Source organism: Cannabis sativa, chromosome 8 (assembly GCF_029168945.1).
Source record: "Cannabis sativa cultivar Pink pepper isolate KNU-18-1 chromosome 8, ASM2916894v1, whole genome shotgun sequence".
NCBI lineage: Eukaryota > Viridiplantae > Streptophyta > Magnoliopsida > Rosales > Cannabaceae > Cannabis > Cannabis sativa.
The window spans coordinates 20,916,903-20,988,511 of NC_083608.1; the positions used below are offsets into that span (position 1 = coordinate 20,916,903).

The 71,609-nt window shown below is 35.9% G+C and overlaps 7 protein-coding genes across 7 annotated transcripts in view; 2 read left to right on the plus strand and 5 right to left on the minus strand.

Moving 5' to 3' along the window:
* Positions 1-16,333: 16,333 nt before the first annotated feature.
* On the minus strand, positions 16,334-17,101 carry LOC133030464 (uncharacterized mitochondrial protein AtMg00310-like). The gene has a single exon (XM_061103216.1). The coding sequence runs from the start codon at positions 17,099-17,101 to the stop codon at positions 16,334-16,336; it is 768 nt and encodes a 255-aa protein (XP_060959199.1).
* A 5,945-nt stretch (positions 17,102-23,046) lies between these two features.
* LOC115699100 (kinesin-like protein KIN-7K, chloroplastic) lies at positions 23,047-38,557 on the plus strand. The gene is made up of 25 exons (XM_030626337.2): positions 23,047-23,377; positions 23,495-23,575; positions 24,312-24,577; positions 24,666-24,763; positions 25,436-25,525; positions 25,851-25,903; positions 26,294-26,359; positions 26,461-26,514; positions 31,138-31,197; positions 31,643-31,721; positions 32,165-32,232; positions 32,606-32,668; positions 32,853-32,957; positions 34,272-34,376; positions 34,513-34,620; positions 34,708-34,854; positions 34,983-35,165; positions 35,261-35,416; positions 35,640-35,867; positions 36,176-36,316; positions 36,399-36,524; positions 36,625-36,681; positions 37,113-37,160; positions 37,242-37,433; positions 37,833-38,557. Exons 3-25 carry the CDS (start codon positions 24,330-24,332, stop codon positions 38,388-38,390), a joined length of 3,033 nt encoding a protein of 1,010 aa, XP_030482197.2. The 5' UTR covers positions 23,047-23,377; positions 23,495-23,575; positions 24,312-24,329; the 3' UTR covers positions 38,391-38,557.
* A 2,450-nt stretch (positions 38,558-41,007) lies between these two features.
* Positions 41,008-41,964, minus strand: LOC115699104 (uncharacterized). Its single transcript, XM_030626340.2, has one exon. It carries the CDS (start codon positions 41,787-41,789, stop codon positions 41,211-41,213), a length of 579 nt encoding a protein of 192 aa, XP_030482200.1. The 5' UTR covers positions 41,790-41,964; the 3' UTR covers positions 41,008-41,210.
* A 2,190-nt stretch (positions 41,965-44,154) lies between these two features.
* LOC115699102 (UPF0481 protein At3g47200) lies at positions 44,155-46,146 on the minus strand. The gene has a single exon (XM_030626338.2). It carries the CDS (start codon positions 45,665-45,667, stop codon positions 44,348-44,350), a length of 1,320 nt encoding a protein of 439 aa, XP_030482198.1. The 5' UTR covers positions 45,668-46,146; the 3' UTR covers positions 44,155-44,347.
* Positions 46,147-46,288: 142 nt separating this feature from the next.
* Positions 46,289-48,796, minus strand: LOC115699103 (uncharacterized). The gene is made up of 3 exons (XM_030626339.2): positions 48,365-48,796; positions 47,516-47,747; positions 46,289-46,768 (listed from the first exon to the last, which is right to left on the minus strand). The coding sequence occupies exons 1-3, from the start codon at positions 48,496-48,498 to the stop codon at positions 46,472-46,474; spliced, it is 663 nt and encodes a 220-aa protein (XP_030482199.2). The 5' UTR covers positions 48,499-48,796; the 3' UTR covers positions 46,289-46,471.
* A 3,860-nt stretch (positions 48,797-52,656) lies between these two features.
* LOC133030196 (uncharacterized) lies at positions 52,657-54,931 on the minus strand. Its single transcript, XM_061102551.1, has 2 exons — positions 54,854-54,931; positions 52,657-54,677 (listed from the first exon to the last, which is right to left on the minus strand). Exon 2 carries the CDS (start codon positions 54,589-54,591, stop codon positions 52,960-52,962), a length of 1,632 nt encoding a protein of 543 aa, XP_060958534.1. The 5' UTR covers positions 54,592-54,677; positions 54,854-54,931; the 3' UTR covers positions 52,657-52,959.
* A 14,250-nt stretch (positions 54,932-69,181) lies between these two features.
* LOC115698557 (metal tolerance protein 4) overlaps positions 69,182-71,609 on the plus strand; it is a 3,132-nt gene continuing 704 nt past the window's right edge. Inside the window, exons 1-5 of the mRNA XM_030625649.2 lie at positions 69,182-69,896; positions 70,091-70,263; positions 70,358-70,556; positions 70,667-70,845; positions 70,954-71,104. Of these exons, the coding sequence (XP_030481509.1) occupies positions 69,665-69,896; positions 70,091-70,263; positions 70,358-70,556; positions 70,667-70,845; positions 70,954-71,104 (934 nt within the window). The 5' untranslated portion in view covers positions 69,182-69,664. The remainder of the gene's footprint in view (positions 69,897-70,090; positions 70,264-70,357; positions 70,557-70,666; positions 70,846-70,953; positions 71,105-71,609) is intronic.

Below are 71,609 nucleotides of genomic sequence, written 5' to 3' on the forward strand. Positions count from 1 at the left end.
GCCTTATAAATTAACAATGAGAAGAATCTTTTGGTTCTTCAACAAAATTTAGTCAAATCCTTTGACAATTTATTGCATATGATTTATCATGTCAAAATAATTCAATTAATGAACTTTAGGTTCACTATAATTTGTATTTCAATGAAACTTTCAAAGGTAATGTAAATTCATTACAACATAATCATTATAAGTTTCATTTTTATATACACGAATAATATAATTATATTATTCTCCTAAACATATACACTCTTCAGGAGTCACTATTATGTTTATCAAATTTTATATTTCTTCAGGAATCACTATCATCAATTTAATGATGTGTATTATATAAAATGTACATAACAACTTCATCATGTTGTTATAATGGTCAAATAGATATAATCATAATATATCATTCATTTTTCCTGGTATCTTTTTAACAAGTCGTCTAATTTATTTAGACTATTCATCAGTCTAATTATCATGACTTGATATATTATATATTTAAATGTACAATAAGTACATATAATAATCATTTTGTGATTCTTTATCACTTTGATTATATTGGATCACTAACAAATATTAGTAAGTTATATATTCACTTCTGGGAATATGCAAACTGAATTATATAGTAACTATATATATACATATCTTGTACCAACAATAGTTTGAAACTATTGATTTCAAGAAATAATAAAATATGTATATATTAATTTACTTCTGGCATTGCCAATATATGTGAAATCCATATTCTTTGAAATAGAATTTCATGTCTATTCATTCTCTTTAGGGAATGATATTTAAATATTCTAAATGTACAATAAATTTGTACAATTCACATTCTATTCAATAATCAAATATACTTTTATCTTGATTATAAGTGTGTCCGTACTACAGGTACGCGACTACTATTATTCAATTCCACACATGATATATAGATTTTATACACTTTGATTGTGTGTGGTATCTCATCTTTTGGTTGTTTCCACTTTCTTCTGGAAATATTTGAGTAAATAATGCCATCGATTGTTTAAAATCATTACATTCACTTCGGGGAATGACGTTGAACAAGTAGAACATTATTATAAATTTCTTAAAAATTTAATACTTGTTCATATATAAAAAGAAATTACTCAGCAATTTCTTTAACAATATTTCAAAGAATATATGAATACAATTTTTGCATAATCTCCAAGATGTATGCAAAATTTGATCTTTAATATATGTCACATGCAATAATTTCTAACATTGCAAGTAATAACAATGTATAGTAACATGACTAATACAAACAATTTTTAAAAGTAGTTGAATTCAATTCGTATCATTCTCTGCAGGGAATGATGAATAATAAATACATGTCTCATGTATTTAAATAACATTAGTCATGCTCGCTGTTATTCTTATACTTTGATGTTTCAATGCAATTTTCTTAACATTCTTTTTAGGTATTCAAAACATACTATAAAATTGCATCAATAATAATCATTTTTAATGATTCTTTAGTTGTATTCACATAAATACAATCATTTTTTTTTTGACAAATATAAAACATTTACTTCAGGAAATATTTGTCAAAATCTATATCGATATTAGATTACTTTTCATTGTCCTCAAAGAATACAAGAACATATATATATATATAAATATGTATTCATCTCTTTCATTATATATCCATCAACTATATAATGAATATTACGTTTGCATAATCTTCAGGATATATGCAAGATTTTATTGAGGGCGCATAATCATCAGGATATATGCAATATTTTATCGAGGATGCATAATCTTCAGGATATATGCAATTTTTTTTATCGATGATGCATAATCTTCAGGATATATGCAATATTTTATCGATGATGCATAATCTTTAGGATATATGCAATATTTTATCGATGATACATAATCTTTTGAATATATGTATAATTTATATAGATTTTCTCTATCATATCATAGGCACACATATATTGTAAATATTATGAATGATAAGAACATAATATATATATATGAAATCAATAATAAATATATAAAAACATATACATACATATATAATATATAGATATATAGATAAAAAGAAAAAGGAAACCAAATGATTCTTGAAATTGTTTCCGTCAGCGGAGTATATATATAAATATATATTTAGTGTATTTTGACTTTGAAACAATTCAAGAACTTTAACAAGATACTTACATTGGGACTTGGGCAGAAACTCATGCTTGAAGCTTGGGCAGAGACTCGTGCTGATAACGTGTTATAAAATAATATAAAATAATATAAAGTAGATGAGAAGAAAGAAGAAGAAGATGAAGAGAGAAAGAGAAAGTGAATCAGAATTTCTGAGTTGTTTATTCCAATGGGGTGAACCCCTATTTATACAAGAGTGAGATATTAAAAAACTAAGAAAAAGGGAAACTAAGAAAAAGAAAATGTTGATTACAATTAATGGCAATAAATAAAAGATTTGGACATCCACATAATTATTAATATTTATAACATAAACTATATTACTACATCTACATACACAATATTATGAGAGATATAGTGTACACATTATAATAATTGTATTAAATCCATAGATAGATAAAAATAGGGGCGGACCCACATTGTAGCGAGGGGAGACAGTCACCTCCTGAAAAAAAAAATTGGAAAAAAAATGTATATGTATTTTAATTAATTACAACATATATTTGTATTAAAAATAATATTTATAGACATAATAATAAGTTTGGTGTAATGATTAAAGTACATGTAAATATGTTAGAGGTTAAAGGTTCAAATCTCACTAACTATTACTTTATATTTTTTTGCCAACTGGATAAAAATATGTATTAGATAGGCATAATTATATAATTTGTTTTTAAATATGTATATATATATTTTAATATGTTAGAATATATATGTTAGATAGACTTAATTTTATTTATATGTTCAAATAGATAATATATTAAAAAATAATTTATTTATGTTGTTGACCGAGGTTTTCGGCAACCAATAAAATATCATAAGATTAGAGAACTGTAAGAAAATTTAAGAAGGATTTTTACGTGGTTAGGGCGTTAATGAGCCTTAGTCCACGAGTCTGTGTTATTTATGGATGTATTTAATGCAGAGAATGTTCTTGGTGAGTATTTACTCTTCTTGCACTTATGCAACCCAAAATTCTCGACCTCATTTAATGAGCTTTGATGGGGTATTTATAGTGTTTTTGGTGGGGTAATCCCCAGGATTATTGTACATGTGTATCTGTAAAATCCATAAAGATGGGTATTCCCAATGAATTTACCATGAGTAATGCATGGTCAAGTCCCTACGTGCAGTAGGGCTTTTATGTGGAATGTCCTTATTGTCTTTTGACTGATGTGACTCTTCACAGTGTAGCCGTCAATAGACTTAAATGATCATTACTTCGCAGCTGCAGATTGGGGGTTGTGCCGTCAGACTTTATTGCGTGTAGCAGTCCCAACACGTTTCCTCCCATGCGGCATTAAATGCGAATTGACTGCTCAGGGAAAGCCTGACACCTCGCGGAGATGCCTTAGTATTACTTGGGCATCCGGGAGCGTATGGGGCTCAGCATGCCTTCTCCGGGAGGCATGTCTCGGATGCTGCCTTATATCACAAAGACTTAGCAAATAATTTAAGCATTAAGACGTTTTGATCCACGTGTCCCTGTCCGGTTGGTCCACGTATATTGGGCAAAATCAGGGGCAACATTTACCCCCCAAGCCTTGTTTATTTGAAAAACAAGGCTTGTTCAAGTGCCTCTGGTTGACCCCTCGGTTTACCGGCACGAGCTTTGAGCGCGTGAAGGTACATTTAATGATCGCCTTTAATGCAGCGATTCACTTTTTGCAGACGTCGATCCGTTTCATGCCCATTGATTGATACGGCGCATTAATGGTGTCAGACGGATACTCAAGCGTTTGCACCGCCTTTATTACGAATCAATCCAACCGTTGATTCTTGGGAATTCGAATCGTGCGCCTCCCCAACCGTTCGATTGGTAGGTGATAGCGCCTGTTCCTCATGCACTTTGGCCTATAAAAGCCACCATCTTTCCTTCATTTGGTTACTTTCCATTTCTTGCCAACTTTGTTCGAGTTTTTCAGAGCAAAATCCCCAGACCAAGAAAAAACCTTCAAACACTCTACAAATTTCCCTGCTATCCTTCATTCACCACTGTCAGCCTATATTTCCTTTGTTCGATCGACAACAGAACCCCCAGTTTCAACACTTCACTGTAAGTTTCTCGCATCCCTTGCTTTACTGTTTGTGTTTATGGCATGCTTTAATTATCTGTTTGTTTTTCTGGGTTTGGTATTTGAAGTTTCTGGGAATGTATTCTTTTGAGTTTTTCACGTAACAGGTCTAGATTCACCTTCTCTGGTGTTAGGGTTACTCTAGTCACGTACTTGTTGTTATTTTTTGCAAAAGACCATACACTCTTCGTGTACTGGCCTTCAAGGGCATAGAGAAGATTTCGTTTTTCTCGATTTTCTGCCCTTTCTTTTTCTTTTACGCGCAATATCGCCTTCTGTGAGTTCTTTGCACCCAACTTTTGTCCAAGAAATCCTTCTAAGGCTTTCTGGTTGACAGATGTCCGGAGGGGGCCTCTTTCCAGCGGTTAGGGGACCCCCATTCCCTTTTTTGATTTAGGGTTTGGTATGGGGCCTGATTGCTGGAATCTTAACTCTTTTTACAGAATCAAAACATGTCTGCATCCGGCTCAAAATCGTCCAAGAAGAGTGGTAAGCGTCTGGCTACCCTTGAAGATGTCACGCTGGGTCCCGTTGCCCAGGAGGGGTATAAACCTCGGGCCACAGGATAGGAGGCGGCTGAGCTTCATTCCACCCTAACCTGCCCCCACCAGCTGGAGAACATCGTGGAGGTGGCTGGAATTAAACCCTCGACATCCGGGACGTATCACCGGCCGCCCCGAGATGCGGAGACGCCCAACCATAACTATGGCGGCTTCGGGGCTTGGAGCCAGACGCACCTGATGGCCGGGGCCATGCTTCCTCTTCAAGACTATTTTATTAATTTTTTAGTATTTGTCGGCCTTGCGCCATACCAACTGATTCCCCAAGCTTACCGCCTGCTTTCAGGCTTGTTTATTTTTTACTCCGCCCGGGGATGGGGCTCTCCCAGTCCGGCGGAGATTTTGTATTTTTATGAACTTGTTTCCGTCCCCAAAAAGGGGGACAAACTTAAAGACGGTTTTTATGGATTCCGGGCCCACCCTTCAAATGATGGGGTGGTCCCTTATAATCGGCAAACTCATGTTAAGGAGTATCGCCACCGCTTCTTCTTCTCCTCCGGGTTCCGAGCTGTGGAGCACCCGGAGCTTCTCACAGAGTGGGTCAGGATTCCCCCCTACGAGCGGACCGCGCCTACTGAGGTCTTTCTCCGGAGGGCCCAGGTCTTTGCGACTTACGACCGGGCGGATCTTGACGTCGGGGGCTTAGTCACGACGGAGAACTGCCGGAAGGCCAAGCTGATCCTGCCGCACCAATCAGTGGAGGACTCTAACCTTTCTAAGGTTATCTGTCCGAATGTGAGGGTGCCTCTCGCGGAGAAGACCTTCTGAAATGAACTCATCGCCACCGCGGAGAAGAAGTACCAGGAGTATCTCTACCGGAAGGCCCAGGAGAAGGCTTATTCCAAGGCCCAGGCAGCTTTCGGGAGGCCCCTTCGCATGGGGAGCCCGGTCGAGAGGAGAAGCCAGGCAATTGCTGGGAGGTCCCTTCGCATTGGGAGCCCGGCTGAGAGGAGGGCTCCCAGGCCAAAGCCTTCGGTTCAGGTGCCGAACACCGGGGCTCCTGATGCCAGTACTTCCGGCTCCGGTAAGTCTCCTTTAGCAGTACATTACGTTCCTTCCGTTAGCGAATATGCCAGCCTTAGGCCTGTAGGGTTCGATGAGCGTCTCCATAGGTTTAGGATGCCCACGACCCGGTGGGGAGACCATATGAAGGATTATTATTTTTCCAACTTAGGAGATTTCCTAGGTCGGTCCCGAATGGGTTCTGGTCCTCCGGAACCCGTTCCCTTGGACCCTTCGGCCTACATTTCTTCCAGCTGGTTCTGGCCTTCGGACAGCTATCTCGGGGATGATGCAGCCAGCGTTAAGATTCAGAACTTTGCTAGGGCCGAATTAGAGAGTCAGGGTAGGACTAGCTTGATTGCTTTATTCGAGTGTTTACTGTTTCCATGGATATTCTAACACTTGCATCTTTTCTTTTGTTGTAGCAGGGAATTCCATGGATGCCATTTTGGCCGCACTTGCCGGAGCTCACACTCCTGACGCTCCCCTTCCTTTAACTTCCTCCCAGGTGGCCACTCCCTTGAAAGCTTCTTCCAGTGCCCCTCCAGACACTATTGACTTAGTGGATGAGGAGGAGGCGCTTCCTGAGGAAGCTAAAGAAGGTCAAGAAGAGCAATGGGCTCTTCCTGAGGAAGTTGAATAAGGTGAAGAAGAGTAAGAAGTTGCTCTGATTCGCAAGCGCAAGGGCAAGATGGTTGTCGAGGAGGTGCCCAAACGGCAGCGGAGAGCTGATACTCCGGCCCCTGGCCCTGATTCCGGGATCTCTCCCGAGGCGGAGGAATACACAGTGCCTCCCAACATAGTGCTGACTCCGGTTCCTGGAGATGAGGCGAGGCAGGAACTCCGGATAGCCAAACACAACTACGCCATGGACGAGTACTCCCGGGGGCATGCTGACGTGGAGGCTTTGAGGAGGGTTTTGCGAATTGAAATGCAAAATACCCTTAACGATCAGATTTATCAAAATTCGTGGGATCTAAATTTGGACCCCCTGTCGGATTGATTCAATCATTTCCTCGGGCCTACCTTGGCTCCCTTTGCCGCGGAGATGACCGGGGAGTTCGTGTCTCAGCTCACCCGGTGTGCACCCAAGCGGTTCGCTGCTTGTGCATCCTTGAACTCCATCTTTCAAGTCCAGGATCTCAGCCACTCCCTGACTGTGGTAAGTATTTCGTAGTTTACTTTTTTCCTCATTATTTTCTCTTAAGGACTTTTACTCATACTTGTATCCTTTTCCAGTCGCTGCCCAGGCCGGCCGCCTTTCCAAGAACGTAATTAACCATGGCTTCATCTTGTCCGAATTTGGGGGCATGGATGAAGTCATGAAGATCCTTCAGGATTTGACTGCTGAAAGGCGGACGTACCAGGAGGATGCTGAGCGCCGGGAGGCCCTTGCCAAGGCCAAGTTCGAGGAAGAGGCCAGGCGGAGGGAGGCACAAGCGGAGGCGATGATCCGGGATGAGGCCCTTCGGAGGGATAGGCTGGAGGCCAAGCACCAGGAGGAGCTGAGGGCGGAGGGCGAGGCTACTGCCAAGGCCAAACGTGAGCTTCGGGAGGCTAGGGAAGCCTTGGATGAAATGGCTGCCAAGGTGAAGTCCCTAGAGGAAGTTCACCAGGCAGACTTGGAGTCTAGGGCCAACTTGGCCGTGGAGCTGAAGGAGCTTAAGGACTTCAAAGACCAAGCCTTGAAGAAGGTTAAGAAAGATGAGCTCCTTTCTCCTGTCTCCTGCAGCCGGTGCGTCAAGCGTTTCGACGATGGCGTCTACATGGCCTGGTCTACAAATGGCCAGAACATCAAGCTCGACTTCTACCCCAAACACGTGGAGATGATTGCTAAATTCCGGGAGAAGTAGAAGAAACTTGACGCCATGTTGGAGGCGCGCATTGGTCCTCGCCTTCCTCCGCAAATTGACTAGGCCGTTGTGAATTTGACCCAGATTTTTCTTATTTTTTTTTTATTTACAGCCAATTCTCTTACATTTAAGACAATTTTATTTATATAGCTGTTTTTTATTTAAGGGGAGACAATGGTTAAGGCCTGTCCCCGGGCCCTTTGTATATATTTTTTGACCTGCCCTGAGGGCGAGGATTTTTTATATATATATGATCTTACTCGATGCACATATCTCTCTTTCGAACCTGCCCTGTGGGTCAGGATGTTTATATATGCTTCTTTTTTGTGCATACTTTTTTTTTTTGACCTACCTTTTGGGTCAGGATATTTTACTTAGCTTGTTTTTTGTCTGTCCGTGTGGTATACCTTAGTACCCCCCTGAGTGGCATAGAAACTTTGTTTTTAAGGCACTCAGTTTTATTTAACATGCGGAGGCTGTATACACTTAGACGGTACAAACTCTTTAAATAAAGCCTAAGTTACATTTTTGGACTATTGGTAATATTTTCTGAGGTGGTCGGCGTTCCAGGCCCTTGGCACAATGGTTCCGTCCATCCTTTTTAGCTAATAAGTGCCTGAACCGATTTCGTCCTCGATTTCATATGGTCCTTCCCAATTTGGCCCAAGTACCCCCACTCCGGGCTCCTGGGTGGCTGGGAAGACTTTTCTTAAGACCATATCCCCAATAGCAAATTTTCTATTTTTAACTTTGGAGTTAAAATATTTGGTCACCTTCTTTTGATAAGCTGCCATCCGTATTTGAGACTCGTCCCGGAGCTCTTCAACTTGATCCAGAGCTTCTTGAAGTAAAGCTTGATTTGTGGCTGGATCGTAAGTCGTTCTCCTGTGGGACGGGAATAACGTTTCTACCGAGACCATTGCTTCACAACCGTACGCCATTGAAAAAGGCGAGTGGCCGGTCGTGGTTCTGGGGGTCGTCCGGTAGGCCCATAACACTCTTAGCAACTCTTCGGGCCAGTTGTTTTTGCAGGCCAACAGCTTTTTCTTTAGGGTAACCTTTAGGATCTTATTGACTGCTTCTGCTTGTCCGTTCGTTTGCGGCCTTGCCACCGCGGAGAAGCTTTTTACTACTCCGTGTTGGTTGCAGAAGTCAGTAAATTCTTCGCAATCAAATTGCTTTCCATTGTCAGAGACTATTTTGTGAGGCAGGCCATATCGACACACTATGTTTTTGATAACAAAGTCTAGTGCTTTTTTAGCAGTTATAGTCTTCATGGGCTCAGCCTCAGTCCATTTGGTGAAGTAGTCTACTGCTACTATTGCATACTTTACTCCTCCCTTTCCTGTTGGCAGGGACCCAATAAGATCTATTCGCCAAACCGCGAAAGGCCAGGGACTAGTCATCAGGGTAATTTCATTGGGAGGAGCTCTCGGTATGTTCGCGAACCTTTGGCACGAATCACACTTTTGGACGTAGTCTATACAATCTTTTTTCATTATTGGCCAGAAGTATCCCTGTCTCAATATTTTCTTTGAGAGACTGGGTCCTCCTGTATGATCTCCACAGAACCCTTCGTGGACCTCTAGCATGATTTGTCTAGCTTCAGAGTCCGATACACACCTTAAATAAGGCATGCTGAGTCCTCTTCGGTAGAGAATTTGATCCATCATTACATAACGGTGAGCCTGATACTGAATCTTTCAAGACAGTGCCCTTTCCTGGGGCAACTCACCTTTTGTTATGTATTCTATGATGGGGACCATCCAGCTGGGTTCTTGCCCAACCGTTATTATGGCCTCTTTTACTTTGATGCTTGGCTCTGCCAAGCGTTCCACTGGTACTACCCCCCAGCCCCTCGATTTCACTATCTGAAGCTAACTTAGCCAGACAGTCCGCGTGAGCATTCTTTTCCCGGGGGATTCTTTCTACTTTGTAGTTCGTGAACTCGTGGAGCAGCTCTCGGACTATTGTTACATACGCGGCCATTCGCTCGCCACGCGTTTGGTACTCTCCTGATATCTGATTTACGACCAGCTGGGAGTCACTGTAGACTTCCACTCTTTTGGCCCCTACGGCCTTCGCTAGCCTCAGCCCTGCTATCAAGGCCTCGTATTCGGCCTCGTTGTTTGAAGCTGAGAAGTCGAACCGTAGGGCTGCCTGGAGTCGAAGTCCGGTCGGGGATATCATTGCCACCCCCGCTCCGGATCCATTTTCATTGGAGGCTCCGTCCACAAACACTCTCCATGTGGGGATTGATGGTGTTGGCGTATTCGCGGTTGCCTCGGCTTCATTGCATTCGGTAATAAAGTCTGCCAAGGCTTGGCCTTTTATGGAGATTCGGGGGACGTAGTGTAAGTCGAACTGACTTAACTCCATTGCCCACTTGAGGAGCCTACCGGATGCTTCTGGTTTTTGTAGGACTTGCCGGAGTGGGTGATTGGTCAGTACCTTGATCGGGTGTGCTTGGAAATATGGCCTTAGTTTTCTGGAGGCCATTAGGAGGCAGAAAACCAGTTTTTCGATGATGGGGTACCGCGTCTCTGCTCCTATCATGCGCTTGCTAACATAGTACACGGGATGTTGAGTTTTCTCTTCTTCCCGGACTAGGGCAGCGCTGACCGCGTGCTCGGAGACGGCCAAATATAGGAATAGGTCCTCTCCGAGAACGGGTTTTGATAGGATGGGGGGCTTGGCCATATGTTCTTTCAATTTTTTGAATGCCTCCTCGCACTCGTCCGACCATTCAAACTTTTGACACTTCTTCAATATGTTGAAGAAGGGGATGCACTTGTCTGTAGACCGGGAGATGAAACGGCTCAGGGCAGCAACCTTTCCGGTTAGGCTCTGCACGTCTTTATGCTTCTTGGGAGATGGCATGCTCAGGAGAGCTTGGATTTTTTCTAGGTTTGCCTCAATCCCCCTCTGGCTGACGATGAAGCCCAGGAATTTTCCTGATTTGACCCCAAAGGTGCATTTCTTTGGGTTGAGCTTCATGCCGTATCTCCGGACTACCTCAAAACACTCTTCTAAGTCGTCCGCATGGCTATTGCATGCTTTAGACTTGACGAGCATATCGTCCACGTATACCTCCATGTTTCGCCCCAGGAGGCCCTTGAACATCCGGTTGACCATTCTCTGGTAGGTCGCTCCAGCGTTCTTCAGTCCGAAAGGCATGACCAGGTAGCAGTATACCCCCTTATCGGTCTTGAAGCTAGTGCACTCTGGGTCCGCCGTGTGCATCTTTATTTGGTTATACCCGACGTAGGCGTCCATGAAGGATAGTAATTTGAATCCGGAAGTGGCATCTACCATCTGGTCGATCCTGGGCAGCGGGAAGCAGTCCTTCGGACAAGCTTTGTGTTAGATCGGTGAAATCTATACAAACTCGCCAAGTTCCGTTCGGCTTGGGCACCTGGATCGGATTGGCTTGCCATTCCGGATAGTATACGTCGCGGATCATGCTGTTCGTCAGAAGCTTGTCCACCTCTTTCTCTAGGGCCTCGACCTTTACCGAGTCGAGGGGGCGTCGCTTTTGTTGGACTGGTGGCATGTCCGGGTTGACGTTGAGGACGTGGGTGATGACATGGGAACTTATGCCGGTCATGTCCTCTTGCTGCCATGCAAAAATGTCGATGGCGCCCTTCAGTGTTTTTATTATTCTTTCTTTTTCCTCCGGATCTAGGCTTTTTCCCAGTCGGAGTACTTTGGTGGAGTCGAGGTCGCACACTGATATTTCCTCGACATCCTCCATCGGTTCCACAATTTTTTCGGACCCCACCCGGGGGTCCAACTCATCTTCCTCAGCCATCCTGGCTCGACGGTTTCCCGAACCATCAGTACGGGCACGTGGGTTGCAACATTGTAACATTGCCTTGCCTCCCCCTGATTTCCTCTCACCGTCCCTATTCTAGCTTCCTAGGTAGGGAACTTTAAGCACAGGTGTCGAATGGATGTGACTGCGCCAAAATCTACCAGGGCCGGTCGGCTGAGGATCGCGTTATAAGCGGTCAGGCAGTCCACCACCACAAAAGTGCAGTATTTGAACGTGCTTTGAGGGGTGTCCGGGCACAAAGTGACAGGAAGCCTCACTTTTCCCATTGGGATAAGCGTTGTTCCGTTAAACCCCTATGAGTTGGGAACCGCTGGGTGAGAGGTCTCGGTCCGTCAGGCCTATTACGATGAAGGCCTCCTTGAAAAGTAAGTTCACAGAACTTTCATTGTCAATCAAGACTCTGGCCACCACTTTATTGGCGATGGGGGTCTCAATGACCAACGGATCATGATGAGAGAAGCACACCGTCTTGGCGTCTTCTTCCGTGAACGTGATGGGCTGATCCATCAGCCGGGGCCTTTGAGCTGGGAGTTGAGTAACCTCCTAAACCTAATTGTGCTTTACGGCCCCCGCGTACCGCTTTAGTTCTTTGCGGGTGGTTCCTCCAATATGGGGTCCTCCAGAGATCATGGCTACTCTCCCGTTGGGTCTGGGCGGCAGACCGGGGATGTGCTGGGCATCGCCGGCGGGAGCAACTGGAGCCAATACTCCTGCTGCACCCCCTGGTGTTCCCTGTGGCACAACCCCTGTCGCCTGGCCCAGATTGAGGTGAGGCAGCCGATTCTTGATCCACTCATAGAGGTGGCCCAATCAGATTAGGTTTTCAATCTTGTCCTTGAGATTCTTGCATTCGTTGGTGCTATGCCCAATGTCGTTGTGGTACTCTCATCTTTTGTTTGGATCCCTCCGGGAGCTGTCCTTGTATAAGGGAGGTGGTCTCCGGTAGTGCGTATTTTGCCTAGTAGCAAAGTACACACGCTCTTGGGAGTCCGTCAGCTCCGTGTACTGGGTGTACTGGGGTGTGTACCCCCTTTTTTGGCGTTTCTCCTCTGTCCGGGTGCTGCCTTTGGAGGATCGTTTACTCCTTGAGCCCTGGGAAGGGCCTGCCAGGCTAGCGGTTGGAGCGGAGTGCGAGGGAGCTTGTCCATTTATCCCTGAGGGGTTTCCAAAATGGGATGATGCGGGTGCCAAGGCCTGGCCCTGACTATATCCGGGAGTAGCAGAGAACTATATGCCGCTCATTGGTGGAGCCGCGGTAGGGACAGTACCCGAGGGCGGTGCTCCGGGCATGTACCCTGCTATCCCGTGGGATAGTATCCTCCATAGGCCACTATTTGGGCCTCTTCATGGTTGATATATTTTTGGATTCTCTTCTGGAAGTCCTGAAGGCTTGCAGCTCCCTCCTGTTGTAGTTCGTTCCAGAAGGGAGTCCCTGTACGGATGCCTGCCTGGAGAAGGGCAAGTTGTTGTCCGTCATCAACTTTCTTGGTCTTCGAGGCTTCCTCTCGGAACCTCTTTATGTAGTTTTTCAAGGTCTCGGTGGGCAGTTGCTTGATGTTAGTCAAGGCACTGACCTCCAGGTTGACCTTTCGTGCAGCGACAAATTGTCTCCGGAAGTTAGTCTGCAACTTGCTCCAACAGCCCACGGATCCTGGTTCCAGCTTTTTGAACCATTCCTCCGCGGACCCGCTTAGATTAAGCGGGAAGCACAAACATTTCGCGTCATTGCTGACTCTCATGACCGTCATGACACTGTTAAACCGCGACAAGTGGTCGCTTGGATCGGAGTTCCTGGTATAAGTTGCCATTCCGGGCATCTTAAAATTCTTGGGCAGCTTTGCTTCCAGGATGTGCTTAGCACATGGCTCTCGGTCCTCACAGTCTGAGTCGGAGTCGTCCCCTTTTTGTCTCCGGGAGACTCGGGCGATATCTTTTCGGAGTATGGCGAGCTCCGTCATGATTTCTTCATTTAACGTTCCCGTGGAGGCCGCGGGCCCGTATTTCTTTTGGTCAAGGTGATCCCGGAGGTCACCTTGATTCCCATTGATTTGATTTCTCAAATCAACGGGAGGACATCTCTGTCCTCTTCTTCCTCTACCTCCGAGCTCCTGGTGCGCGGAAACGCTTTTTCGGTCCTCTCGATCCTGAGGGCCAAGACTCCCTTTTTGGAGCTTGCTCCTCTACGGACCTTTCCCTTTTGGGAAATCTGAGCGGACCTTTCGCAGATCTTACGCCTTTTTCTTTCGCCCAGGGGTAGAGGTAGGGTTTTTCTTTTGGTTCCCTTCAACGGGATATCTTATGGGGCTAGGTTCTCTAGACCTTTGCTGTTGGGTGCTAGGCGAGGATTCCTCTGGTTCCGTGCCAGGCCCAGCAGTCATTGCCTTGGGATGCACGTGGATGCCAGCCGCCTCCATGGCTTTTTGCATGGCCAGCATCACCTCTTGCATTTTTTGGTTTTGTGCTTTTTGGGCTTCAATCTCAGCTTCGTGATCGATAACTTTTTGCCTTAGAAGCACCAACTCTGAGTAGCTACCTTCATCGTAGGCATACTCATCGAGGTTTCCCTCGTAGTCATCGTCAGGAATTCCTTCTTCTTCCTCAGAGCCCTCAGCTGCTCTTGAGGCTACGTCTTCCTCATTTGGATCTTGACCATCCTCTAGAGGGCGAGGTTGACGAGTACTTCTAGTCTCCACCATTTTTGTAACGTGAAGGGTATTTTTGCAGAAGCTTTCTTCAGCTCTCAATGAAAGCACCAAAATGTTGACCGAGGTTTTCGGCAACCAATAAAATATTATAAGATTAGAGAACTGTAAGAAAATTTGAGAAAGATTTTTACGTGGTTGGGGCGTTAATGAGCCTAAGTCCACGAGTCTGTGTTATTTATGGATGTATTTAATACAGAAAATGTTCTTGGTGAGTATTTACTCTTCTTGCACTTATGCAACCCAAAATTCTCGACCCCATTTAATGAGCTTTGAGGGGGTATTTATAGTGTTTTTGGTGGGGTAATCCCCAGGATTATTGTACATGTGTATCTGTAAAATCCATAAAGATGGGTATTCCCAATGAATTTACCATGAGTAATGCATGGTCAAGTCCCTAGGTGCAGTAGGGCTTTTATGTGGAATATCCTTATTGTCTTTTGACTGATGTGACTCTTCACAGTGTATCCGTCAATAGACTTAAATGATCATTACTTCGAAGCTGCAGATTGGGGGTTGTGCCGTCAGACTTTATTGCGTGTAGCAGTCCCAACACGTTTCCTCCCATGCGGCATTAAATGCGAATTGACTGCTCAGGGAAAGCCTGACACCTCGCGGAGATGCCTTAGTATTACTTGGGCATCCGGGAGCGTATGGGGCTTAGCATGCCTTCTCCGGGAGGCATGTCTCGGATACTGCCTTATATCATAAAGACTTAGCAAATAATTCAAGCATTAAGACGTTTTGATCCACGTGTCCCTGTCCGGTTGGTCCACGTATATTGGGCAAAATCAGGGGCAACATATGTATATACATATTTTTTTAAAAAAAATATTATATTTCATCTAAATATATGCTAATATGATAATATATATTTTTATGTTAGATTGATATAATATGTATTTTTATTTTTTTTTGTTAAATGTGTAAATATCAATATATATTATGTTTATATATATTTCATACACTTATCCTTAATTTATATATTATATGTACATATTTTAATATTCGTTGTTGTAAATTTAGTTAATACTTTTTTTTTGAATAATGATGAATTTTATTAAATCAAATTATCCAAAACCAAAGATGCAACTACCATAGGTAAAGCATCCCCAGACAAAGTACAATCAGCCTCAGAAAGTGAAGATCGCGTCAGAACATGCGCAACCTTATTAGCAGATCGTTTTACAAAATTAAAAGAAACACCCACAATATCCGAACATAGAGTCAAACATTCAGAAATAATATGACCATAAGGCGAGGCCATATGTTTAGACTTTTGAATATCTCTGATGACTCTTAAGCAATCCGACTTCACTACCATATTTGTCCAAGCATTTGCTTTAATCCAACTCAATGCTTCCTTGATGCCAATAGCTTCAACCACATGTGGCTTCAAGATACCCATTTTGCTCATCTTCTTTGCTTGTAACACTATTCCATCCGTCGATTTAGCCACTAGACCAATACCAAATCGCCTTTCATTAGTGAAAATTGCACCATCAACATTGATTTTTATTGTAGAGAATTGAGGAGGGGTCCAATGCTCCAAATATGTATCAACCGAGCCATTAATCTCATGAGAAGGCTGGTTATTTTTTTGGGCATTATACCAATCAATAAAATTCAGCTTTGCTAATGTTACAACATCACTTACCACTGGCTGTTTAGCATTCCAAACCAGTTCATTTCGATGCTTCCATATCGACCAACACACCATTGAAGCCTCCAACCGCTCGGCCATGGTCTATTTGTCCAGCCCTTCCTCGAACCATGCTGCAAATGTCATAGCAGCAGCCGCCACCACAGGGACCCGAGACATGCACCACCAGCCATGACCAAACGGACAGCGAACCAGTACGTGCAATGCCGTTTCTGGTGCTGTATTACAGAACGGGCAAAGGGTGTTAATGGGCACATGCTTCGTCATGAGTTGGAACCGTGTAGGTAAGCAATTCGTTGAAAATCGGCACAAGAAATTTAGGACTTTCGGGGGGAGTTTCAGCTGCCAAAGTTGCTTCCAAAAACCAGAGTTGGCAGCCATATCACCGTTACCTTTAATCTCTTGTTGCAGGCCATAAGCACTCTTGACCGTGAATAACCCATGGTCCTCCCTCATCCAATACCAGGTGTCATTGACATAGTGTTATGAGAGTGGAATTTTGAAGACTAAAGCTTGATCTCGCTCGGTTAACACATCCAAAATCACCTCATCATCCCATTCAATTTCATCGGGCTTCATAAGAGACTTTACGGAGTTACCAACAAGAGCTGGATGCCGAGATTCAATAAACGGATTCAACTCATCAGCTAGCCACGGATCCACCAAAATGTTCGTTGTAGATCCATCGCCAACCATCTTCCTAACCCCAGCCCGAACCAAGTCTTGGGCTTCAAGAACACTCCTCCAAATGTAACTTGGATTAGAACCAAGAGTAGCCGAAAGAAAAGACCCCGTAGAGAAGTAGCGAGCTTTAAAAATTTTCCCCATCAATGTATCACCACAAGTGAGGAGTCTCCACCCTTGCTTAGCCAATAATGCAAGGTTAAAATCTCTAAAGTCTCGAAACCCCATTCCACCATTAGCTTTGTGAGCCGAAAGCTTATCCCAATTCATCCAATGAATTCCCTTCTTAGAAGAAGATCGCCACCAAAATTGGCTAATAGCTCGCTCAATATCATTACAAATGCCAACGGGGATGAGAAAGACATTCATAGTGTAAGTTGGGAGGGCTTGAACAACTGACTTAATAAGCACTTTTTTACCCGCTCTAGAAAGAAACTTGTTGTCCCAGGTTTGAATTCGTTTATGCACCTTGTCTTTCACAAAACCAAAGACGACATTTTTGTTTCTTCCAACCGAACTTGGGAGTCCCAAGTACTTGCTATTCTCAGCTGCCTCCTGAATGCCCATTCTAGTTCAAATTATTTGTCTCATTTCCAGAGAGGTATTGCCAGTAGCCATAGAAAACATTTGAAGCAATTGAAGCACACGAGTAACTTCCCCATTCGTAGCCTTACAATAGAGAAAGCTATCATCAGCAAATAACATATGAGACATCAATGGTGCCCCATTAGCCACTTTTATTCCATGAATCCACTTCTTCTCTTCAAATCTTCTGATGAAGGCAGAGAAGCATTCAACACACACAAGGAACAAATAAGGAGAGAAGGGATCACCCTGACGAAGCCCTTTACTTGGAGCAATCGGTCCCAAAGTATGACCAGTTGTTACAATCTGATACTGCACTGAAGATAAGCAACTAAAAATAAGGCGAACCCATTTATCCGCAAAGCCCATTCGTCTCAACATAGCACATAAAAAGTGACAATCAACTCTGTCATAAGCCTTACTTAAATCCAGTTTCAGCGCCATGTAGCCATCCTTGCCAACTTGCTTCCTTTTCAAATAGTGCAAGACTTCAAAACTAACCATGATATTATCTGTAATTAATCTTCCAGGGATGAAAGCACTTTGATTCAAAGATATAACCTCAAATAATAATCCCTTCATTCTATTAGCCAAAACTTTAGTAATGACCTTAGCAATAACATTACAAAAGGATATAGGATGCAGTTCACTCATCCTATCAGGTTTCTTCTTCTTAGGAATGAGAACAATATTGGTGTCGTTCATCCCATTCGGCATGTACTCATTACGAAAGAAGACTCGAACTGTATTGATCACATCATTACCAACAATAGACCAATATTTTTGAAAGAATTTAGGATTCATACCATCAGGGCCTGGAGACTTATCGGGGTGCATCTGGAAAACTGCATCTTTGACCTCATCATCACTAATTGGCCGAAGCAACATTACATTATGCTCCTCACGAACAGTTGGAGTAACACAATCAAGTACCTCCTCCCATCACTATTACAAAAATAGCTTTTTCCATCGGTTTATAACTGTCTCTTATACTATTTCCCAACGGTTCCTAAAACCGTTGGCTATGTGGGTGTCATAAAAAAAGAGAACTTTAAAAGACAGTTTATAACTGTTGGGAAAAGCCACTTTAAATGACGGTTTATAAATGTTGGAAAAAGTTACTTTAAATGACTGTTTATAACTGTTGGCAAAAGTATTACTTGGATTAAATTAAATTAATTTTTTGATATATATTTTCTTAATATTAAATATATATAATAATATTCATTTTCATCAAAAAATAAATAATATTAATTCAAATAAATAAATTTAATATATTTTCATATTTTTACAATATACATACATGAGATACAATTCAGAAAAAAAAAACTACAAATTAAAAATATATATAATCAATATCAATATTACAACCGAAATTGTTTAAAAAAACTTAAGTGAAATTAACTTTAAGCTTTCATCAAGCAAAAAAAGAGCCTCTCCTTGAGTAACCCTCACCATAACCAGCGATGGCCTTCCTTATTATAGTATACGAAGAAATTAATTAAAATGAAGCCGATCCATATCATATACCATCCAATCATCCATCCATCTCATCAATTACCTGAACAATGTAAAATGCATTATTGGTCATGTATAATAATTAAATATATGTATTTATATATTTTAATTTCAAACATAACATTTGTTGGGAAATAATTAGAAAAAGACCCAAATATCTAGACCAAATTAAACTAGGGAGATACAGAGAAATTGAAGGAGATGTTATTGGATTTTGAAATTAACTCTCTCGAATTAGGAGCTGAAACTTTTCTCACAATATATAACAATATTCATTAATAAAAACAATTATACATATGCATATATATAACTTACATTTATGCATTGATCATCTGTGACTTTGTTTGGGCTTTTTTTCGACCGAAGCATGCTTGAGGAGAGGGTTGTTGAACTGGTGTAGCTTTTTTCGTATACTAGGTATGGAGGCGGCAGGGTTTGTTAGGGTTAGAAAATAAAATGTAAATAAGATGGAGAGAGAAAGAGATTTGTAGGGTTTTTAATTTTATATAATAATAATAATAAATAAAATATATAAGTAGGAGAGAGATATAATAATAATAATAATAAGTCTTTACTCTTTGCATGCTAAAAATAATCTTTCCCAACATTTAATAACTGTGGCAAATACTAAGTATTTCCAACAGTTATAAACTGTTGGGAATAATATTAAGTATTGCCACGGTTGGGATTCGCTATTTTTTTTTTTAAAAATTCCATATATTATTGCCACGGTTCTCCACTGTTGGAATTGGTTTTTCCCAACAGTTTCTTTGCTTCAGTTTTAAACCGTTGGGAAAAACTTATGCTTACCTTTTCCAACGGTTTTTATAATTGATCCTCTTATTAACCGTTGGGAAAAGCTAATTTTGTAGTAGTTCATGTTGTAGACTCAGCAGTAAACAGCTTAGAATAAAAATCCACAATGACATTATCCAAACCGTTATCCCAATGGCGCAAATTTCCCTCATCATCTTTCAAACAGAAAATCTGATTGTTGCGTCTTCTCGTACTAGCCTTGGAGTGAAAGAACTTACTATTTTGATCACCTTCCTTCAACCAAAGTTGTTTCGATCTTTGCTTCCAAAAGGTTTCCCTTTGATTGAGCACCGCAAAGAGTTCTTTTTTGGCATCATAAAAAAGTTGCTTTCCCTCTTCATCCCTTCTACTCTTATACCGCTTCAACTCACGATTACAGTTCTTGATACGAGAAGCAAAACTCCCAAAAGCATCTTTTCCCCACTGAAGTAACTCACGGCCACATTCTTCAATTTTTTCATCAATGCCGTGGCCATGCATTCTATCCCAGCAATTACGAATAATTTCCTCACAACCTTGATGCGTCGTCCACCAATTCTCAAACTTAAACCGGTACTCATGTGTAGAAGCCGAACCCACTTGAAGTTCCAAGAGTAACGGAGAATGATCTGAAGGAGATATCTCTAGATTAGTGAGTTTTGCCAAAGGAAAGAAACTTAACCAATCATTATTCACCAAAGCTCTATCAAGTCTAGCTTCAATCCAATTAGGAGAGTCTCTACTCTTTTCCCAAGTAAAAGGATGCCCATGCATTTCCATATCTCTCAAACCACACAATCCAGATGGCCTCTTGAAATCCTTCGATAAGCCACATCGGATAAGGTTGACCGCCAATTTTTTCAGATTGATTAAGGACATTATTGAAATCAGCCATGAGACACCAAGGCAAAGTTGACCGAGTAAGGAGAGTTGTTAAAAGCTCCCATGTTTTCCTTCTAAGACTTCTATTGGGTTCACCATACACTCCAGTGAATCTAAACTCTTGTTGTCCTTCAAAAGAGACTTTACAGTAAATATGGTTCATTGAAAAAGTGTCCACCGAAACATCTTCTTGGTTCTTCCAAAGCATAGCCAAACCCCCACTTCTTCCTTGAGCTTCCACAACAAAGCATCCCTCAAAGCCCAAAGCTCTACTCAACTGATCCACCTTCATCTTCTTACACAAAGTTTCACATAAAAACACAATATTGGGCCGCTTAGTAGTAACCATCTCTTTTAGGAACTGAACATTTCGTGACGGCCCAAGCCCACGATAGTTCCAGCATAAAATTTTCATGATGACTGGCGAGCCCCAATACCAAGGCCCGCCAAAGATGAGTTTTTTGAAAGGTTACTCATTTCCTTTTCCACCTCAGCATTCTCCTCTTGGTTATCTATTGTCATTTTCCTTTTCTTATTATCATAAATAACCAGCCCATCATTACTATTTTTTCCCATATCAATCACATCAATACTCCTATCCCCATCACCCATAATCACTCCCTTCATTCTAGCCAATTGTATCCCACTGTTACCTCCACCTTTCTCGGTCGAAACTCCATGAAACTCGGCAGTAGCAGCTGGAACCTCTCCACCATTTTTTGAGCCAGGTTCATTCATCCCCGCACTCGAAGCTTCAGTCGATGCCGCCATCGGAGGACACCATCCCTTGGTTCGGAGCCATCTTGAACCAACGTTCTTGTGATTACGCTGCGGTAAAGCTTTCATGAACTCACCATACGGCTTCTCTATACGATCAATTGGTTGATGAAAAAGACGTGGGCAAAACTTGTCGGAGTGACCAATAATGCCACAAATAAAACAAAAGGTAGGACACCTCTCATATTTGAAATTAATCCAAAACCAATTCCCATCTTCTTTGGTGATTTTCATACGCCTTCGAAGTGGCTTAGTAATGTTTAGAGTAACTCTCATCCGAAGATAATCTCGCCATACACCAATAAAATTCTTAGGATCGGACTCCAAATATTTCCCCATAGTATTCCCAACTTTTCTGATTGTTGATTCAGACATAAAACCAAGTTCCACATCATGTAATTGAACCCCAATATCAAGAGTATTCAGGGCTAACAGTTTCGGATCACCACCAACTTTTGATCTCTCAATAATCAATTGCATACGATCATAAAACCAAGAGCTACCATTGATCACCCGTTGGATATCGATTTCATGATAAAATTGAAATAGAAATCGATTATTATCAAGTTGCTTAACAAACATTCCCATACCTGGTTGCCATAGCGAAGCCAATATATTCTGCATTTTTTCGAAATCGATTACTCGGTTGGATAAGAATCTCCCTACCAGGCACCATCGATCATCAATACCTTCATCCCTTTCTTCCGCTGTGATAGTGACATCTTCCAGGTCTTCTTCATCAATATGAAACATCAGAGTTTCATCCTCCAGGGCTCCTGTATGGCGACTAGATGAAGCCATATTGATTGACGAAGAAGCAAAGCAAAAATCCAATTCCACTCTTCCTAGGAAACGACGACAGCAGAGAGACAAGACTCAAATAACACACTCTTACTGAACTATAGAATAAACAGAGAAAGACAAAAGCAGATCTCACTCACAGACAAAAACGATAGACACAGAAAACCATGTTAATAGACATGAACTTTTTAATACAAAAATAATTTAATACAAAAAGGATGACTTAATGAGTGAATTTTTATTTAAATGTATTTTATTTGTTTTTTTTTTTTTTGAGAAAACTTATTTGTTTGAACTTTACACAAATTTCATTATATTCTTGCTATAATTAATTTATACTCAATACTCATTTTTAAATTCAATCATACCACTTTTTGTTAAAGCTAGTCAGAACACTTTATAATGATATATATTTTTTTAACTAAAATATTTTTTTACTTCAAATGCATATGTTTCTTACAATACAAACACTTATGGTATGTTTAGTTTAGTGTAATGAGAATTGTAATAGAATTATTATTACCATTATATTATTTGTTTTTATTTTTAAACCTTTGTAATGGTTTTACATTGTAATAGTCATTATATATATTGTAATCCCCATTACATCGTAAAATCAATATAATGACGATTACATTGTTAGAAAATATTTTTTTTACCTTTTTTTATTATTTTTTTTTTAAATTTTAAATATTAAAAATAATAATACTAAAGATATTTTTATTAATATATAATTTATTTATTTAATTACAATATTCATAAAATAGTTAAACTAAACATTATAATACTATTTATATTACAATTTTTATTCCATTACATTACCATTCTCATTCTATTACATTACATCAAAACAAACTGCCCTACTTTATTTCCTTAACTACTTTCACTTTTCAACGTTGTAATTTTGACAAATTTTCCGGGAAATCTAATAAGCGAACTTTTGTGAAACAAAATTTGTAATTTTGTGTGTCTGAAATAATAAATGGAGGAAAACTGTGTTAACTAATAACACAATTACCCGTTTTTAGTCCATACTGGGTCCCACACAACACAACACTCCTTTCTTCTTCAATGCACGCGACGCAACTCTTGTGAGTGTGGGACTCTCTCTCTCTTCAATAGTGAAAATAAATACAATTTTTCCATTCTAAATGTAAATGAATTAAAATTAAAACTACACTCTGCCCCCACCATTACGTCCTTTCTCTCTCTCTGCCTTTCTCACCACTCACTCTCACACTTACACTTTCTCTCTCTACACTAGCTGGCTCGACTTTTGTTTCTCTCTCTCTTTCTCCCTTTTCTTCTTCTTCTTCTCCTTCTATGATTTCTCCCTCTCTCTATATGTGTATAGGTGTATAATAAATTAAGTACATATTCTCTTTTTCTCTCTCTAAAAAGAAAAAGAAAAAGAAAGCTAAAAGAGAAAGGTTGGGATTGAGAAATGCCGTTTCCCTTTGATGGTGGGTATCGCTCGCTTCCAAGGCAAGTTAGAAAAGCTTAGTATCTCTATGTTTCTTTTTCATTGACTCTTGTTTTGGCCATGATGATGATGATGATGATGACCTTTTAATTTATTTTTACTTTCTCAAATGCTCACAGATCTGGCTCTCTCCAATTTTGAAGAAGATCCTCGTATTGTGCGACTCGAGATATATAATGCTTAGTGTGATTTTGTTGGAGGTAATGTTCTAATCTTATCCTGAAGAGGGCTCTGTTTTGTTCTCGGGAAAATGCGGGAAAATAGGAAAGTAAAGAAAGTAAATGGGATAATTGAGCTGACATTAGAGTCTAGTGCTGTGCTTAGCTCTTTTTGGTTTGTTCAATTTTTCTTTTCTACTCACGTTACCATTTTCGCAATAATTTAAGAAAAGGTTGAAGTAGACTAACTAACTGCAATTTTTAATTTTTTCTCCTTCTATATATATCTATATGTGTTTGTGTGTGTAAATATATACATTATTATTATTATATTGTTTTAGGCATTTTTTATGTTGTTTGGTTGCTGAGAAAAGAAGAAAAGTAAAGTAAACCAGAATTTCTACAGTCATTGTCTTGATTATTTCAGTTACTGAACAATACAGGCTAGCTAATTAATGGGCCATTCTTTTCTTTTTACTTTTTCATGGCCTTGAGGATGAGGTCCTTCCAATGGGGTTTATAAGCTAAGCTATAATCCCCATCTCTAACATTATTTAGTTTCTATATTTTTCCTAATTGCTTTATGGTGACTCAATTGAGTCGCTTAAACGTTGTTTGAGCTGGTTATTTTGGCATACTTCCTTTCAACTTGTTAAAGGATTTTACTTGGGCAATGGAAATTGTGCTATTGCTCAATCTTCACTGCATTTTTCATTCACGAAACAAAGAAGTGAAATGAGTGATATTGAAGTAAAACTTTTCTCTCATTGTTTTGAAGGATTGACTTTGAGTGGTAATGGCATCAAAACAAGGATCAAAACCCAAAAAATTGGGTTCAAATAGCAATAAAGCTGCTAATTCTCCAGCATCTTCTACTACATCTTCTTCAAAACAATTCTTAGAAACATCTATTGATGGTCATAGCTCTCCTGCATCTTCTTCAGCCCGAAGTAAGCCACAGTACTTCCACTCAGATAATGTGCCGTTGGAAGTAGAGAGATCAAAAGAAAATGTTACAGTAACAGTCCGTTTTCGTCCACTCAGGTGAATTTTTCTCTTTCAGTTAAAAGTTTATTGCTGAGATTTTTGAGTACTTATTCTTACTGTTGATACTTGATGTATATTTTGGTAGTCCGAGGGAAATTCGCCATGGAGAGGAAATTGCATGGTATGCCGATGGAGAGTCTATTGTGCGGAGTGAACACAACCCATCAATAGCCTATGCATATGGTAAGTTATGTTGTTTCCTGTTGTGTCAATAATTATGAATTTATGGAAGATTTCAGTAGTTAGAGCAAAAATCAAAATTCTACTTAAATTGCAGTAGTCTATTTTGAAATGAAAAGAATGATATTCAACGTAATTTTTATTGAAAAGTCATACACATATATATATACAAAAGGGGTCCGTACACAACTAGGAATCTATATTTGGAAACAATACAATTGGGAAACTAGAAATAGGGAACTGTTGAAAAACTAGAATTAGGGTAACTAGAAAGCTAAGTACAACTAATATACAACTAACAATATGGGCATGCTTCCTTTCAAAAAAAAACAAAAGGCCATGCATTTTGGATTTACTTGAGTAATTGCAATAGTTTTATTCCTTTTTTTTTTCCCTAAATAATATTTTAGCTATGTGAAAAATGAAGCAAAGATCATTCTTAGAGCATGCACACTAAAATTAAAAACTGTTGGCTACTGCATTGTACATTTTCCGTGGCATCATGGAGAATGTAGTATATTTCTCATTTTAAGTTACGAATTACTTGATAAGAAACATCGTAAGTTAAATTTTTATTTAAGTAAGATCTGGGAAACGTCATTCTAGGTATTTGTCTAGTATATTAATTGAGGAAAATCATCTTGCTATTTATTATCTTTTGTTAAAATATTGTAGATAAGGTGTTTGGCCCAACTACTACAACAAGACAAGTCTATGATGTTGCTTCTCAGCATGTTGTCAGTGGTGCTATGGAAGGCATCAATGGTATGTACCTTAAATCCCATGGCTCCATCTACGTAAACTAAAATTCCTGGATTATTTTTGGCTTGCTCACTTGTCTTAAGTATCAAAACTTAATGATTTTTGGGTTAACATTGCCCTTTCCCATTATATTGCATGACCAATTGAAGTATTTATATGATTTACAACCAGGACTAAATCCACAGTCTGCCCATGGCATTGAATTGTAGATAGGCTGGGAAATGGCTGACTGGCTGATTTAAATTAATAACAATGTGGCATTATGACTGAATTGTGGAAGTGGCATTATGTTGTTTATTTACTGAGACTATGATTTCTTTTCTGGCAGGCACTATTTTTGCATATGGAGTGACAAGTAGTGGGAAAACTCACACTATGCATGTGAGATAACATTTCTTCATCCACCCTAGTGTCCACTAGTGTATAACTTTATTTTCTCTGTTGTTTTTGGTTTTTTCTTAATGATTTTGTTTCTGTTAACTGGTAGAACTGGTTAGCATACATCAATTGTAGATTTTAATTTTTCCAGAAAATAATTTCGTATGAGGCAATAATTTTAAGATTTGTAGAATTCCTTAATCTGACTTTAAAGGACACTATCATCTTCTAATATCTTACTTTTGCAGCCTGCTTGAAAGTTTGCATGATGCAATAGTATTAATATACTGTATATAAATGTCATTGCAATACTATATAAATGTAGAAAGTCAGGCGATGAGGTTAGTTATAAATTATATTGATGTGCTTATACCAGTTCTGCCCCTGATGTAGGGTGATCAAAGGTCTCCTGGTATTATACCATTGGCTGTCAAGGATGCTTTCAGCATAATCCAAGAGGTATGCTGCTGGAACTCTATATAAAATACACTTAGCTCTTTATGTCTCATATTTTCTCAAATTGGAAAAACTGTGGAGTCTGACATTTTCTTTTGGCCCAGACTCCAAACAGAGAATATCTTCTCCGTGTCTCATACTTGGAAATCTATAATGAGGTAATTTTTTATTTTTATTTTTTTGGTTGGGTCATTCCTACTCTGCTACAGATTTTAAGGTTGTGATTTTTCAAAACGAGTAATGAACTGTAGTATTCTGAATTTGTTGAATCTCGAACTCAATCCCACATGCCAGGAATGGCTCCAAGAACAATCCGAGAACACTCAAAACTCACAGAACAAAAGCACTCATGCATAAGGCAAATTAATCTGAATGTTATTAAGCTTTATTGATCTGAAAAATGTCTATTGTATTACAATGTGATGAACTACTTACAAACTTTGAGACAATTTGATCCTTCTTTGCTTTGTGTCTTTGATGATTTCAATCCCCAAAATTTTATTTCCTGGTCCAAGGTCCTTCTTTCAAATTCTTTGTTCAAAATCTTCTTTGCTTTGTTTATTTCTTCCATACTTATGCTTGCAATAAGCATGCCATCCACATATTGAAGGAGATACACAACTTCTTTAGAGCTTTTGACCTACACACAACTGTCATAGACACTTCTTTTAAAGTCAAATTTTAGAACAAAGTCATCGATTCTCTTGTATCATTGTCTTGGACTTTGCTTGAGTCCATATAGTGGTCTCTTGAGTAAGCAGACATGGTCCTCCTGTCCCTTGACTTCAAATCCTTTTGGATGCTTCATATAGATCTGTTCTTTAAGATCTCCATGAAGAAAGGTTGTCTTTACATGCAGTTGTTCTAGTTCTAAGTCTTCAGTTGCAACTATGCTGAGAAGTAACCTTATTGAAGTGTGTTTCACTGTAGGGGAGAAGATTTCATGGTAGTCAATCCCCTCCCTTTTGTGTGAACCCTTTTGCCACTAATTTGGCTTTGAATCTAAGCTTCTCAACCCCTGGTATTCCTTCTTTATACCTGAAAACCCATTTGCAGCTTATTACCTTACTTCCTACAGGCCTTATCACAAGAATCTAGGTACTATTCTTCTTCAAGGACACCACTTCTTGACCCATAGCATTGTCCCATTCTTCCCCGTCTTCTGATAGCATTGCTTCTTCATAGGACTTTGGCTCTTAATAGTCCATACTAGCAATGTTCAAGGCATAGTGAGCCACATCTGCAATGGCCTTAGTTCTCTTCTCTCCGTCTCTTGTCAGAAGATAGTCTTGAGTATCATCATCTTCTTTATGCATTTCATCAGTTTCATTCTTCTCTTCAAGTTCCATTTCTGGTTCTACATCAGTACCTGAATTACCCTCATTTCTTTTGTCCAACTCCACCTCAAATTGAATTCTTTTGGTGGTTTCTTACTAGCTGTGTTGAGCTTTTCTCCTCGAGCATTAAGATCCCTACACAATGTGCTCTCATCAAAAATCACATTTCTGCTGATGACATTTTTTTGATCTTCAATGTTCCACAACTTGTAACCTTTAACCCCCTCGGGGTACCCCAAAAAGATACACTTTTTTGCCCTTGGTTCAAGTTTGTCTTGCCTTGAGTGAGCATAGGCAAGACAATTAAAGATCCTCAAGTGATCATAGTTAGCTGAGTTTCCTGTTCAGACCTCCATTGGAGTCTTAAAGTCAATGGCAGATGAAGGGCATCTGAGCTGTAACAACAACTTCAGCCCAGAATTGCTTTGGTAGCCCTGAGTAGATGAGCATGCACCTAACCCTTTCCAGAATTGTCTTAGTTCATTCTCTCAGCGAGGCCATTTTGCTGAGGGTTTCTAGGAACAGATTTGTGCATACCAATTCCAAGTTTCCTGCAATAATCGTTAAAATGTTCCACACAAAACTCCAATCCATTATCTGTTCTCAACTTCTTTATCTTCTTTTCAATTTGAGTTTCAAGCATGGTTTCAGTTCTTTAAACTTATTGAAGGCATCATTCTTGTTCTTAAAAATAAAGACCCACACTAACCTAGAAAAATCACCAATGAAGGTGAGAAAATACCTGGCTCCACCTCTTGAAAGTGTTCTAGATGGACCCCATAAATCTACGTGTAGATAGTCCACAATGGATCTAGATTTGTGTTTACCTACCCCAAATTTTACCTTGGTTGCTTTGCCAAGAACACATTGCTCACAAAGCCTTATATGGTTGACTTGAATGTGTCCAAGAACACCTTTCTTGCCTAGTATCTTCAAGCCACCATAGCTGACATGACCAAGCCTTCTATGCCAGACTATGGTTTGATCTTCTCCATCTGTAGCGTCCACATTAGGTTGATTTTTCATTGTGGTCCCTTATCATTAACAATCTTGCCTTTCATAATAATTGAAGAACCTTTCATAGCCTTCAAAATGCCATTTTCAATCTTGACATTGAAACCATCTTGATCTAACATGGACATAGAAATTAAATTTCTCTTCATATCTAGTACATGCCTGACCTGTTTCAACTCGACAACCTTGCCATCTTCCAATTCTAGCTTGACTGTCCCAATGCCTGCAATTGCACAAGCTCTATTGTCTCCTAGCTTAATAATTCCACTTTGAACATTTCTGTATTTAATAAAATGTTCTTTAACAGGTCAGATGTGGAAAGAACATCAAGAATCAATGATCCAATCTACTTCTATCTTGTTCTTTGAGATGGCTAACACACTGGCACTATCATAGCCATCATTGTCTTCTGCATCTAAGGCAATGTCAACATTTCCATCTTTCTTGAATTTGTAATCTTTCAAGATTGGACAGTCATTTTTCAGGTGTGATGGTTTGTTGCAGATGAAAAACCTTCTCTAAAACTTTGATTTCGATTTGTCTTTCGCAGTGTTGTTCTGACTCTTGTTCTCCTTCTTGGACCCTTTTCCTTGAATTAGTAACCCATCTCCAGCACCTTCATCTTGCTTCTATGTTTTTCTCTTCAATTCCTTTGACATTAATGCATTTTGGACTTCCTCTAATGTCAATGAATCCTTACCATACATCATGGTGTTCATAACTCTCTGTGGGAAGAAAATTTAGCACAATGATGGCCTGATCCTCATCCCCCACTCTAATTCCAATGTTTTCTAAGTCGAGGATCACCTTATTGAAATCATTAAGATGATCTTCAATTTCCTTTCCTGGCATCATCTTAAAAGAATACAGTTTCTGCTTAAGAATACAGTTTCTGCTTAAGAAACAATTTGTTTGCCAATGATTTTGTCATATAAAGACTTTCCAGTTTCAACCATATTCCTGCATTTTGAGTCTTCCTTCGACACTTCCCTTAAGACTTTGTCACCAAGACTCGGAATTATGGCACATGTGCCTTCTCGAGAATTTCTGTCTTTTCTTTCTCGGTGAGACCTTCAGGCATACCCTTCTCTCCCTACAAAGCTGATTGCAAACCCTGTTGAACCAGCAAGGCTCTCATTTTCACACGCCACAAACCAAAATTGTTCTTCCCTGTAAACTTTTCAAGATCGAATTTAGCATTTTCCATTTTCTTGCTTGATCACCAAAATCTTGAACCTTCGAGCCAAACAAGATTATTCTTCGATCTCCAAGCTCTGATACCACCTGTTGAATCTCGAACTCAATCCCAGATGCCAGGAATGGCTCCAAGAACAATCCGAGAACACTCATAACTCACAAAACAAAAGCACTAATGCACAAGGCAAATTAATCTAAATGTTATTAAGTTTTATTGATCTAAAAAATGTCTATTGTATTACAATGGATAGAAACAGAGGTATTTATAAGTAAATGCCTCAGTTGACAATGGACTTAGGGCTAGTTTGGCACAACTGTGCTGTGGGAAAAAGCAGCTATAGCTGTGCTGTGAGAAAAAGCAGCTGTAGCTGTGCTGTAAGAAAAAACTACTGAGTGTTTGATAAATATAATTTTAAAACAGCTGTGAGTTGAAAAAGTTGTATATAAGTGTTTGGTATGTTAAATGATTAAATAGCTGTTAAATATATAATTACTAAAATAGGTATAACATTTGTTATCTAATTTATTTAAATAATTTTATACATATTAATACATTTATAAATATTATTTATTATATTATAAATTACGACAATTTTTTTCTTATAATATTTAATTCTTTTAAATATTTATATAATAAAACAATAAATTAGACTTTTACTACTAATACTACTACTACTACTAATAATAATAATAAGATGACTATTGAGTAGGATGAGATTGAAAGAATGTAAGAAGCCCTAAAATTAATTGGTAAATGGAGAATTTTAAAATTAGATGAGGGCAATTGGGTCAAATGAAAAATTCATTAAACTCAAATTTCAGCTTCCCTTAAAAGCTAAAATCTAAAAGTTGGTGTGGGCCAACTTTAGCTAAAAGCTATAATTTTAACTTAAATTTTTAAAAAAGTTATTTTTTTTTATTTTGCCAAACACTTTTTAAGCAATAATTTTCTCAAAAAGCACTTTTAACTTTTTTAAAAGCTACCCCAAACGGGGCTTTAGACATCAAGATACGTCCGTTAAGATGACAGACTTAACTAACTACTGATAGTTAGTTGACTACTAACTAAACTAACTAATATATTGACTTAAAGACTAGGGGCACGTGTACAGGGACCAAGGCATACATATCTAACTGTATTCACTGTTCTAAACAAAATTGGTTATTCTGTTTCTTGCACTTCAGATGCTTTACTATCTTGTAAGACTTTTTTGTTTTTTGTTTTCATTTCAGGTTGTTAATGATTTGTTGAATCCAGCAGGACAAAATTTAAGAATTAGAGAGGATGCTCAGGTACCTATATTCATTAGAAAGCCTTCTGATTCATGTTTTAGGTTGATTTGTTACTATTATTGGAGTTAGATTTGTCTATGTCACTTCTAGCTTTATCTCATCTCATCCATTATATATTGATGCTTAGTTGATACACTTATCAATGATTTCCAATGAGATTGAATTTTGTAATCTTTAGCTTCAGGAAATGACATCATGCAGTATTGATAAAATATTTACGAAAATTTTCAATTGCTACATTATTTGAAGAATCCTGATGGATGTTCTTTCTTATAAATAAAGACAACTCTTTGGTTTCCTGTCTTCCTCTAGCAAGGAAAGATTATAAAGTTTCCGTTTCTCTTATTATGAAATATTTACTACTTTGGGGAGTATCAATTTCCAATTCCTTATTAACCTTTTTTCCATATATATATTTTTTTAATTGTTCAATTGTTTGCTGTAGGGAACGTTTGTTGAAGGGATAAAGGAAGAAGTTGTACTTTCCCCAGCTCATGCCCTTTCATTGATAGCAGCTGGAGAAGGTACACAGTGATTAATCTGGTTTTGTGTAATTTTTATGCACGTATGCTGTACTACTAACTCAACAATTAATGATCGTTAGGTTTCATTGTCATAGTGTGTTTTATTACACGTATTTATGCTTGTATCATGTGTATATTTTGTATCTTAAATAACTTTTTTCACAGTTAGTTATTTAACTGATGGAACAACGATCACAAGATTTTTAAACATGTTTGGCCAGTAGAAAATAAAATACGGATATTATGTTGCCACATGTCTAATAGGAGTAGATGTAAAATATTAATGCATGATTAGCTGTTATTAGCTACTTGGTCATTATCTGAGATAACATGCAATCTTGGCAGAGCACCTACATCATTTGTAATGTCTTGCTTAGTACTTGTTTTGTTCAAGGTCGGATACTCATTTGACTTTGTTGTACATTTCAATTTGTGAACAACAGAGCATCGACATGTCGGGTCTACAAACTTCAATTTACAGAGTAGCAGGAGCCATACAATATTTACACTGGTATCTTCTTTCAATCTTAATTGAATCCCGAGGCAGCTTTTTGATTTGTTTTAATATATCTAATCTCTTTCTGTTTCATGGTTATCATATTAAATGCTTATCAATTTTTCTATCATTTTTCCTTTGACACACACAATGTCACATTAAATGATTGGATTTCCAATGCTTAATCGTCTGTTTTCTTTGTAGTGTACCCATCTAATGCCTTAGCCAGTATTTTGAAGTATCCCTTGCCTCGTCTCTCTTTGGTCTTAAAATTTATTATACTTATGACTATTACCGTCTGTTCCCATGAATTTTAGTTTGCATGCATGTTTATCGGTCCAATTCTGCCCCTCCTCTAAATGTGACTCTTTCACTCTTTTTGTAACAGACGATAGAGAGTAGTCCCTGCGGTGAAAATTGTGAAGGGGAAGCTGTGAATTTGTCACAACTGGTAAATATGCAACACTTCCATTTATGCCTGCAATATCTCTTTAAATTCCTTACAGGCTTGAAATAAACCCTACTAAGCTTCTTTCATATTCATATTTTACTGAAGTTGATGATCATAAAACTGTTTACAGTATATGTCCACGATTCTTCCGTAACTTTTTTTTATATCTTTCTTATGCTTGCAGAACCTCATTGATCTGGCAGGTTCTGAGAGCTCTAAAGCGGAAACTACTGGTATGAGACGGAAAGAAGGATCTTACATCAATAAGAGTCTACTAACTCTTGGGACGGTGAGGCTACCACTGTTAATATTTATATTTTAAGTTTTCATATGGTCAATGGCATACATTTAAGAAAGCACAATTTTCAGTTTGTATCTCAACTGGTTCTCATCTTCCATATCGTTAGCTTAACACAAAGAATTCCAGAGTTAGGTGTATATATCATATACTTTTATCAGTTATACTAAGATATTCTTCCATACAGGTTTTGTTAAAAATCAGTAGAAAAAGCATACTGCTATCTTAGAAATTAGAATAATAGAGAATGGAATAAGGGAATGTGTGGATAATATCATTGGTTGAATACTCTATGTAATGTTGTTTGGTGAGGGAAGAGACATTGCCCTGAACTGCAGCTATTATGCTGCCTATGCTATATACTTTGGAAAGCATGAGTTTGGGATCCTCCTTACTTTATTGCTGAGTTTAGCTTTATTACCTTATCATATGTTCAAATGAATATTAATAAATCATTTTTCATGCGACTTATATGATGATTTATACTAAACCATCCCTCCTTAACAACTTTGTAAATCAAGTACTTTAGTTGTATCTAATATGAGGGAGAAACCCCAGGGGCATTGGACTCTAACTCTTCTATTACATAACATTACAACATGGAGAAGTCCATTCTTCTTGTCATGGTTGATCCACCTCCCATATTTCCTGGATTGGATAACCACACTTGTCATTTTAAGGACTGATTATGGTTATTGCTTGCATCAGATTAGTCTTATGCCTAGGTCGAGCAGGAGAAACCAATGTTAGGAAATGCAGTTCTGATAATCTGGTTAAGTAGAACAAACTCAATGTACCCCCTTTTAACCCAAGGGCTGGTGTAGTGGTAAGGTGGAGCCTTGGAAAGTGCTGGTAGGCATTTGTTCAAGGTTTTTATCCCCTATAGGCTCAAAAAAATCTTGCGGCCACTGGGAGATCTTCTAGTTGAACTGCCAGGAACAAATTAAAAAAATAAACAAAAGTGTACCCGCTTTTGCTTATTTATTTTAGTTTTACCTTTTGTTTTACAATTGGCGGGATTGTCATCCTTCTTGCTTTTTTTCTCACTCTCGCTCCATCCTTAGCTTCTCATCCTTCTTACTTCCCCTCTTCCTAACAAACTTAGCCTTAACAATTTTCTTTTTCTGTTTCTAGGGGTCCTTTTGTTCTCTCTTATATGACTTTTTAATTTGTTGTGCTATATCTGGAGTTTGAACTTGCACTAACATAGCTAATAAATTGTTGAAAAGAAAATAATCTGTGTTTCTAGTTAAAGTTTAATATTAATACACAGAATTCTAAAAGAAATCACTTGTGTTGACATAGGTTATATCAAAGTTAACAGATGCAAGGGCCACCCATGTACCATACAGAGACTCTAAATTGACCAGACTCCTCCAGTCTTCATTAAGTGGTCATGGGCGTGTTTCTGTAAGATTTCTTCTTTATATTAGTTCAAATTCAATGTGCCTACAACTTGCATTGTGAGGGGATGATGATTATTGTCACCTCTAGTGCTCTATGTAATATATAATTTTCTTATATATCTTTATGGTCGAATCTACAGCTCATTTGTACTGTTACTCCTTCATCAAGCAATTCAGAAGAGACTCACAATACGTTGAAATTTGCACATCGAGCTAAACACATCGAAATTCAAGCAGCACAAAATAAAGTTTGTTTTATTGTTTCTTCCTTGGGAGTGTGTTTTTCAAACTTTTTTCCTCTCTTTTGTCATTTTTGGAAGCTTCTGTGTCTGCAGATTATTGATGAGAAATCGCTTATCAAGAAGTATCAAAATGAGATACGTTGTTTAAAAGAAGAATTGGAACAATTAAAGAGAGGTATAGTTTCAGTTCCTCATCTGAAAGATATTGGAGAAGAGGACCTCGTCTTGTTGAAACAAAAGGTGCATTCAAGAATAACCTTCATGGAGAAACTGTTGAAGTTGTCTGTTTATGTCTAGAGTGTGTTATATTATCTTCTAATTAACAATGTCATGTGGCTTGAACCCCGTTCTTTGGTGCGATGTTTTAGCTAGAAGATGGTCAAGTCAAGCTACAGTCTAGATTGGAACAAGAGGAAGACCAAAAAGCTGCTTTATTAGGGAGAATTCAACGATTGACAAAATTGATCCTGGTCTCAACAAAAACATCCCAATCATCAAGATTTTCACACCGACCTGGTCCTAGGAGAAGACATTCCTTTGGCGAAGAGGAGGTGTGATTATGTTATTCAAAAAGTTTGTTTATATTTTATTTTACCGGGATTTCACTTGGATGAGTACAGTGTAACTATTAACTTACACCTTACAGCTTGCATACCTGCCACACAAAAGACGAGACTTGATCTTAGATGATGAAAATATTGACTCGTATGTGCCAGTTGAGGGAAATGCTGAATCACTTGATGATACTTTAAAGGAAAAAAAGACTCGGAAGCACGGATTATTAAATTGGTTAAAGCTACGAGTATGTGTTGTTTCATTTTATGGTTCTTTTTTAGTTTGCTTGTTAGCTATAACCAATTCAGTTGTTTTGTTGTTTAACTGTGTCCCTTATATAAACATTATGTTACATTACATATTATTTTTTTGCTTTATTTTGAATCTGTTTTATGCATATACTACAAACAACTAAATTTTCTGTTTGGTGATATTTAACATAAATTTAAAGCTTTGCACTTTATTATCAGAAACGAGATAGTGGTGTGGGAACTTTGACAAATACCAGTGATAAATCTAGTGGAGTGAAGTCTGTCAGTACGCCCTCAACACCTCAAGCAGTAAGCGGAAACTTTCACTCAGAACCAAGAAACTCCCATTCCATACCTATGGAGAGCCCTATGTCTGGGGATCTTTTATCTGTGTCAAGAGACGACAGAGAAGATGAGGATAATTTGTTGGGCCAGGAGACACCTCTGGTATGCGATTAGCTTGTCTTGTCTCTGCGTATCCATATTTTTTTTATTGTTCTTGTATTGTCATGGCCTTTCTTTCTTCTTTTTGGACATGAATTCCATATGTTGATTAAATCTTACACTTATCTGAGCACGTTTTGATCTCTAAAGTAGTTGACAATATGTAGGCTTGGAAAATTACCAGCATTGCTGTAAGCAGGAAGATGTCAAAATAATATCCAGCTACTATGCTGGCTTAATTTGATACTTGCAGTTTATTCTATTTTCCTTTATTTATATCTCTTTCCTCTCTTTTTTATTTTCTTTCCCAGACCAGCATAAAATCAATTGACCAGATAGATCTTCTAAGGGAGCAGCAAAAGATCTTGACTGGAGAGCTAGCACTTCACTCTAGTGCTTTGAAGCGGTTGTCTGAGGTGGCTGCAAGAAGTCCTCAGAAGGATCAAATCAATGTATGTATTTGTTGTCTAATCTCTATTCAAATGCTCTAAATTTTTCTTAGACCTTCACTGTTATGCTACTTCTGTTATTAAGGACGAGATGAGGAAGCTGAAAGATGAAATGATGGCTAAAAACGAACAAATAGCTTTGCTAGAAAAGCAAATTGGGGATTCCATCCTTTCTCCACAAAATAAAATGGATTGTTTTGAAGTATCAACTGTAAGTTTACCTGTTCTCCCAATAGGTTGGTAGGCAGTGTAGTTTTATATGAAGTATTATTTGTTTTAATTGACTATTTTTTTGTTTCTTCATATTGCAGTCTACTATTATTGCAGAACTGAAGGCACAGTTGAATGAGAAATCTTTTGAACTCGAGGTGATTATGTGTACACACTTTAATCTGCGTAGACATGCATGCATGCAGATATATGTATATCATAAGTTGATTATTCCACACCTCCAAGCTTAATTGATTCTCTCTGTCTCTCTCCCTCTCTCTTTTTCGTTTGAGAAAATTAATTATCTCTTGAAGAAGCACAATAATTTCTTTTTGTTGTTGTTTAGAATAAGTCTGGTAATAGAACATCAATTGTGGATGATAATTGGTGTATTAAATAAGTAGTGCAACTTATAAAATCATGCATCTGTTCTTGTCACCGTTTCCACTTAAGTTTACAATTTTCAGGATTCTTAGCTGCAGAATGGGACTAAAGAAGTCATAAATTTCTTGTTGGTCATTTCTGAAGGTTTTGATATGATAATGTAGTTATTCCTGACAAGTCTAGCATTGTTATCCCCTTGTTACAGGTTAAAACTGCTGATAATCGCGTAATTCAGGATCAGCTGAACCAAAAGGTAACCACTCACTCAAATTCTTGTTAAATTCATTTAGTTTTTTTTTTGAGTCTTGATCCTTGATATATCTCTTCCTTTCAGGTTTCTGAATGTGAAGAATTGCACGAAGCAGTAGCCTCTCTAAAACAAGAGGTTTCTTCTCTAAACCAGCAGCTCTCTGAGGCACTAGAAAATCGAGCAACTGAAACAAAGAGCAGCAATGGAGAACATAGCACAGACAACAGGAACACGACATCAAAAGAAAAAATTGATGGGTTACTTCTACAAGCCCAGGTTTTTCCTCCATCCCTTTTGGGCTTGAGTAGATGTGAAATTCAAATGAACTATGATTATAAATCCTTTTCTCACACTCTCTTCTCTTCCTCCCTGTTGGAAATATGAGGCACAAAAATGGGTTACTACTTTGAAACAGATTAAAATTCCCAAATGACACTGCTATATGAAATTATTATATGTTTAGACCATTAGCAATTGAAGCAAACCTTGTTGGTGAATTTAAGACTATTCTTTCGGTGAATAAAAATATTAATTCCAAGACTTGGACTATTATTAGTCTTGTTTTCCTTTTAATGCAGTATCATTAATTAGTTTCTGAAGTATAATTACTATCCAGTTATGGCTCTGTCAATTGTCAAAGTGAATAAATTGTTGCTTTTGACTTGTCGAAACCAGGAGGCTGAGATTGAAGAAATGAAACAAAAGTTGTCTGAAGTAACATTGGCAAAGGAACATCTAGAAGTTCGAAACCAGAAATTGGCAGAGGAGAGTTCATATGCCAAAGGTTTAGCTTCAGCTGCTGCTGTTGAACTGAAGGCATTATCTGAAGAAGTTGCCAAACTGATGAACCATAATGAGAGACTAGCAGCTGATCTAGCCGCATCCAAGAACTCCCCCACTCAGCGCAAAAGTGGCAGTATGGTCAAGAATGGGCGAAGAGAGAGTATGAACAAGCGGAATGATCAAGGTGGGTCTGTTGCTGAATTCAAGAGAGAACTGGCCATAAGTCGTGAAAGAGAGCTTTCATACGAAGCTGCTTTTGTGGAGAAGGAACAAAGAGAGGCTGAGCTTCAAAAAATGGTTGAGGAATCGAAGCAGAAAGAAGCTTACCTAGAAAACGAGCTTGCCAACATGTGGGTTCTTGTGGCAAAGTTGAAAAAGAGTCATGGAACTGAAACTGATATTTCTGAATCCACAGCAGAAAGTAGGCGATCTGATGGTTTTGGGTTGTGATAAATATTAGGATGAAAATAATTGTGGGGTTTCTTGTAATCTAACAGGAATGGGCTTGGACAGAATTGGTTTGAGAGAGAGAGAGAGAGTGAGTGAGTGAGAGTGTACAAATTTGTGCTGTGGATTGCAGGGTTTTCTTGTGTATATGAAAAGAGCTTTTTTGTTTTTTTTTTGTTAGTATTTATTCTAACCAAGGTTGTTAGGCTTTCACATGAATATCAACATATGGTTTATCATATTCATATGGGCATAGTAATACTAAAAAAATTGAGAGATGTATAAAACTCTTAAACACATTTGAGTACCGGTGTGCCTAATAGAAGACAAAATGTTAACTTGGTATTTGACCAATAAGAATAAAGCTAATGGCCTAGAGACAATCTGAGCTGGAAATGCTTCTGCAAAACATTCATACTGATTTCAACTCAAATGTTAATAAAGCCAACACATTCTTTAACTATCACACGAGTTGTTAAGTACCTGTTATTTTTAGTTACGATTATAGAAACTTTGCCGATAAATTTGTTTCAAGGATTGTCTCTTCTAATACTTGTTTTTTTGGAATTGCCTGTTTTTTAAGTATTATTTCAATATTACAAGCTGAAACTTTGGCTCTTTAGATATCAACAAAGAAAACATGTTGGAGTGTTATTTGAGGATATTATAACTTTATTGTCTAAATTTTCGAAAGCAACTTTGTTCTATGTGGCTCACGACAAGATTTCTGCAGTTCATAATTGGCAAAACATGCCCTTCAGTTAAACAATGAGCTATCCTGATTCGAGGAAGTACCGCCGTCGTTTGTGGATTGCTACTAGGGCTGTTCATCCGATCCAATCCGCACTTTTTTTATTAAACAACATCCAATCCGCACTAAGTGCGGATTTCATTTTTTGGATCCAATCCAATCCGCACAATAGCTCAAATCCAATCCGCAAAAGTGCGGATTGGATCGGTTACTTTGGATTGGTTACTTTTTAATATTAAATTATTTAATATTTATGAAAAAATAGTTTTTTTTTTTTCACATAACTAGCAACAAAATAAAATAAATTATAGTTATTTTATGTCTCCAACAACACATTAAATAAATAAAATAACAAATAACAAATTCAAAGGAAGAAAAAAAAATTGTATATATAAAAAAAATATTTAATTTTATTTTAAATTGTTGTGTAGAAAAAAATATATAAGAATAGAATATATATTTTATCTATAAAGTTTTACAATATAATTATATTATATGTATTAGACTTTTAAATTATTATTTTCTTTACATTAAAATATTATTTGTATATATAATTTTTTAATTTTGTTATAAATATGTGTGGATTGAATTGGATCGGTTACTTTTACATGTCAATCAACATCCAATCCACACAAATGCGGATTTTGAATTTTCCAATCCAATCCAATCCGGACAAGTGCGGATATCCTCACTTTGCGAATTGGATTGGATTAGATCGTGCGGATTGGATTGGATCGACTATTTTATGAACACCCCTAATTGCTACATTGTTAATCATGTGTAATTTTGATTACCACGTCAAAAAAGGAAAAAAAATTGACCTAATCCATTGCTTATTGGCTAGAAAAAACCTTAATTGTAAATAATACAATAAAAGAATAATTGCCCAAATTAGTGTATTGTATGTAATTAAAATATAAGGGCTAAGATCATCAGGATTCACACTAAGAAACGGAAAATAGGTGAAGCACTAAAGAATATAAGTAAACTTTTTAACTTTTGTGGTTACAACATGAAATAGCTTTTTTTTTTTTTGAATGTAGCTTCAAGAAGTAAATGCAAGACAACTTCAAGAAGAAAAACAAGAAAGAACAGAGACAATCCTCACAGCAACACAAATTTAGGTAGCTTTTTTACTTTTTAAAATGGTATACAAAACTTCTTGATATAGAATTTAACACATTTTGTTCGTTTCAATCATTCATGGCAATACATGAGCATGATATGCACAACCAAAATATGCACCAAAATCTTAAGTCAATGAATGCTGTACTTCACTGTTTTTTACAGAAGTTGATCACATCTAAAATAAATATGATTGGTTATAGCAAACTAACATGTCATGGAAGATATGAATGAAGATACACAGTGCAGCAGTAGGAGCTAAAATGCTCAAATACAGAATAGTTAAGATTCTAATATTGCAAACTTAATGTAATCGTTGAATTTAATCATAAACTTATGATATACAGTAAGAAGTAAAACTCACGATACTTCTTCTTGGGTCGAACTTAACATGCACGAAATAGTAATAATAATGAACACCAAGTCTAATTAATTTAAGTCTTTGTATATAAAGGCCAAAATACCATTAGAGGCATAAGAAGTAAGAACCCAAGTTAAACATAATACAATATAGATCATCAATAAGAAACTCCTATAATGACCAAAGAAACAGTTAATGATGTTACTTTATACCATAAAGCAAGATAATGGAAGCCCTTCCACTGAATCCACTCATCAAACCCCAAACCATAAACATCATAGATAGTCATAATAGTAAATCAGAACAGATAATAGCTCATCCATTCATCTAATCATATTATACATAAACAATTAATATTTATTAGAAAAAAAAATTGCTGAGGATTCATCGCAATTTAGAGACTAAATAATCATTAATCAAATAAATCCACATCAAATTAAAGTTGTTTTAGTTTCTTAAGCCAAAGAAAAAAAAAAACAAATTTGGCTTCATATGATAAAAACCCATAATTTGACCAAACTAAGTTCCGTTTACGATCCCAAAACCTAAGATTCAATAATTTAAAAGCTTAATAATTGAAGTGTAATCAATTGGTCTTGGGATCGGGCATGGGGAACAACCCAGCACCAGCGCCTCTCGGTGGCGCAAATCCTAAGAACTTCTGCAAATTGGTTCGAATACTAATAGAACAAAGGAAATACAAAAACGCCATGGAACAATCGGTGGGATCGTCCCCTTGAAGACCTCTATGACTCATCTTCATCACAAGTCCAAAGGGTTTAAAGGGTAATTTGGCAACGACCTTACCTTCGAATAACGAATTGAGGAGGCCAAAGACGACAAAGAGGACGAGGGCAACGACGGCGCCGGATTTGAACTTAAAAAGCGAGAGATCGCGGCTCGATTCCTTGAGACTGGTCTCAACCCGATCAATCTTCTTGGTTTTAGACTTTTTGGTGGTGATCTTGTTGGCAGTGTCAGTCTTCATGGTTTCGAGCTTCTTCGAGGCTTTGTCAATGGAGGATCGGAGGGACTTGTAGGAGTTGGTTCTGTATATTAGGATCCAAGAGATGGCTTCGCAGACTACGGCTGTGCATATTGAGATGCCCACCACTCTCAGACTATCTCCGTATTTGAACGATGAGAGCATTGAGGGCGTCGCCATTGACAGCGCGAGAAGGAGAGTTTGGCTGAGAATGGAACAAAGTTGGTGTTGGGTGTGGATTTGATCTGATTCCTTTGATGCTTTGGACTTTGGAGTTTAGAGTTTAGTTCATATGTTTGTTTTGTTCTAATATTATTTCTCTTTATGGGCTGGGCTCAAGTGTTAACAAAATCCGGTTTCTATTAGTATTCGAACCAATTTGTATTTCTTTGTTCTATTAGTATTCGAACAACACTTTTTTTTTTTTTAAAAAAAATCTATATTTTAAAAACAAAAAAAAAATCACATTAAAATTTAAACACTATTTTTTTCTTTAACTATAGTGTATTTGTATTTTTTTCATTGGAACTTGACCCTGCAATTAGACCGACCCTAATCTCGAACCTTAGACCCTAGTTCCCATCCCAGACCTCAAACCCTAGACCCAGACTAAGGAACCCTCTGACTGTGAGAGACCCCAACCTTCTAACTTGTTTCTCATTCCTCACTCAAATAAAATACCAAAAAAATGAAAATAAAATTTACAATACAGTTTATTTTGGGATTATTTCAAAAATATACAAAAATAACAAAAAAATTTACAAAAATAAGGTTTCACAGAATTTTAAATATTTTTATGATTTTTTTTATTTTATTTACAGAAAATACAGTCTTTTATGTTGTACTCTTGTTAATTTGTTGTAGATTTTTAGTTATCTGTATGTTATTTTTTGTTGTTTTAATGTTATTTAGATGTTATTTTCATGTTACTTTTATGTAATTTTCTTGTTGTTTTCGTATTATTTTTATGAAAAACCGTAAAAATGTAAAAAATAAATTCTTTAAATGTAAAAATGTAATTTTTTCACAAAAATAGTATCTAATATAATTATTCTTTTTTTTAGTTTTTACACCACACGTTGAATTTTTTCACCTTTTTTTACTGTAGGGTGGAATTTTTTTTCAAAAACACTATGTATTTTTATACTGTACACAATGTCAAATTTTTACTGTTGTTCCAAATTTATTTTATAGTTGTTCCATTGATGTTTTTAATTGTTCTATTTTGTTATTTTACGGTTGTTTTATAAAAAGACAGTATTTTTGTAAAAAATTTCGTGTGATAGTAAAATTATAAAATTTTACCCAAAATCTAGTATTTTTGTAATTTTTTTTTTCAAAATTAACCAAACTTTAGTCGGCAAAATAACTTTTGTTGATGCATAGCTTATTGATATAGGTATTAGGTAATATCAATCAATAAGATGGGCTACCGAAAAACAAGATGCACTTTGTTGATATAGGTAGTACCAATTAATTCATTTAAGCCCTCTTCAGCTGTGCAATCCCATACCTACATAGTCTCAGAATCATCCCACTTGACCTTCCCCAGGCGATGTGGGATTATACAACTTACCAGGTATTTCTCCTTACGGATCACAGGATTACTGACTGTCATAATTCTTGATTCATCTAATAATATCCAGCATAAAATGAAATTCTATTTACTATAAAAATTCCCTTGGTGGATAATTATTAAGATAAAATGTTTACCCAAAAACTGACTCTGGTGAGGTGGACATCAATATTTGACACGTGGCAAGAAAGAATACATACTAGAGTTGAGTAGTCCTGAGCAGTTGACCAGGGAGGAGTCCCTAGCCCTGAGCCCAGGTTGACTCTGGGAACTCTTGAATGGGTATTTGGATCTCACCAAGTTATTTTTAACTCACCATCTTTCAATTTTCTGAATAAAGAAGACAAGAAGAATCAAGTCCAAGGCCTTGAAACTGAAAAAAGATGAAACGACACCCAAGAAATCAACCCGAGCCCCCAAATTGACCTCCGTACTAGGGTTTCAGTTCAAAAAATAAAGTTACGAAAAATAAATTTTTGAAAGCAAATGTTTTATATTTCAAAAATAATAGCTTTTTTGTCAATATTGTTTTTACACTGTCTTTCACATCATTTTTTTCTTCACTATTTTCTCACATCATTTTTCCTTCCTCATCACTTTCTCTCTCCTTATTTCTCTTCTCACTCATTGTCTCATATCAATTTTTCCACTCGGAGTCCAAGATTTGGGTCCGCGTCTGCATCGAGGTCAAGGTCGAGGGAGGGGCCGAATCTGGGTCTGGCATCTGCCTTGGTCTAGGGTCGATTCAAATTTTGGATAAAGATATGAAATATTGAAGTGTTTTTTTTCTTAAAAATTTTTGAAAAACATTAAACAAACACCTCTTCCATTTTGAAAACTATAATAATTGTATTTTATTCTCGATTCTGAAAGCACAATTTTGAAAATAAGAAACAGAAACCAATACCAAATATGCCCTAAATACCAGTCTTGCATTAGAATTCTTCTTTCTCCTATAGCAAATATCAATTTATCAATGCGAAGGGAGACAAGCTTTATTAATGATCCAAACACATAAAACTAATGATTAGTAATACATATAGCACATTTTGAAATTTCAGAAAAACTACAGCTAAGCTAAGTCTTCTGATAAAAATAAAAATTAAACAGGACATGATTACAACTCTCACAATTTAAGCCTTTGGACAAAGCAGAAAATGGCCTAGCGAGGAGGCAAGTCTTTAATTGTAACTGAGATAACAGAACAAACTGCTTGTATAATGGTAAGAATGATAAGAAGAACAGCTGCAATGACAGAAACAATTGCCCAAGGAGTGTGGAAATAGTTCTGTTTCAAGTTTGCCCTCCATTTATGCCAGGAGGTCTTGCAATAGGCACGTAGTTGTTCAGAAATTTGAGCAAAATAAAAATCATCAGAGTCCAAAGTAACCCCATCTGCAAGCTTGTTTATCAAAGTAGCCCCCTGGCTGCTGTCCCCTAATCTATTCTCAACGATCCCATACTTCACAAGTAAATCTACATCTTTGGGAGTATTAACAAGCCGGTCTATAATCACGACATAATCGTTCAAGTAATTCTCCCTGCAATGGCATTCTTCAAACGCAAGTAAGTTTCTGAATGTAAGTTCCATCTCATCACTAATTGTCAGCTTCGGAATTTCCAAAATTCCTTCAGAGAAATGTATGTCAAACAAATTTTTGCTCGACCTCATCTTGAACTTAACTCCAGCTCGGTGTAGCTCTGTTATGCTTGGGATGTTCATAGATGTCAGCCTCTTTACTTCTGGTTTTTGTTCCAGTGGGACATATACATTTCTAAGGATATCAACAAAATGTTCAATTCTTGGAGAAGATATTCGCTCCAAATTTTCTGTTCCCTTTAACTGCATCAGCCCTTTGAAAAACATATGAGAAAGCTTAATGATTGAAAGCCTCTCATCATTAGAAGAAGGGACTGAAATTCTTTCTGGGTTAAAAAGATGTTCAAGAATGAAGAAGGGCAGCTGATTCTCAAGCAACCGCACATCACGCCAGATGTCCTGCAGCATCCATGGCTTGTTAAAGATACGATCATGCTCGTCTTGAAGCTCGTGAAAACAGTACCTTAATAGAACCTCAATAATGAATGCAGCATCTACTAAAACAATCTTTGTAAATTCATCACTTGAGAATCTTATAGGTTCTGCATAACAGCTGCGCAATTCTTCTTCTTTATCTTTTATGATTTTTATGTAGTATTCCAAGCCTAAACTTGTGTGCTTAAGATAATCACATAAATACCTCTTTTTGTGCTCTTCCATCGCTCTTAATCTTTCCTTGCCATGATGAAGAGGACCAATGGAAACTACCTGGGGTGTGTAGGCATTTTCATTGACAAGCCGCAGCCGTTCAGAAACCCTGTAGATAGAGCACTTGGAAGATAAGGGAGACAAGCTTTCCAACTCCAATCTCAGCGAAGTCGCCAAAGAAACTGATGGATTCTCGATGTCATTTGGAGAATGATCTCCATATCTGTTTGCCATGTGTGCCTTCTCCTTGTTATGATTGATAACCAACACCAGAATAAAACTAGCAAACAGATTAGTGCAGAGAAAAGGAGCTGGGCTGATTCTTTTCTACTGTTTGGTTGCCCAGAAAATGTAGCAGAAGAACAATATTTTTAAAATGTCCGAGAGAAAAAAAATGCTTTGCTGAAGAGTAGAAGCAATTAAGATGTGAAAAGTAAGCTACACCTGTATCAAAGAACTGTTTGTAGCTTCGGCAGGCTATGGGCAAAGCATAACTGAAAGACTATGAAATACAAATTGAATAATCTAGAATTTCAATACAAACAATGTGTTGTATGAACGTAAACAAAAGTATATATACATCTGTAAATGTGAGAAAACTATAGCAAAAGTCAAGTCAACTAAGTAAATTACCAGGAAAATGACAAGCTGGTTCGTCATAATTAGGAGGCATCTACTGTGTCATGGAACAAAAGTTTCAGAAAAGTCATAATTAAATTACAAGGTCTGGGTCGTCCTTCTTGTTGAGTTTGACCGTTAGTCTAACCATCACAATCTCATGCCTCATTGCACATTACACTAAGCAACACAGCATGTTTAAGGACCATAATGCAAAATATGTAAATGGGACTCCTATTTTAATAAAGCATCAACAAGATATCCTCAGCAAATATTGATCTCAACTTTCTGAATTCACGTACTAAGTTTAAAATGGATATATTTTCAGAAACAATAATGTTACCAATGAAAATAATAATTGCTAAGTTAAAACAGCAAATAGTTTATGTTCATAAACAATAAGAACTTCTAACAAGAAACTTATTTCAGTTTAGATTTTGTAGAGCTCCGGAGAGGCTTCGCAACTGGTCTAGCAGGGGCACTTCTAGCAGCCTTCTTGATATCATACTTCACAGACGAGAACGCACAGATAAGAGCAAGCACCATTGTCGGGTAAACATACACTGCTTTAGTGGGATCCGTGTTTGCAGGCTTTCCAAGTATCCCTTCCTTGACAAGGCCCCAGATTATTAGAAGTGTCCCAAACATGGTCATCCTTCCTGGTTTCAGAAGGCACACAAAGGCTCCAGCCACAGAAAAGTAGCTTCCAGCAAGAACCTGAAGGAAGAACCATAAGTCAGATTGAGATTTTGAATAATAATGTCAGAAATGGAATGCCAAAAAGTTTTCTGAGATGTTATGGGACATTATTAATGTCTATTTCAATAAGAACAAGGAATAAAGTTAGAGCATAATTAGCAAATCATAATGATAACAGAAGTGAAGGGGAGGAGTTTAGAGAGGAACGAAAAGAAATAACAATAAAAATAAAATGGCCTATGCCTGCCCAATTTAGCGAATTATGTTCATGATAGGTATTCACTAGAACTTGTTTCCTAAATAATATGTAAGAAAACACATGAATGATGGAAAAGGAAAACTTTCTTTTATTATTATTTCCGTTCCCGTCACAGCCCATTAAAGTTTAGTACACAAGGTCTAAGGGTAAAGATATAAGAGGATGAACAGGAATCTTTTATGAATATGGATCTTCTTAGTATACAAAATATAATTATGAGGTGTTGAATTAATCTTTAAACGTTCTGTGGTCAAATGTTAAGGTTCTGAATAGATTTAACCTTTTGGTATGTAAGTACAAGAGAAAAGACTAGAAACAACATATACTGCTTCCATTCACCAAAAGTCAGAAAATTGCAGTATTTAAACAAGCTAGCTTTTAAAGAGAAACCAAGCAAATAACATCGGCAACAACAGAAAATAATTCTAGACATCACTCAGGGAAAATAAAAGGATTATAAACACTAAGACCATTATAGAGAGGTCAAGGGTGGAGAGGAAAAAAACCTCCAATCGTTGGAGATCAGCAACTGCAGGAGATTCCTTTGCACTGGTCAAGTTATAGATGCTTAACAAGTTATCCCAGCTTGGAACAGTCATGCTTGTGACGACTCCATTTACAACAGCTCCAGGGTAAAGAAGGGCCTTCACCACTGGAATTGGAAAGATCTCACTTGCAATCAACTGGGAAGATGTTACATGCAATGGTGTTGTACACATCCCAGATCTGCATGGAATCCTGTCAAATGAAACACATAAAAATACTAAGTACACAACTTGTACATTAATATTTAATAAAGGCTTCTCCATTTGTTTCTTCTGTAGTTCTCAAAATGCTACTTCTGTAGATGAAACAAACAAGTTCCTACTAACAGCAAAAGAAGTAAAGAAACAAGATCACATAACTCAATTAAAAATATCTCAATTCGTGAGATAACTCACTTGTTAAAAATTCTCCTATAAGAGATATGATCAACAAGAGAGATCCAAGTCATTTTCAGTAACAAGTTGTTACACAACCACTCTAAAAAGTCAATCCCATTGGCCATTTCCATCAGGTAGTCAACCATACTCAAGGAACGTGAGAATGACCTTTACTCTAATCAAAATTATCGGAAATTAAACATAAATACTGAAACAAATTAACAGAGCAGATATTATAAAACTGAAACACATCAATAAAAGGCAAAATTCCAAGATTTAATGAATCAATTAAGACACTAAAAATTATAGAGCGAAAAAACAAATCTTGGAAATGACCCAAATCGATATGTATTGATAATTACCATGCATTGATAATTTTTTGTTTATAAGAGGTTTAAAACTCTGTTTCGATAGCGGGGTTTCATGTTTTACCTGAAAAGGGGGATTTGAAGTATGATTAAGAAGAAGTAGATGCGTGAGGCTATGGAGGAGATGTTGCTCAACCATCCTTTTGACGATGAAGTTGATGGAGCAGACGAAGACGAAGGAGAAGGAGAGGCTGCCATTACTGATCAATTTCTGGAGTACGGACGCAACGAGAGAGGATCTGATGGTTGTGGCCTTACTGGAAAGCCTTTCGTGGACTTTTCTGTCTCTCTCAGCTCAAGAAAGACAAACTTTGTTCAAAGTTCAAAACGACGTCGTTTTAGTTAATTTTTTTTTTTGGCCTAATGTAAGCACCATTTATCAAATTTTCCAATCAAAACTTAGAGATATGATGTAATTGTGCATTCCTCCTATTTTGCCAAATAAAAAAACTATAACAAAATATATTTCTAGAGATTTTGTGTGGTGATTAATTTTGTGCTATATATGGTGGCTAATATGTACCTTGAGGGTTTTTTTTTTTTTTTTGAAAGAAGATCTTGTGGGGAACAAAACCACACCACAAGACTACAAGGAAGGCAAAGAACCATTCCAAATGAACTCACTATCAAGCCCAAGACCCCATTTAGCTATATTATGAGCATGTACATTAAAACTCCTACAAATATGAACCACTTTGAGGTTTGGGCAAGGAGATAATAAGCTCCTAATACAACCAATTAAGTCATCCATGATATTACAACCCCGTTTACTAGAGTACAATTTATCCACTATAGACTTGCAATCTGTTTTTAGGATGTCCACAGGCAAGAAAATTGAGGAGGCCCATTGCAGAGCATGTATGATTGCTTTAGCCTCAGCAACCATCGGATCAACACAGCCTGAGAAAGGAATGGCCAAACCAGCCACAACTCGGTTAGAATGGTTCAAAACCACAGCCCCAATACTGTACTTTTCCCTCTGAACATCAATGGCTGCATCTGTAAAGATCTGAAAAGCTCCCTGAGAAGGGGTATGTTGCAAATCTACTTGATCCTGATTGGCAGCAGAAGGAGAAACAGAGGCCTGCTGAGCATCCAAAAATTTAAAGAAAAAAACAACAGCCCATTCATAAACATCAAAAGGTTGACCCACTTGTCTATTATGAAAAACATTGTTCCTTTGGTTCCATAAAGCCCACAGAAAACAACAAAAAATACAGTAAAGCTCCTTATCCAGCTCGTGAGACATAGTGTAAAAGAAATCAAAAATATTTAGATACTTATATTTATTATAGAGATTAACAAACCTTGAAGATTTCCATGCTTTCCTCGCCCTGGAACAATCTAGCAATGCATGCTTAACCGTTTCAGGATGTAATTTACACAGAGGACAAAGAGGGGAATCAATGACACATCTTTTATGAAGAGAAAAAGAAACAGGAATAGCATTAGAAAGCATTCTCCAAATAAACACCTTAACTTTTGGAGGGATTTTCAAAGTCCAGAGTTTGGTCCAAAATTTTTTAGAGTCAGCAAAAGAAGAAGAGGAAGGAAGATCATGAGAAGAGAAAGCAAAATGATAAGCAGACTTGACAGTACACTCCCCAGAACTATCCTGCCCCCAAATAAGCTCATCCTCTCCAAAATCACCCAGAAGAGGGACACTAAGGATATCATTAACCAGAGGAGCAGAAAAGTAGTTCGAAAGTTTAGAAACATCCCAATCCCCATTCTCAGAAATAAAGTAGGATAACAAAGGGGAAGGAGGCCTATGGTTAGAAGAAAAAAACTTGACTCTGTTATTAGGGATCCAATGGTCTTCAATCGTCCTAATATGACTACCATTTCCCACCTTCCATAAAAGACCCGACTGCAGCAAGTCCCTACCCCAGAGAATACTTCTCCAAGTAAAAGAAGGGTTGTGACCAGGTTTAGCCTCAAGAAAAGCATTGCGAGGGAAATATCTAGCCTTAAGGACAGAAGCTAGGAGAGAAGAAGGGTTTTTAAAAATTCTCCAGGCTTGTTTAGCCAACATAGCTTGGTTAAAATGGATAAGAGATCGGAAGCCCAATCCACCTAAGAATTTAGATTTACACAAAGACTTCCAAGACTTCCAATGGATTTTATGAGAAGTCCCTGATGATCCCCACCAGAATCTGGCCATCACAGCTTCGATGCCTTTACAGAGTTTGACAGGCAAGCGAAAACAAGACATAGCATAAGCCGGAATAGCCTGAATAACAGCCTTTAGCAAAACCTCCTTACCTGCCCGAGAAAAACACTTAGAAGACCAACTCCTAAGAACAGAATTAACTCGATCTTTTAAAAAGGCAAAAGAGTGATACTTAGAACGAGTTAAGCACTGAGGAAGACCCAGATATTTACAGATAAAAGGTCGATCTTCAAGATTGAAAGAGGAGAAGAAAACATCACGAATATCTGGCTGGGTATTAGGGGAAAAAAGAATAGAAGACTTAGAAAAATTAATGACCTGACCCGAAGCCCTAGAATAGATATCAAAGACATTTTGAAGAGCAGCACAAGAAGAACGACTAGCAGTACAGAAAAGAAGACTATCATCAGCAAAAAACAGATGCGATAAGGAGGGTGCATTCCTAGAAATAGCAATACCCTTAAGTAAGCCAGCAGCTTGGCTTGCCCTAAGAAGGACAGAAAAGCCTTCAGCACAGAGAATAAACAGATAGGGGGAAAGAGGATCACCTTGTCTAAGACCCCTAGATGGATGAACTAAGCCCTGAACAGAACCATTGACCAGAAAAGAAAGAGAGGTAGTTGAAACACATTTCATAATTAAAGAAACAAATCTAGAAGGAAAGTTAAAGTGAAACATAAGACTCTCTAAATAATGCCAATTAACCCTATCAAAAGCCTTAGCCATGTCTAATTTGAGAGCAGCCCAACCTAGCTTCCCCTTTTTCCTTAAACTAATGGCATGAACTAATTCTTGAGCAATAAGAATATTGTCAAAAATAACTCGACCCGAGACAAAAGCACTTTGAAAAGGGGATATAATTTTATCTAAAACAACCTTTAATCTATTAGCTAAGACCTTAGATATGACTTTATAAAGAGTAGAACAAAGACTAATGGGCCTAAAATCCTTCATAGAGTGAGCATTTTGCTTCTTAGGAATAAGAGAGATAAGGGTAGTATTAACTGCCGAGAAATCAACCCCCTCATTAAGACAAGACAAAACAGCCTTGGCAAAATCAGCCCCCAAGGTAGACCAATTTTTTTGGTAAAAGTAAGCATTAAGGCCATCCAGACCAGGGGCCTTGTCCCCAGAGAGAAGAAACAAGGCTTTCCTAACTTCCTTAATGGTGAAAGGTTTGTCCAAGAACTCGAAATCCAAGTCATCCAAAGGAGGACCTAGGCAATCAAGAATGAGGCTAATTGCATCGGCATCACTACCATCAGAGGTAAAAAGATCTGAAAAATAAGAGATTACCAGATTTCCCATATCCAAATGATCAGATAGAATATTTCCATTATCATCTTTGAGAAATTTGATAGTATTAGTCCTCTTACGTTTAGAAGCAAAACGATGAAAGAATTTAGTATTTCTATCACCAGCCTTTAGCCATTGAGTTCGAGCCCTTTGCTTCCAATAGACTTCCTCTTTATAAAGAAGGCTATCAAGCTCAGATTGAAGGCATTTAAGGCGAAAACGACACTCAGGATCAACAAAAGGAGCATCCTGAATGCAGGCAATTTCCTTTTGAAGATCAGAGATGCGAGACTTAATAGAGAGATTGGTCTCTTTATTCCAAGACTTAAGTGTCGAAATACACAAGTCCTGAGTAGACAAAAATGAATGAAGAGAGGACACAGTATTGTTATTGAGAGGATGGCTATCCCAAACAGTCTTAACAACAGAGAGAAAATCAGGGTTCTCAAGCCAAATGTTTTCAAAATGAAATCTCTTCCTATGGTGAAAATGAGAGTTAGAATCATTATCATTAAGAATCAACTTTAAAGCACGATGATCCGACCCAAAGAAAGAAAGATGTTTCAAGGATGCATTTGGAAAGAGATCATTCCAAGTAGTAGAACTAATAGCCCAGTCAAGATGCTCTTTAACTGAATGGTTATGCCAAGTAAATTTACTACCCTCAAAAGTCAAAGGAGAAAGATTGAATTTATGAACAAAATTAGAAAAGTTATCCATATCCTTACTATCATAATAAGAGCTACCTAGTTTATCATCATAAGAAAGAAAACTATTAAAATCACCCATAATTAACCAAGGAAGATTAGGGGCATTATAAAAGAGTTTGTCAAGGAGAGCCCAAGTAAATGGTCGTTGAGAAGAGATAGGAGAGCCATAAAAGCAAGTAAAATGAAACAGTTCATTATCGTTAATATTTATATTACAATCTATATGATTACAGGAAAAGTTAATAACATTCACAAAAAAACTGTCCTTCCACAAAAGTAAAAGTCCCCCCCCAAAATATTTCCTAGGGACCTCTAACCCATGGTCAAAACCAAGACCAACCTTAAACCTATCAACAGAGCCAACAGCCAAACGGGTTTCAATCAAAAAAAGAACATCCGGACAGTGAGTTTTGACAAGCAGGGAGAGCCTTCTGAATGCACGTGTACTCCCCAATCCACGTGCATTCCAACACATGAGACTCATTTTTCTGGGCGGGTGTGCAATGCACCACCCGCCTGTTCCATGTCCGTTGAAGCAGATGAAGATTCCTCCTCTCTATCCCCAGCTCTAGCTCTTTTCAATTGAGACCTGACAGAACCACCAACGACTACCTGTTGGGGCTGGAAAGATGGGCGTTTAACTCCCGAAGCAGAGGCCAGCCCTTTTCCACGAACCAACGAGTCAGGTTGGCCAACTTCAGTACTAGTCCCAACAGCCTCAACTGGACTAGCCGAGACAACCTCAGCAGCAGGAGTAGTCGAGGTACTCATATCACCAGAATGCATAACAGTTGTACCAACTGTGGTCGCCACCACCAAGGAATCAGTGGAGTAAGAGGTGAATGCCGAAGGCCTCAAAGGATGACAACCAAATGGATTAAGACCAGTATGAAAAGCATGATTACTATTAGGATTAAGAGGAGTAGGCATCATGACAGTTGAAGAAGTATAAGGGCTGAGAAAACCAGACCCCGAATTACCAGCACCAGCCAGGAAAGATGGAAAAGAGATGATGTTATCTAGAAAGTTCCTAGTAGGAAGAGTAAGGCTAACAGGAGCATGATCAACAACAGTAATAGCAGGAGGGTGAGGGTATTGAAAGGGCATAGCTTTGTCCACAATTTTTTCCTTACCACGCAGGAGGATGTTGTAAGGACATAAAGGCTCAGTTTGACTATCATCACACTTTTGGAGATAAAAATGACAGTACCTTTTGGTATGGTCAAGTTTACCACAAAAGAAGCAAAAGTCAGGAAATCTCTCATACTTAAAGTCAATCCATTTGACAATTTCTCTACCCATACGTATGAATCTAATATTCATACCCCTCCTAATAGGAAGATTGACATCAAGAAGAATTCTAAGCCTTAAATAAGGCCCAGTTCCCTCCTTGACAGTGTCCTTATCCACTTCGATAAGATCCCCAACCTCAGAGGCAATGAAACGGGCTAAGTCAAAGGACTTACACATAAACGGTATCCCATAAACTTGTACCCAGAAAGGGACATAGTGAAGGGTATCAGGGGTGATAGGGAAAGAACTTTCTGGGGCAGCAAAGATGGTGACACTTTGAGCAAAGTGCCATGGCTGACCCTCTAAAATTCTACCTTTATCACCCTCACAACCGAAAGTCACAAGGAAGAGACCATCAGCATGCTCAGTGACAGATACAGGAAATCTACACTGTGATGACCAAATGCCAGATAGGGTTTTCATCAAGGATGGCCTATTATAAGGTCTAATAGTATGGAGTTTCAGAAGGAGACTAATGGTAGCAGGGGTGGAAGAGGAAGAACTAGCATCATAGGTGAATATTGTGTTTTCATCAGAGGGAAAAACTAAGGTATTAGAAACGGTATTAAGAAAATCATCCATAGAGAAAGCTAAAACAAAGCAGACACACCCAGAATGATAGCAAGCAGACCAAAGAATTGAAAAGGTGAAAGAGGAGTGCCATAATCCATACCTGAGTCTTACTATATATAGAAAAAACCAGAATCCCCGTAGGCGCCTTCTCGAATCGCACCTAGTCACATCCCTAGCCTTCACCTGATGAGGTATAATGATGATGAGGCTATTAAAATCCTCATAAACCCAGGCCTCCGCCCCCATTTTCCAATCTTCAAGAGAGAAAAGATGGCTGGAGATATGCTCAGGCGATAATAAATGCCAAAGATCCCAACATAAACCCCCAGAAACTAAATAAAGCAAAGAAATAGGCAGAGAATAGAGGTAAAATGATGGTTTGCAATTAATATGATGGGATTGTGTGAGCAGGAGATAATACACAGAGCAATTAATGCTCTTAATGATGATAGAAAATGAACTAAAACGACAAAGAGGAAAGAAAAATGAAAGAAAACCACCACTTAACTGATTAGGGTGGACGAGAAACACCATAATTGGGACCAAACCAACAGCCATGAAACGGTTTCGCATACCTCCTAGAAGACTCCAGAGAGAGAAAAAGCTGGTTGGTTATTTTGTTAAATTTGATGAATTATATTGTTTTATTAATATGTACCTTGAGGGTTGATTGTGCCATGTTTGGTTTTGTTTTTTTTTTTTTATTTTATAATTTAAAACTCAATTCAAATTTTTTAGGTACAAAAAAGATTATCTAAAATAAAATTTAAGTTTGATAATCATGCTGGTTTTATTTTTTTTGCACTATTTCTTGATAGTTTTGATGCCTTTTATGACGCTTGTACTATTTTTTAGGAGAATTACCTTATGTACTATTTTTTTAATTTTTTTTTTCAAATTTACGGTTTGTGTTTCTAAAGTGATTGCAATGCTAGTTGCAATATGAGTTTCTATACGATTTTTTATTGCAATTTAGGTTTCAGCGCTAGTTTCAATGAGAGTTTCTATGTAGAATTCCGTAAAAATACAAAAAAAAAAAAAGCTATTTTGAAGTGTAAAAATGAAAAAACCTCTATTTTTTATGGCTTGCCCCTAATTGTTTAGGGTGTGGTCAATGGGTAAGAGAAGAGTTTCATTTTGTATTGATGGCTTTGACAAATGAGACAAATAAGTATTTCAAGTCTTGATATTATAGTATGGATTGTTTTACCTTCTTTATTCACATTACCTATTTTTTTTTATTAAATTATGTGGTAATAGAGTTTTATTTTTTATTATTCTGTAGGTCGATTTGTTGAAAATATTTTACCAGGATCTAGATTTACTACCATGTATGTTGTTTAACATCCTAATATAAATTTCTAAAACAATGTAAATAAACACATAAAATTTAAGAAACCTTACATTGATTGCAGTGGAATATAATAACTCCTTCCGTTCAGATCTCTAGCCCTTGATTCCTTTCTGTAGCAGAGCATTATCAAGATCTGAACCTGGATCTCTTTCTCTCCTTCTTGTTTATTAGATTCTTCACAGTCTTACATACTATGATTGAGGACCAACTTTATGTGTGTGGGCACTTACTCAATCACTAATGGCTGAAATTATTTAGTGAAGAAAGGCTAAGTGTTTCGAAAATTCAAGAGGAAGAAGAAGAAGGAAGAGGTCTCATCAGAAAGCTAGGTTTTTAGCTTTGGAGGCATTAGTTTGGATGAAGAGACCATAGCCTTCCTTTTATATTATCTTCAATAGGGTTAGGGTTGAATTATATGGATTAAAAAAAAATAAAATATTGGGCAAAAATAACTTGTTGGCCGTACACTTCAAAGGGTTAATCTCTAGTTACTATTTTGCCACTTTATTTCAACCACTTATTCTTCTTTTCAATAATACTATATTTTCCAATTCAAACCTATAAATGCCAAAACTATTTATTTAATAATTAAAATAATTATCAAATAAAATTGTCATTTATAATATATATTAATTAAACTCCATAAAGTCTCTTAATTAACAAATAAACCCCAAAACACTATTTCTTCACAATCAAGCCATATCTTAGTGAAAAATTCATAAACTAGACATAGTCTAATTTTAGAATTATAATTGATTAATTAAAATCAATTAACTGAGTCTTACAAGCAGTTTGTCTCAACTAGTATGGGGATCATTGGCCTATATAACCGAGCTTCCAATAAGCAGACCTAGAATTTACCAAGTAAATCCACTAACTTATTAATTCCTCATTGCATCCACCATAGAACTTGGAATTGCACTCTCAGTTACATAGAACGCTCTATATGTTCCACGATATAGATACACTATTAATTATCCATTGTTATAATCCCAATAATCAATGATCCTCTATAGATGATCTACATTGCATAGGGATAAAATTACCGTTACACCCTTCAATGTATTTTATCCTTAAAACACTTGGCCACCTATAAATGATATTTTAGTGAACTAATATAATCATTAAAATGATATCTCAATCATTTATCTCTATTCAGCCAAGCTCGAAGGAATCATCGTTTCACTTCTAAATACCTATAGAAGCTATAGATTCCATATCTATGTTTAGCGCTCCCACTCAATTGTACTATCGTGTGACAGTCAGTAGTCCCGTGATCCGTAAGGGGAAACACCGGGTAAGCTGTACAATCCCACACCGCCTGGGGAAGGTCAAGTGGGATGATTCTGAGACTGTGTAGGTATGGGACTACACAGTTGAAGAGAGCTTAAATGGATTGATTGGTACTACCTATGTCAACAAGGTGCATCTTGTTTTTCGGTAGCCCATCTCGAAAGAACTCCACAGTTAAGCGTGCTTGGCTTGGAGCAATTTCAAGGATGGGTGACCTCCTGGGAAGTTTTCCCAGGATGCGTGTGAGTGAGGACAAAGCACGCTGGAAACACTCGTGTTGGTCTATAGGGTCAGTCATCAATCCAGGAAGCAACCAGAGTGGCGTACTCGTGTATAAGAGCCATTATTCCGTGGGTGGAAGGACCCAATGGAGGCTTGAAGCGGGGACGTTATAAATGGTATCAGAGCCTTGACCCAGCCGGAAGTGTGGTCGACGAGGACGTCGGACCCCGTAAGGGGGGGTGATTGTGACAGTCAGTAGTCCCGTGATCCGTAAAGGGAAACACCGGGTAAGCTGTACAATCCCACACCGCCTGGGGAAGGTCGAGCGGGATGATTCTGAGACTGTGTAGGTATGGGACTACACAGTTGAAGAGAGCTTAAATGGATTGATTGGTACTACCTATGTCAACAAGCTGCATCTTGTTTTTCGGTAGCCCATCTCGAAAGAACTCCACAGTTAAGCGTGCTTGGCTTGGAGCAATTTCAAGGATGGGTGACCTCCTGGGAAGTTTTCCCAGGATGCGTGTGAGTGAGGACAAAGCACGCTAGAAAGACTCGTGTTGGTCTGTAGGGTCAGTCATCAATCCAGGAAGCAGTCAGAGTGGCGTACTCGTGTATAAGAGCCATTATTCCGTGGGTGGAAGGACCCAATGGAGGCTTGAAGCGGGGACGTTACATATCGTGTTCCCAAAATGTACGTATCACTCTGACCAAAAAGTAGGCTTAACTAACAAATCAAAGAACACGAATAACACTCTTGAGATCGAACCTAATCATGTCAGGATTAAGATCATTTGATCTAGGATCAACTAGGTGATATTGAATTGAATAGATATTACTATAAATTTATCATATCTAATCCAAGTTCAATATCGGTCCCTTCTAATGTATACTCCATACATCCGATACTGGTAAACTTTGCCAATGCCCTGGAAAAGACATAACACTTATCCAAGGTGTAAGTATACCTATCGCTGATTATCATGCCAGTCTAAATCCAGTGAACTGACAAATTAGGGAATTAAACTTTTGAACATATAATCATGATTATATCCCACTGTGTTGACAACACTATAATCAAGAACAAATACATATGAACAGGACTTAATAGAATTTATACATTAAATATAATCATGAAATAAATCATGTGAACCATGCAACATAAAATGTGATTTCTAATCTTTATTAATTAGTAAATCTGATTATATTGAAATGAGTTTTATTTAGGGCACAAAATCCAACACGATTTTGTGGAGGACCTACTATTGGAGAGACTTTTTTGATAAGTTTATTTTACATATAATTTGTTTGAGAGTTGTTATCTTCTAACTATTGAGAATTTCTTTTATTAGTTTTAAATATCATTGTTCGAGGTTAATTCATTTTTTTTATCTTATTTTATTTTGTAGATGTTTTGTGAATCATTCTTGATATGTTAATGAGTTGGCGTGTAGTTTCAGTGTTACAAGCTGAATCTCTAGCTCTTTTAGTGTGTTATTTGAGGACGTGATAACTTTATTGTCTAAATTTCTAGGAGTAGTTTTGTCTTATGTTGCTCGCTTACTTTAGTATTTTATGGTTTGACAAAGCATGCCTTTCGGTTAGACACACACAAAACATGGACCTTTTCCACCTTTGAATTAGTTTGGATTAGACTTTGGACCCCTAAGGTATTACTCTTTTTGATCTTACTTGTTCTTATTAGGAACTTTGGAAGTTGCATTTGCTTTGAAAGTCTCTTCATTAGACCCCTCCACAAGCTTATCCCTAAATATCGATTCCTCCTCGATTCGAATGTGTTTTTGGATTTCTTCCAAAGAGTAATCCTCCTTTCATGAAAGATTATCTTCCCATAATTCTTCCAAGATGGTGGTAATTTTGCCACTATTGCACCAACTTGGAATGCCTTGGGAAGTTCAATTTTGAGCACTTTCAATTCGTAAACAATTATTTGCAAGTCATGAATTTGAGGTAAAAGAGGTTTACCATCAAGAAATTTTAAATCAAAATATTGAGAAATTAAAATTTTTTTGGTACCTTCCTCCTCGGCCTTGAATTTCTTTTTAAGGTGATCCTAAATTTCTTTAGCATCTTTAGTGTCAGTGTATAGGTCATAAAGCCTATCCGAGAGTGAGCTGAGGATGTGTCCTCTACATAGAAGATTGTCATCTTCTCTCTTCTTCTTTTGTGCCTTGACCTCATTGGTATCGTTATCAGTAGGTGCGGGTAAGGGCTCCAAGGTGGACTCAAGAATATAGGCAATCTTGAGTGTGGTTAGGAGGAACCTCACCTTGTCACCTAGTGAAATTAGTGCTATCAAAGTGGTCCAATTTCACCAAGTCTTGGTTCATCATCTTGATTGTTTCTCCTTCCATTGAAAACAAAAAAATAATCTTCTTGATTGTTAGAAATAAATGAGAGATTACAATGGAAGAATAAAAGACCAAACAATTACAACTAGCTCTAAGCAAAATATTACAAGGATAATATTTTAAATATAAAGTTACAATCTTTAAGCATAAAATACAAATAAAAAAAAAAGAGTTACAACTCAAAACTCAAAGATACAAATAAATATAAACTATATAAAAGCATATATATAATAGTGTATATGTATAATATATATATATATAAAATAGATGATATATAGTAAAGATATATAGTATATTAAGAGTGTATATAGTATGTATATATAATATATATAATAAATAATACTATATAGTAGAGATAATATATATATATAAGAGTGTTTAGAGAAGAAAAGAACAATATAAAACTAGAGAATAAAAGAACAAATAACACCCAAAGTGAAGATGAGGATCACCAAAAGCTTGAAAATTTCTACACCTTTATCTAAGAAGATTATTTTCCTCTCTATGATACACTTAGGGCTTTGCGGAAATAATTTTGGGAATATTAAACCTTAGAACTCTCTAGCTTTGTGTTTGGAAGAAAGAAGAGAAAAGTGTATCTCTAAGGATGAACCGATGTCTCTATTTATAGTGTTTAGGATCACACACTTTGAAATTCAAACATCTTATACCCAATGACTGCTACCATCTCTTAATTGGGTGTAAATAGTATTAAATGGGTGATTTGGAAGTTATGAGAGATATTAAAATGCATCCCCATAATAGAAAATATTACAATATTAAAGCTAAAAAAAACGATAACTAGTTACTAAAATTTTCAACTTTTGTAAATATAACTTTCAAAATCATTCAAATTTTATTTTATATCACTTATACACATTATAAACAACAAAATTAAATCCCCAAAAACTATATTTCCATTATAGCTTTGAATTTCAAAAGATTAAGTTGTGTAACCACTCTTTACATACTTAATAGATGATCATGTAGAAGTTACAAAATATGAGTAACTCTATCTCTTATGTTAAAACTTGTATGAATATTATATATATGTAACTATTAATCACATTATATAATAATTATTATATGTATGTAACTCCTAATCATATTGTATATTATATTCGTAATGATAATATATATATTATTTTATAATTTTAATCTAAAATACTATATTATTTAACATATAATATAACAACCATATATTATATAGGTTGGCTGGAAATTGTTTTGAAAAAAAAAGCATGAAATTTGCTCCTGCAAATAATCTTTTCAAATACTACAAACTTATATAAGTTTGGAGTTCTCAAAAAATTTATATCCTCTTATTTTTTATTAAAATAACTATATGAAATACTATTTTTTGTAAAAAGTTAAAAAAAATATATATTTTTATGTTTGATTTTTTTTTTTTTATGTTTTTTTTTATAATATTCTACAAAAACACAAAAAAATTACATGAGAGTAACAAGAAAATAATATCAAAATAACAACAAAGTAACATAAAAAATAATATATAAATAATAAAAAATCAGCAACAAAATAACAAGAATACAATATAAAAATATACCAAAAGGCCGAATTTTATATAAATAAAATCTAAAAAATTGTAAAAATATTAAAAACTTCGTACAAGCCGTATTTTTATAATTTTTTTTAGGCTGAGATGCAAAATGACCCTAAATTTGGAGAGGAAACTAAGTTAGCAAATGTCTCATTTTTAAAAAAAATTAAGAAAATGGCCAAATATAATAAATTAACTAATAAAAATTATAAAAATACATTTATCACATATTTTTTTTTTAAAAAAATATATAATAATAAAATAAGTTATATAATTTTTTAGTATTGCATATTATATTATTATATTGTAACAAAAATGAATAAATATATTAGATCAGTAAATATATACATCAATATTTACAATATCGTATTACTGAAAATTAATATACTGTAGTAATAAAATTATATACCACAAAAAAATTATAACAATATTAAATTAATACTCAAAAAATATATATATCATGCTAACAAAATTATATATACTACTATTAGAATATGTATACATACAAAAAAAATTTATATATAATAAAATAAAAACTAAATATCATCTTAAATAAACGATATACTATAGACAACAAAAACCATATAACATACAAGAAAATGTATATACTTAATTACAATAAAAAATAAAATAAAATAACATAATATTATTAAAAAATTGTATATATCATATTAACAAAATTATGTATCACCTTTATGTATAATAAAATAAAACTAAACATGCATTATCTAAAATAATACCATATGATAAAAAATATATACCTTACAATAGAAATATATAATAACAACAAATAAAAATATAATATATAGGATATATGCTAATAAAATTATATATCAGGTCAACAAAAGTACAATAGAAAATAGAACTTAAATATTATTTTAAAAAAAAATGATATACCGTATAACAAAAAATACATATACCATTCACCAAAATATATATACTAAAAATAATAATAATAAAAATATTTTTTACTAATATATATAAATGTATACTATACTAACCAAATTATATACCACCATTGTATATAATAAAATAAAGATTAATTAAATATTATTTAAAATAAATAATCATACAATCAAAATATATAAAAATATGTATATGCCAATAAAATTATATACACACATTAAAATATTTTTATTATGCTAACAAAATTATATACCACTATTATACATATCAAAATATAAAAAGTAAATATCATCTAAGAATAATAATATATCATACAACAAAACAGAAATATACTGTACAATAAAATCTATATACCAACAACTCACAACAATACATAAAAAATTAAAAAAATCGACATAACTTATAAATAAAAAAGATTTTAACAAAACTAATATTTTTTTTGATTTAAGCATTTATATATTACATCAGCATAACTTGGGACTCGAACCCAGGACCTCCAATACACACGCACCCCCTATGGCCACTTGAGCTAGTCTCAAGTGGTTATTAACAAAACTAATATAGATATACCATAATTTTTATTAATTTGCTTCTAATTCTAAAAAAATGAAAAAAAAAATTATTAATTTTTTTTTATGTGACAAAAGACAATATAAATAATAAATAGTTTAAAATAGTCATTTTTCTATAAGTTTTAAAACGAGAACATTTACTAATATTTTCGTATAATTTAGAGCAATTTACTATAATTTTAAATTTTTTTTTTGTTATTTTTTTGTTTTTTGACATTATATCCTTTTTTTATTTCATAGTCAAGAATTATATTTTATCACTTCACAAACACGGGTTATCAAATTATCATCATAATTTATCAAAAATAAAATGGGATTTTTAATTAAATTAAGAAAATGAAAAAATTAACCAAAAGTGGGTCACGTTCCATATAACAAATTCTAGCTTCGTGTTCGTATAATATAGTGACATATGTATATGTATACTATATGCAATATGGTCACTTAACCGATTCTATTGTAGTTATTTTGTGTTAATTTGTTTTTATTCATTATATTATAAAATAGGTTTTATTTTTATTTATATTTGAAACATTTATTTTTAGTAATTTTTCTAGTGTTTCTTCTGGCAACGGTGATTTTTTCGGTGAGTGATTTTTTTGGTAATTTTTTTAGTAACTTTTCTAGTATCGGTGACTTTTCTGACGAAATTTATTATTACAAGTTTTATCAAATTTATTATTATTATTATTATTATTTTCATATTTTAAACTTTAATTATTCTTTAATCTCATATTTTTTTACATTATTTATTTATGCTATATAAAAGTAAATTTTACTATATTTTTCAGTATTTATAAAAAAAAACCCCAAAAAATATATTGCAACCCCACGTACCTATAAAACTAACAAAAACAAAAGCCTAGAACCAAAAGGGTACAAAAGAAAATGTTAGTTGTCATGACAAACTATCTTATCCAAAACATGTACACATATAACTTTTATTCCTTTGTCCAAGACTCCAAAATGTATAGTTAAAGAAGTGGATTGAGCACAAACTCCAAGTCTATCTAGGTAGTCACTAGCAGTGTATATATGCATGAATAATGTTTTAAGTTATCCATCCACTCACCGTTTATGAATTTCATCTACTTAGCACTTGTCCCTATTTGACTCTTTTGATACTCTCATTATCTCCAACTGCATGCCTGATCATCAAACTCTATTATTTTTTTACAACTACTCGATCGTGTCTCTATTATTGTTGCAATTTTTGCTCCAAATTGTTATATTTATCTAATGCTGTAAATATAGGTACGAAATTGGTACGAGCTCGGAAAGTACGAGTACGATTAGGTACAAAAAAGAAATATAGACTTAGTACAATACGACATAAAAAATATATAATTAAGCATGACATTGTACGAAAAGTACGAAAGATATGATATACGACAACGAAACATTAAAAAAATCATATAGCTTAATAATTATAATATCTAATGTTTTAGATTTTATACACTTAAATACTTTTTTTTATTATTATTTTTAGAAGCAAAAATACCCAATATTACAATTCTTTTACATCCGTTACTACTACTTCCGTTAACAAATATATATGGACATGTGGAGGAGCCAGATGCATTACAGTTATTTATTTTATTTTAAAATTTAATATTCTTAATATAAAAAACTAAATGCTACTTGTTGCAAAAAAAAAAAAAAATAGAGATGCAAAACTAAATTACCATAACTAAGTGAATTAGTGCAGTAAATGTGAAAATTATTATGAGAATTGGTTTTTTTTTTAAACAAGTAGCGTTTAGTTGGGGAAATTTGACTTTTTATGCATATATTACCCTAAAATTATTTCCCTAAACCTATATGTATTAAAATTGGCCATATATGTCAGCATTCTTTTTTTTCCCAATATAATACCCCTCACATTTCAAAAAATAAGTTAGGGCTACCCTCTCTCTTTCTCTCTCGCTCATACTCACGGCGCACCCCAATAGACTCACGGCATACCCACGACGCACCCCAATCGACCCACGGCAGACCCCAATCGACCCTATCCACGGTCCTCGACGCACGTACAACCAAAGTAAGACCCAACCCATAACCCACGGTGCACGGAGGTTCCTCGGACAAATCGGACACAATGTCAAAAGTAAGTTCGTGTTTTGTTTTTTAGTTTTTTATTGATTTTGTTTGTGATTTTACAATTAAAGATAGATTTTGTTAGATTTAGGGATAGATTTAGGTTTAGAATGTCATATCTGTGATTTTAGGGCAAAGTCCGATGCACATTCGATGTAGGTCCGATGGGGTCTGATGACTTCAATGAATCTGTAAGGTTGCGAGGTAGGAGACGTAGGTCCGATGTGGGGTCCGATGTGGGGTCCGATGTAGGGTCCGATTGCTTTTTGTGTATCATTTATTTTTGGTCTGATGTGATGAAAATAGGGAGGGTAATTTGAGGATAACATTAAAATTGACTTAAATTACAAATATTGGTAATTATAATTTTAAGGAAAAAAATTTAAAGCTATATAAGCATATTTAATCAAATTTATCTTTAATTTTTGATATTATGAATATTAAATTATTTTTTTAAGTTATATAAGATCCAATATTTAATTACAATAACGATATGATATTGATAAGGAAAATCCTAAGCACCTTAGATGCTTGGTAACGATTCTCTTATAACAAAAGCAACGATTCTCTTATAACAGTACATCACATTCTTATCAATCCAATATTGAACATGTATGTACATCACTGTTATCACATTCTTATCACTCCATTGAACATGTATGTACATCACTGTTAAAAAAAAATAAATTATAATAATATCTTTAAGTATTAAAAATAAAATCACTTGTATCGGTAAAAATAAAATAATGACAAAAATGAGACTTCTAATAAATATAATTTCATGAGATATTTAAAATTTTCAAAGCTTACTCATAATAAATATTAATTTTGTGTATGATTCACACTATATATTGCTCATATTGCTCCCATTACTACTTTGTTTATTTCATTTTATCTTTTAGTCCAACTTGTCAATATATCTTAATTAATTTAATTAATGTCTACAATGACCTTGCACCAGAACGAACAGATGTACCCAAACCCTAGCATGTGCATCCTACCAGGACACATATATATAAGTTACATAACCAAGACATTCAAACTCTTCTTTCTAAGGACCATGATTTCATTGAAATCAGTGCATATTTGACTTCTACAATTAATGATGCAGATAGGCAGGTTCAACTTCAATAATCTTATAAATTTGCATCATCAACACAATAATTACTTGTTTATATATTAATTAAGTGGAAACTCCCCCACATAATACATAGTTTACACATAAAAAATAATAAAAACAAAAGATAATACTTCTAAAAAATTCATTGCCCGGTCCCATGTGTATTAAGTCAAATCATAAAACTAAACAATAGGGAAGTAGCATTTGGCAACCACACTCCATGATTTGGCCACACATGGATGGAGGACCAATATTTGGTAAGGCTTTATGTGTTTTCATATTTTATTTCTCAATCAACACCTCATCATTTTCTTAAGCGTGTTTTTGTAATTAGCTCAGTTTTGCATCATGGTATTTGATCACTATCACCACATCTAGTTTTATGAGAAAGCTTTGTGTAATAAAATTCCAAAACAAAATGATGTCACTCACAACTGAGATCCATACTCTTGGACGATGTAGTTGTTTTTGGTTACTGTTTTTCTGTTCTTTTATCCTTTATTTTTTTTTTTTTTGACAAACTTTTATCCTTTATTTTGGACGATGTAGTTCTTTTATCCTTTATTTTGATTAACTTTACTGCCGAAGAGTTCTAGGTGTCTAGTGTGAGGCCCACTTTGATGAGGTCAAAATTATTAGATTAGTATCAAATTTATGTCACACTGAATTGGTATTGACATCTTTGTCCAAATTCTAACAGAGTTGAGTAGCCACTCATGAAGTTTTATATGCATAAATAACACTTCCAAAACTTTCCAACTATTTTAGAAAGATGATGCCAAATTCACTTCTTTTTTTTCTATCAAAATTCCTTTTTCTTGGACAGTTGATTAAGATGAGCCAATTGTGATGATGAACTACCTTATAGATAGTCCAAGGTGAGATTAATTTACAAAACAAAAAGTTGTTTAAAAGATGGGAACAAGTAATAATTTATTTGGTACGGTTTGTCCTGATTTTGATGCCTTTTAGAATTTTTATTTTCTATTTTTCTAGATCTTTAAGTTGAGTCCAATCAGTAAAATTAGGTAAGGTAAGATACTTAAATTGGGAATGCATTAAGATTAGGGTCTTAATAGGTTTCAATAAAAATCATTAAAATTGGACTCTTATATACAGTGAGGGTAAAATCATCACAATCACTACCACCATCATCATTCTCCAGAACTTCCCTTAGTGGAGTTAGTACCAACAAATGAATTAATTATTATTAATGGAAACTAAGAGCAAATTCTTTAAATAATATTGCTTTTTGATTTGATTTTATTTTTTTAAATAAAATTACATGAGTATGAGTTTTTTTTTTTTTTGTCAAGAATAAAGTTATATGAGTTGACTGTCTTAGTTTGGAGACAAAATTTAATAATAGTGTTTTGTTGGAGTCTTATTTTTTTTTTGATTTAAGCGTTTGTTAGAGTCTTATTTAGGAGTAGTATTGAATGATTTTGGTTTGTTATTTTGTTTGTTTTAATAAAGCGAGTCTTGTGCATTGTCTTAGAACTATTCATATGGCGGCTCACATCTTAGCTAAGTATGCTTTATTGGTTACGTCTATTAGTAAAGTTTGGTAACCCGGTCATTCTATTTGTATTCAAACTTTGATTTTGCATGATACAAAATTTGTTATGAATACAGGTTTGTAAATTTACATGAGTTTCTTAGTCTTTTCCTTAAAACAGTAGAGTTTCTTATGGACCTTTTCTCTAAAAAAAAATAAAGTTACATGAGTTAAGCAAATAAAAATAGTAAATTTTAGTTAAATAATTATTTTTTTATTGTAATATTTTGAGTTGTAACTTTGTTCAAAAGAAACTATGTGTTGTGAGTGTTGGAAATATTTTACTAGAATCTAAATCTACTAATAAGTATGTTAAATTAACATCCTAAATATGAATATCTCTAAAACAATAAAATTAAACACATAAGAGTCTTAAAAACCTTACATTGGTTGCAGCGGAATATAATGATTCCTTCTGTTCAAGATCTCTAAATTAAAAAGAGCGATTAAAAAGGGAAAAAAAGAAAGAAAGAAAAGAAAAGAAAGGAGTTGGTGTGTGTCGTGGAGAATAAGAACCAGCAGAGAAAAAAGAAGAAGGAAAAAAAAAAGAGGAAAAGAAGAGAAGAAAGCTAGAGAAAGAAAGTGGATTGTGCTACTTTGCATTGAAGATTAAGAGGTTGATTCTCATCTATTTTAGCTCAAATTTTAGGTGGTGAGAGCCAAACATTTTTTCTATTTGTGTATCTATCTTTTGAGATGATGATGATGATTAAATTGGTGATTCAAGATTGTTTATTCTTGATGTTGTTGTGAGTCTCTAGTTATACTAGAGAAGACTTTGAAATCCTATTATTAAACATTGATGATAGTGGATGATTTAAGCGTATTACAATTCGTGTGGTTTTTCTCACATTAGGTTTCCACATAAAAATTTTGATGTCCTATTTTTATGTTTGATTTATGTATTTTTTATTATTTGTAGTGCTTTGATTAATATTTAATATTGCTTATTATAGTGTTTAATAAATATTCTATTTTGACATAAAAAAATATTGTGATTTGTTACAAAAAGTTTTCCCAATATATTAATAAATTTACACTTATCTACATAAAAAATTATGCTAAAACCTAAAAAAATTAACAAATATATTTAGAATAATAAATAATATTGTATAATCTATATATCTACATAACTATTAAATTTTAAAAAAACTTTAAATTAAAAAAACAATTTAGAGTATCTAATGTAAAGAAGGTTCCATACCCAAAAAAAAAATGTAAAGAAGCTTTACAAATTCTATATATCTCATTTGCAAGTTTAGAATGAAATATCTCACTAAATATTAAGTAATCATAAATTAATGAATGCTGCAAATTAATGAAAGGGAATAAAATTTCCTCAAAAAAAAAAAAAATGAAAGGGAATAAAATAAAACATTTTCTTATGATCTTTTTTTTTTTTTGATTAATTTTAGGATTTTTCTTTTTAAATAACTAATTAAAATTGTCAGAGATATACATGATAAATAATAGTATGAAATAAGTTGCATCACTTTGTGTTTGCCCGAGGAGAAATATAATGTCCATTTGTTATTATTAAAAAAAATAGTTCGTGAAAACAACATATTATATTGTTGCTGTGCAAACTAACGTAATTAAAAAATAACAATCTGTATTTTTATAAGAAAAAAAATTTAAATCTGTTAAAATATTGAAAAAACTGGGAGATAATTTTCTACTTTTTTGTTTTTAATATGATAATATTTTAGGCACTACTTATGTTAGTGTACACTACTGCCATTTTCTGATTTTCACCTTGAAGAAAATAATTAAAAGAAGAGCTTTTCACCATTTATTTCAATTTGTCTGGTTAGCATAGTTGTGGTAGGTAACCAGCTACCATTGGAAACCCATCTACAATTAAGTCACACCTGAAATCCTAGTGCCATTTGTTTCTAACAACAGACACAGCCAGAGATTCCAAGCCACGAACTACAAACATGTCCTATTTTATTCTATTTTATCTTTTTATATGAAAAAGAAAAAAGAATGCATAGAAAAAAACAATGATTAATATAACAAGATTTCAAGTTTCGTAGAGTGCAACATGTTTTTTCATGCATATATAAAAACCAAACTAAGTCATGAGTTACTTACTTCAGTCTTTACCCAATTCATGTGATCCTCTTCTTCTTCTTCTTCTTCTTTTTCCTTTCTCTTGGTTCAAACAAAGAGGCCAAAAAAGACATTTCAGGTCCATTCTTGTTTGTCTTATGGTTTTTATAGATTGTTGAAAATCTCATAAACAATTAATAAATTGATTAATGAGTCAAATGGAAGGTGGTGGTGGGGGGTTTGATAATGTAAAAGCTCCATTGCTGTTATCAAGTGTTGAAAGTGGGACTCCTATTGAGAATGGGAGAGTTCACAAGAGTAACTCTGTTACTACTCTTAAGTCTGAGTTTTTCTCTAAACTGCCTGAAAAGGTTCGTTCTGGGCTTGATCCTGAGGCCCTTCTTAATCTTGACTTTACTAAAACTACTGGTTTATTAGAAGGTAACTCACAATCTATCTTCTGTTTTTTCTCTTTCTTCCATTTAGTCTCTTCAAATTAACAAATGAATGCTCTTACCATTATAATGTTAGCAAAGGCTGCCTATTACCATGCATATTAATTACTTCTCTAATGGTATTTTGTATTTATGATCAATTTTATGTATTTTCTTTTTAATTTTTCTTCTTCATATTAGGGGAGAGAGAATATTATGAGAAGCAATTTGCTACACTCAGGTCCTTTGAAGAAGTTGACTCTCTACAATCATCCCATGGCAATAATGAAGAGCAAGATCTCCAAGAACAAGCCAAACATGAGAGAGCAATGAATATTTCCAATTGGGCAAATGTTTTTCTGCTAGCTTTCAAGGTTAGTACCTTAATTACTACCCCTTTTCCTATGTGTAGAGATTATCTTTCTGATTTTTCTTGGTGGGACTTTTCTTACAAATGTATAATTGTAGATATATGCTACAGTAAAGAGTGGATCCATAGCTATTGCTGCATCAACATTGGATTCTTTGTTAGATCTTATGGCTGGTGGTATACTTTGGTTTACACACTTGTCCATGAAGAACATAAATATTTACCAGTATCCCATTGGAAAACTCAGAGTTCAACCAGTAGGAATTGTTATATTTGCAGCTGTAATGGCAACACTTGGTAGGTTCTAATCCTTAAACTGGTTTCAAATAGATTCCAACAAGTTTTTCTTAAGCTGATGACTTAAGTTCCCCATTGCCTGATTTCGAAAATGCTTGATTTCTTAATAGGCTTTCAAGTGCTCATCCAGGCTTTACAACAACTAATCAAAGACATACCATCTGAGAAAATGACTTCAGAACAGTTGTTGTGGCTATACACTATCATGCTTACAGCTACAGGAGTGAAACTTGTTCTTTGGATGTATTGTCGAAGCTCGGGCAACAAAATCGTCCGCGCCTATGCAAAGGTTTAATGCCTAAACAAAGCTATCATTGTTGAAGCAATGACATGTTCTTTTGCCATGTTCTTGCCTAACACAATGCTTAATTAAACTGATGTTAATTTGTTTTAATAGGACCATTACTTTGATGTTGTAACGAATGTAATTGGTTTGGTTGCTGCTGTTCTTGGTGACAAATTCTACTGGTGGATTGATCCAGTTGGTGCCATTGTTCTTGCAGTCTATACTATTACCAACTGGTCTGGCACTGTGCTGGAAAATGCAGGTTTGCTCTTATGAAACTTCATACTATACTAGCTTTGATTTTCCTTATAAAAAAGCCTAAAAAAATATAGGCTAATTATGATTTTTGCTCCGTGAATTTTGACATGTACCAAATCATGCCCCTGAATTTTTAAGGTCGTTAAAAATATCCATGAACTATTGAGATTGTTGGATTTTAGGATTTTTTTTTCTAATTTTAGTAAAAAAGTCTAACATGGATGAAAGTCCAGGGGCCATGATTTAGTACATGTCAAAGTTCGAGGGGCATGATTTGGTAGATATCAAAGTTTGGGGAGCATGGTTTAGTATATAAACAATCACTGAAATAGTAAAATTGAATAAAATTAGACAAAAGTCCTTAAATCCAACAATAATTTAAGGCTATTTTTAACGACATTAAAAGTTCAAGGGGATGATTTAGTACATGTCAATTAGCCGAAACATATGAAACTTAAACAATCTTATATTGGTAACTATTTCACAAACACCTCATACTTACATGTCAC

What these genes read in the sequence shown, in the direction of transcription:
- LOC133030464 (XM_061103216.1), bottom strand. Translation starts at nt 17,101, where the DNA reads ATGGGCATTCAGGAGGCAGCTGAGAATAGCAAGTACTTGGGACTCCCA.
- LOC115699100 (XM_030626337.2), top strand. Translation starts at nt 24,330, where the DNA reads ATGGCATCAAAACAAGGATCAAAACCCAAAAAATTGGGTTCAAATAGC. An exon ending in GAATTAGAGAGGATGCTCAG is followed by an intron (nt 31,198 to 31,642) that starts GTACCTATATTC and finishes TGTTTGCTGTAG; the next exon opens with GGAACGTTTGTTGAAGGGAT. An exon ending in ATTGATAGCAGCTGGAGAAG is followed by an intron (nt 31,722 to 32,164) that starts GTACACAGTGAT and finishes TGTGAACAACAG; the next exon opens with AGCATCGACATGTCGGGTCT.
- LOC115699104 (XM_030626340.2), bottom strand. Translation starts at nt 41,789, where the DNA reads ATGGCGACGCCCTCAATGCTCTCATCGTTCAAATACGGAGATAGTCTG.
- LOC115699102 (XM_030626338.2), bottom strand. Translation starts at nt 45,667, where the DNA reads ATGGCAAACAGATATGGAGATCATTCTCCAAATGACATCGAGAATCCA.
- LOC115699103 (XM_030626339.2), bottom strand. Translation starts at nt 48,498, where the DNA reads ATGGCAGCCTCTCCTTCTCCTTCGTCTTCGTCTGCTCCATCAACTTCA. An exon ending in CTTCAAATCCCCCTTTTCAG is followed by an intron (nt 47,748 to 48,364) that starts GTAAAACATGAA and finishes TTCATTTGACAG; the next exon opens with GATTCCATGCAGATCTGGGA. An exon ending in CTGATCTCCAACGATTGGAG is followed by an intron (nt 46,769 to 47,515) that starts GTTTTTTTCCTC and finishes TTCTTCCTTCAG; the next exon opens with GTTCTTGCTGGAAGCTACTT.
- LOC133030196 (XM_061102551.1), bottom strand. Translation starts at nt 54,591, where the DNA reads ATGGGGGCGGAGGCCTGGGTTTATGAGGATTTTAATAGCCTCATCATC.